Source organism: Ylistrum balloti, unplaced genomic scaffold (genome assembly GCF_031769215.1).
Source record: "Ylistrum balloti isolate Yb309-2 unplaced genomic scaffold, AGI_CSIRO_Ybal_v1 Utg370428, whole genome shotgun sequence".
NCBI classification, from domain to species: Eukaryota; Metazoa; Mollusca; class Bivalvia; order Pectinida; family Pectinidae; genus Ylistrum; species Ylistrum balloti.
In genome coordinates, this window is record NW_026782288.1 from 263 (window position 1) to 72,351 (window position 72,089).

General features: G+C 37.9%; 3 protein-coding genes across 5 annotated transcripts; 1 reads left to right on the top strand and 2 right to left on the bottom strand.

Moving 5' to 3' along the window:
- Positions 1-2,564: 2,564 nt before the first annotated feature.
- Positions 2,565-28,968, bottom strand: LOC132554687 (docking protein 5-like). Of its 3 annotated transcripts, none has more exons than XM_060218999.1 (6): positions 28,740-28,968; positions 16,444-16,584; positions 13,525-13,741; positions 12,159-12,236; positions 10,154-10,349; positions 2,565-3,160 (listed from the first exon to the last, which is right to left on the bottom strand). In XM_060218999.1, exons 2-6 carry the CDS (start codon positions 16,543-16,545, stop codon positions 3,055-3,057), a joined length of 699 nt encoding a protein of 232 aa, XP_060074982.1. In that variant the 5' UTR covers positions 16,546-16,584; positions 28,740-28,968; the 3' UTR covers positions 2,565-3,054. The 3 variants fall into 3 exon arrangements, with proteins under 3 accessions (XP_060074982.1, XP_060074981.1, XP_060074980.1); XM_060218998.1 differs by lacking the exon at positions 28,740-28,968 and adding an exon at positions 18,233-18,264; XM_060218997.1 differs by lacking the exon at positions 28,740-28,968 and having other exon boundaries at positions 16,444-17,675.
- On the top strand, positions 24,301-25,749 carry LOC132554686 (uncharacterized protein K02A2.6-like). The gene is made up of 2 exons (XM_060218996.1): positions 24,301-25,077; positions 25,171-25,749. The coding sequence occupies exons 1-2, from the start codon at positions 24,301-24,303 to the stop codon at positions 25,747-25,749; spliced, it is 1,356 nt and encodes a 451-aa protein (XP_060074979.1).
- Positions 28,969-49,782: 20,814 nt separating the features above from the next.
- On the bottom strand, positions 49,783-69,332 carry LOC132554688 (coiled-coil domain-containing protein 102A-like). The gene is made up of 7 exons (XM_060219000.1): positions 68,422-69,332; positions 68,005-68,113; positions 67,473-67,589; positions 66,353-66,562; positions 65,900-66,070; positions 58,756-58,859; positions 49,783-50,547 (listed from the first exon to the last, which is right to left on the bottom strand). The coding sequence occupies exons 1-7, from the start codon at positions 69,147-69,149 to the stop codon at positions 50,418-50,420; spliced, it is 1,569 nt and encodes a 522-aa protein (XP_060074983.1). The 5' UTR covers positions 69,150-69,332; the 3' UTR covers positions 49,783-50,417.
- Positions 69,333-72,089: the final 2,757 nt, after the last annotated feature.

A 72,089-nucleotide genomic window follows, 5' to 3' on the forward strand; every position in this document is an offset into this window, starting at 1 on the left:
TTGAGCAAAGATCAGTATCATAACTACAAACTGCACATCTACACAGATTCTCTTTTAATTTCATATTATGTACCCCTGGTAGATTTCATGTATTTATATATGTCTCTCTGGAACTGTGGTGAAAAAAAATTCAATGGACATTTCAGAGCATGTCTGCATATAGTTTGAGAAGGTTACAAATTTATTTTCTTAAAGGAATATTTTATTCACTTATGTACACAACCATTTGTGAAATACTGATCGCTGAATAAACATTTATTTAAAATTTGGACAAAAAAGTGTATGTGTGAACATAAAAAATATGGAATGTAATTGCATTGCTTGATGAAAAGCAATGAAGAAATGTTTGCCTCCTTTTGGATCTGTCCAACAAAGTACAAAATAATATGCAATGTTATACATGCAAGTAAACGTTTTTCAATGACAAAATGATCTGTTATGTCATTTGAGGCAAATATATATAGAGATTGTTTGTTTATGATAAATAACAGTGATATCTCCTTAAAATATCGAAGTTATCTTCCCCAGGAGATGAAATATTCCTACTATTCCACAAAAATCTAAATTTTATTTGTTACATTGTTTCCCTTTATCAATGCCAGCTCTGTCTATTGATCTGTGTGATGTATTATCATTGCTTCCCCATAAACAGTTATAGTTCTTATCCACATGAAGTCTTTAATAATATAAAATAAAGTAAGTAAATGCAATGTGAACACTACAAAAATACAATTCTGATTCACCACGCCAGCATCAATTTATTAAAGTAAAATGTGAGTTTGTACGCAACTTTTGCCAGAAATGTCATTCCATACCCTTGTTATAAAAGAACTTCAATACACACAAGGAAAAATTAATGCTTTCACTAAATACATTGTGATCTCATTGGTCAAAAAAGCATGAAAATTGAACATGTTAAATCAGTTATTTTCACTGCAAAAAAAATCAATTATTATACAGATTCTTTTTCCCAAATATAATTGTGTTAAAAATTACCCGAGTTACATAACAATATGAATTACTTTAACTTTTGCAAATGGTTTGCTTTGAATAAATTACCCCTCAAGTTCGTAATTGATGTACCAGTACAGTATTAACACGTGCCACACAAATGAAAGTCTACCTACAACCATTCTTATAGAGCATCAAAGTGTGTAATTAAATAAAATTAATTTTGTGTCATTGTGGTAACAAAATATATAAATAATCCAGATATCTGAATCTAACATATAAGATAAAACAGAACTAAAAATTTGAACAAATGTCTAATAAGTTAAAAATACATGTTCCATATAGAATAGTGCACAACCACTTAAACATTTGATACATGTAATAATTTTTATCATATAAAACAAATAAATACAGATATCTTGGTACAAAAAATATCAAATAACTGAATAACTGAATTAATTTTATTCTTATAAAGATAAGTTGGAAAAATACAGTAGAAAAACTATAGTAGTATTAATTCAGATCAATTTATTTACCCTGACCTTTGAAAGTGTAGAGTATTAACACATAAAGGCAGTATTTAAAGTGATTCATTATGCAAATTAAGACACTGACTTAAAACATATAATCTCAAAAAGATCAGTATCAGTAAACAGATCATGTGTAATACTTAAACATAGCATTAATATTACCCTTATAAAGCAAGCACAATCAATATCAAATAAAAAAATGATAAATATTTGTGTTCATTCAAAGAATTGTGAATGCATTTTAAGTGTAGAAAACAATCTACAAATGTTTACTTATATAAAAGTACAACATTAATTGATATGCATGATATAATTAACAATTTGCAATAAATAAATCTCAATTTTTAAAAATTAGTCCTAATTATGGTGATGTTTAATTGACTTTTTTTTATATCGATCTGGAATCGATGAACTGATGCCATATATGAATATAAAAAAGTTGTCAAAAATGTCAAAATAATTCAGGCTATGTTAAAATTGGATAATTTAAACCAGTTTATATACAATTCAATTCACTTTTTTAAATTTTTTGTCAAACAGCCCCTCTGTACAGCATGTGAACACATAGAAAGTACAATGTATATGTGGAAGATGAAGAAAGTTAAGAATAGAGTAAGAAATCCTGCTAAATTTTCTTTTTTTTAATTGAGGTTCCAAAAATCTGTTAATCCTCACAACAAGCAGCTTTTTTTTTTTAGGAATGTAGGTTTTTGAACTATTCAATCTCATAATAGATCTTTGCTATTTTTAATAAGCAGAATGACTGTCTCATGATATAGAAATCATTGGCATCACTAGCATCCTGCACCAGATTCAACATGAAGTTAAGATATAATTTTAGGATTAAATATTTCATCTTGAAAGGTCTTAAAATCACTGACTTATCAATATGGTTGTGGCACTGCATAATGTTCTTCACAGGATAGTATAGCTTGGTGCAAATCATTGGCATTTCAGCAGTTTCAATGTGAATTTTTATGACACTTTCATGAAATCACAAGTCTGATAGTATAATTATGATCTGTAAAACAAGGATTCATTAATGAAATAATTATACTATTATCTAAATGAGAGTATTCTATCAATCATGGCCGAAGTATAGGAAAGATGAACATCATGAATAAAATTAAATATCAACTCTTGCAGAAGTCCTCTAACTATAGAAAATATCAAGAGGGTAAAAATACACATGTCAAATCTAAATATCAAATATTCTTTTTCAATGAATGTGAAATGACATAGACAAATCTTGATGTCAATTACTTTCGTCAGATAAATGTGAAGTGACATGGATAAATCTTCATGTCCTATTATATATACTCTTGTTTGATAAAAGTGAATTGAAATATACTAAATCTTTATATCAAATACTCTTGTTAAATAAATATGAAATTACAGACAAATTGTAATGTCAAATGTTCTTGTCAGATAAATTTTAAATGACATGCATAAATCTTATGGTCAAATTATAATCTTGTTCATGGAAAGTGTATTGACATCAGATAAATCTTGATGTCAAATACTTGTCTGATACAGGTGACCACTATAAATAACATTTGTGTGTTGACTTAAGTCATGTATTCTGTCCATATGCAACAGCTTGTTTATGAAGATAATCGTTGATCAGCTGACCTTCTATTGAAGTAAACAGGTAGATACCCTCCCCTGTATCACATCGGCTAAAACATACAAGAATGAATATAAAGAGAGATTTGGTGAGGTCTAATAAAATATGCAGGGTGTCCCACTAGTACAGTAATAAAATCTTGGAAATGTTGAGTAGTAAATTTGGAGTGTTATCAAATAAAAAGAGGCCCATAGGGCCTGTATTGCCCACCTGTATCTTGAAAAACAGCAATGTTATACATGCCTATAGGTTGGGTATTTAAAATATTTCCAATTTAAATCACAGTCACTTAAACTCTTTGATGGGGCAACACCAAAGGGTAAATTCATATATTATTTTTATTATTACGAAGTAATTTTATACATATATATATGGTAATGGGGTGAGGATCTAAACTGTTTTAAAGATATTACCATGAAACAAAGTCCCTAGGAGTAGGGCCAAACCACTTCAGGGCCAATTCTTACTTCATGATGGTGTTTATCTCTGATCCTTAACATTGCTATATATGGTTATGGGGTGGAAATCTCAACTGTTTCAATGATATAACACGGAAACAAAGTCCCAAGGGGTGGGACAAGATCCCTGAGCCAATTCTTACATCATGCATGTATTTATCCCTTTGTGCCCAGCAATGCTTTATTATGAGATGGGGATCTAAACTGTTTTCAAACAAATTTCCCCTATTGAGCTCCTCCTGTCCTGCCCTAGGGAGCCCCAAGATCCACCATTTATACAAAATTGACTCCTCTTCACCTTAGCATGATTCGCAGCAAATTTAGACATAATCCAATCATTCCTTCTGGAGGCGTAGGATTGTAAAGAATTTGCTCTATTTCCTCTATTCAGGGTCCCGCCCCTCCTGCCCCAGGGGGGTGAGATGCACCAATTATGATAATTTATTTCCCTTTACCCACACATGTTTCTGATCAAATTTGGTCAAAATCCAATCAATCCTATAGGAGGAGTAGGATTTTAAAGAATTTGCTCTATTTCCACTATTGGGCACCACTCATCCTGCGGCAGTGGGCTAAGATCCACCGTTGATACAAAATTAATTTTCCTTTATCCACAGAAGCTTCTGACCAAATTTGGGCTAAATCCAATCATATCTACAGGAGAAGTAGGATATTAAAGAACAAGCAAAATTCCTCCTTTTAGGCCCTGCCCCTCTGGCCCTGGAGCCAGGATACGCCATTCCCCTATCAATGTTTCTGACCAAATTTGGCCAAAATTCCCTCAGTCGTTCATGACTAGTAGTGTTTTGTAGAAAAAGATAGCAAATGACAAACAGATGACAGATGCTGTAGTAACCCTATAGCTCCCTTAGCCCGAAGGGCCACGTGAGCTAAAAAGGCAACTGTCTTCTCTAGTTTTCCCTATAAAGGCTTCAAAGAGACCATACCAGTTTTACTTAATAACAAATTCTGTGACATTATTTCCTGTGCATCATTAATTTAAATTTTGGGAAAATCCTACTAATTGGTTTTGTGGAATAAATTCTTATTTAATATCAATTTTGTTAAAATCCCTGTTTTTATGGTCTGACATCGAAGAAATTTCCATCAAATTCATTTTAGCTGTTGTAGATTACATAAAGTTGATATGGTGACAGCTGTCCTTAAGTTATATTGAGGTTTTTTCATGTAAAACCAATTTTCATGATGTAATACTTACCATAACTTTAGTATGCAAATACAGTACCTACACCCATCTTTGTATCCCAACAACAAAAGATTCGAAACAATCCCGCCTTCCCTACGATCCATGAGCCATCACGGCAGGAACGCAGAGTGATCTCCCTTCCTCTAATAACCTTTATGGAGTACTCCACAGAGGGGCAGCCAGGCAGATAAGGAAAAGGGGAGGATAGGGTGGGACTCCATAAAGTTATGGTAAGTATTACATCATGAAAATTGGTTTTACATGAAAAAATCTCAATTTCATTTCAGTAATAATTACCATAACTTAAGTATGTGAATATGTCTTACCGTAGTGGTGACTAGAAGCCAGCCAGCCCCTTCAGCACAGACAAAGTAGTAGGGAGGGAGAACAGAGTTCCAAAGAAAAGGAAGCGACCTCTCCAAAAAAGAGCAGGTGTACCCACATGTCGCTGTATGGAAAGACATGCCCTGGGGCTAATGAGGAGGCCAAGCCACTGACTATGCCACCACCAGAGGTCCCAACGAATACAGGTCCTCTGAATGGGAAGCTAGGGATCGCAGATAAAAATCTGTGAAGGTATCCCTGCCCCGCCAGAATGCTGCAGACATGACCTCCTGAAAGGAGGACCCATTGAGAAGGGCCCAGGACGTAGCGAGGGCCCTGACCTAATGAGCCCGCACTTTCACTCTCGCCAAGCTTGATTATCAGAATGCTCGTAAGCATACTTAGATCCCCTGGCAAACCCACCTGGAAACTGACTGGGAGGAGATATCTCATTGTCCCTGTTTGATGGGCAAAAACAGGTGGGATTAAGAGCCCCCTCCCCCTCCCTCCATGCCATAACAGGCAAGGACACTGGCAATAGCTGTACGATAGTCAGCAATAGTGCCAGGTGCCAGATTGCAGTCCCTAAACAGAGAGAGTAGGAAATCCGCAATCAGCTGCCCAGAGATCTAACAACTCTCGAGAAAAGCCTACCTTGGTGAGGCTTCCAGAGATAGCCTCCACGCGTGAAGGATCTTTGGTCAAGAGTGTGTCGTTCTGGACCGAGGCTGGAGTAGCAGATTCAGTCTGGTGGGGAGAGCCAAGGGCTGCTCCACCAGAAACGACAAGAGCTCCAGAAACAAAGGTTGCCTCGCCACAGAGGGGCTATCAGAAGTAAGGAGCAGTGATGCTCCCAGAACTTCTGTAACACCTTGCCCACCAGATTGAAGGGAGGGAATGCATATGCATACATCCGGTCCCAGTCCAGAGAAAGGGCGTCCACAGCCCAAGCCTTTCTGTCTGGAACCAGGGAGACGAAGGTTGGCAGCTGGTTGTTCAGGGAAGTGGCAAACCGGTCTACTAGAGATCTGTCCCACACCTAACAAATACCCTTGAAAATCAAGGGGCACAGCTGCTATTCCGTCAACTCCAGCTGGCGGCCCCTGGAGAGAGTGTCCGCCAACACATTCAGCCTGCCAGGAAGATGCTGGACCTATATGGTCAACTGCATGTCCTGGCAGAGAAGAAGGATGTGGATGGTGACACACAGAATGTGAGACCTGGTGCCCCCCTGCCTCTCCAGATATTTGACAACTGTAAAGTGGAAACGGTAGGGTTACTCGACTGGGCAAGTTTTCAGAACTGAAAACCACCTAGCAAACACGACATTGAGGAGCAGGGAGACCTGCAAGGCCGCCGATGCTCTCAATGCCGTGTTCAGGGCAGAGGGGAGCCTGTTTTGTCTTGGATAACCAACCCTCAGGCAAATCGGATACCCTGTATAGACAAATTGTCAGGAAGTCTGTATGACAGAACTTGGATGGAGAGGCACAACCCCCTCTCCATCCTGTGGTGCTCTTTTGGATCGAGCACCACCTGGACCCCTGATTTGCCAGGCCAGACAGCTAGCTGTCTCAACTCTAGCTGTGCTGGTTGAGAGGCCAGCTGCCCGTCGTGTGTGGCATAGTCAAAGCCTCCGACAAATCGCCAACACTGAGCTGCATACCGGCAAATCCTGGAGCGCAGGTAGAGGAGGAGTTCTTTAAAACCCGAGCAGTTTCAGGGCCATCTACCACCTGGGAACCCTTTGGCCGGGAGGGTCATCATCAGATGACTTGAATGGATCAATCTCCGAGCACCCAAGAGAAATATGAATGACATCATCTTCCTCTGCTGAGCCAGCACCCCTGACTTCCATCTCCTGCTCAATAGGGACCGAAGTCCCCTTGAAAGGAACAGGGGCTGCCAGAGGAGCCATCTCCAGAGAGGGGGACTCCTCTATATGGCATTTAGATGCAGAGCGTCTAACAGTCGTAGCTGTAGGCTTGGGTCGGAGAGGGAGAGACCAACCCCCATGGGTTCCACAAGGGAAGACCCATGGAGTTAAACCCAAACCCCTGAGGGAATGGTAATGGTCCCGGGGGCTGGGAATGACCCCAGAGCTAGCCAAGATGGCCTGCCTGAGCCTGGGGCTGGACACTCTGTCCAAAGGACCAGGATGAACCGCCAATCCCACCAGGTGGAAACCCAGAAATGCTGAGAAACTGTTGGTACCCAGAACCATCTGCAGGTTGGCCTGGGCGACCCAGGAATAAGTGCCTGCAGGCACCCCGACACCCCGAGCCCGGGGGAAAAGGAGACCGGAAACTGGACGCCTGGCCTGAAGCCCCAAACCCTTGATGGAAACCCCCTGGGAAACCCTGCACTGGGAAATCTGGACTGGAGCGGAAAGTCCCAGTGCCAGAAGCCTGTGAGGGTGGGAAAACAGGCCCTATGCTGACACCAGGATTAGTGAACTCAGTGTCACTAATCCCCGTAGCCACAGACAGTCCTGACCAAAAAAAGGACGAATTCCTCTTCTGGCGGGAATTTCCCCGGACAGGCATGGGAGCCTATGCAGCAGACCCCATGTGCAAACAAAGACAGGCATCATGAGGATCCCGTTTTCTATAGAAATGGGAACACCCCTGCGCTGACCCCCGACGTAAACCCCAACACTATTATCCATCATCGAAACAATCAAAAATCGTAACAATGAAAACAAGGGCAATGAAGTTTTCTAACAATCAAAAAATACGAATGAGCACACAAAGCCTACCGTAAGCAGAAAGACTGCACCGCAAACAAGAGGCCCGAGGGACCTTAACGCTCACCTGAGGAATATATATGTCAATAATCTGGGGATTTTAAAATGTTGCAAAAATGTAACAACACATGTGCAGGACCATGTGTAAAACATCTGTACCAAGTTTGAACATGACCCACCCAATGGTTCTTGAGAGGAAGTCCATAATGTCTTAGCCAAACAGAGGCCAGGGTGGCCATCTTGGATTTTGAATCGCCCCAAAAAGTTAAAACACTTGCCACGACCTTGTGTAGAACATTCGTATCAAGTTTCCCCTTTCCCCCCCTTCTGGGGCCCCTATTGGGGCCACGCCCTTTTTCTTCGCAAACTTGAAGCGGCTTCCCATGGGGATGCTTTGTGCCAAGTTTGGTCAAAATCCATCCAATGGTTCTTGAGAAGAAGTCATTTAAAGAAGGTTTTTTTTACATATGGCCCCTTTTACACCCCTTATGGGCCCCAAAGGGGACATAATCACTTTTTTCAACATAATTTTATATGTCCTTCACTAAGGGATGCTTTCTACCAAATTTGGTTGAAATCGGTCAAAGTTGAATTTTCGACCCTCTGAGCGCCCCCTAGTGGAGCCGTTTTTGATCTGATTTTTTTTTCATTCATAAACTTTGTAGACCTGGCCATAAGGAACCTAAATATCAAATATAAATTTAATCTGACTGTTGGTTCATGAAAAGAAGATTTTTAAAGATTTACCTAATTTTACCCCCTATTTCCCCCTCCTGTGGCCCTTTTTCTTCGCAAACTTGAAGCGGCTTCCCATGGGGATGCTTTGTGGCAGGTTTGATCAAAATCCATTCAGTGGTTCTTGAGAAGAAGTCGAATATGTGAAAAATTAACAACGCAGAACGCATGGCGCATGATGACAGACAAATCATGATGGCAATAGGTCACCATGAGCCTTCGGCTAAAAAGAAAAACAGTCGTACAAAATGGCCGACAATGCAGCAAGAAAACAGATTCCAACTTCACGAAAATCCGAGCGACGAGACAAGTGTTCACGCTCTCGAACACATGGAGGAAAACACGGCCGGAAATACGGTCAAAATAAACAAATGACAATACTTAATTTCACAATATAAGTTGGGAGATGGGTTTACAGACTACTAAATGAGTAACAATATACTCAAACGACAATAGCGGTACAAAGAGAAGGAGTAAGAAAAGCACTGAGCTCAGACACCTCCGCAATCGTCAGCAGCCATAAAGGTAAGAGGAAGGGAGATCACTCTGCGTTCCTGCTGTGATGGCTCATGGATCGTAGGGAGGGCGGGATTGTTTCGAATCTTTTGTTGTTGGGATACAAAGATGGGTGTAGGTACTGTATTTGCATACTAAAGTTATGGTAATTATTACTGAAATGAAATGTTATACCTTTCTGATTTTGTGTGTAAGAACAGGAAGCCCAGAGGGCCTGTATCGCTCACCTGGATCTTTATGACCAACTGTACAATATTTGTGCATATGTTCCACAGTAGATGTAAAGCAATATGACAATTTACTCCATATGGGTTCTGTCCCTTAGTAGTCCAAAATAAGACATTTGTATATAAGCCTTTACTGGCCAAATATGATGGGTTTTTGGTTAATCAGAAGAAGCTGATTAATTATTTTACCAAACTTAACACCAATGATCTTAAATATCATTATGGGTCAAGCTATTTTTTCACACACTATGTCGGCACCATTAAGGGAACCTTTTAGACAAATATTATGATCCTAAGCCTTTAGCTTAATCAGTTGTTCAAAGGTTTAACACATTTGACTGTTGTGACCTTGAATATGAATAAATACTTGGTCAAGGTAATTTCTGTTAGCAAACTTTGTAGGACACCATAAGAGGAACATAGTAGCCTAATATAATGATTCTAAGCCTTCTGGTATTTGGGGAGAAGTCGTTTAAAGGTTTTAACACATTTTATCTCTGTGACCTTGAATATGGGTCAAGGTAATTTCTTTTTGCACACTTTGTTGGGCTTTAGCGAAGGAACCTTCAAGCCAAATATAATGATTCTAGGCCTTCTGGTATTTGGGGAGAAGTCGTTTAATGGTTTTAACACGTTTGACCTCTGTGACCTTGAATAAGGATCAAGGTCAATTCTTTTCACAATCCTTGTTGGGCTTTATAACAGGAACCTTTCAGCCAAATATAATGATTCTAGGCCTTCCGGTATTTTATAAGAAGTCGTTTAAAGGTTTTAACACATTTGAACTGTGTGACCTTGAATATGTTGAATATATAACTGACACAAGTTTTACCTGCCAGCCTCAACGAAGAGTCTCTGGTTCTTTTTGTCATAGCCATATCTACGTATGTGGTTGATGGGCCAAACAACTATTTTGGAAGCCTTCCTCTCATTCTCAAACAACGTAACTCTTGTCGTTGAGATTTCCATGACACACTCACCCTGGAAGTTGAGCGTTGAACTCGGCATTAGATAAGTCCGGAATATCCCTGTTTTGGTAAAAAATGCAAGACCTTAGTTTTCATGCTCAGATATTACATATATGCAATTGTATTGGATCCAGTCAATAAGCCCAGCCTGGTAACAAAACCTACCAAACAAGAGATCCCAGAGGGATCTTGGTATCCAACATTGTGTGATCTTTATATGGTCTTTGAAAGTTAGATCTTTTCCCTTCTTTTGTCTTCTCTGTTTTTGCTCTTAATGATAAGACATTTGAACATTCCTTTACAGTAATAGCAATGATAATCTTTACCTGCCAAAGCCAAAATGGCTGTCTGGAAGCTATTTAGTTTTTCTGATCAGCCACAAAATCAAACGAGCAGAAAGAGACCAAAGGGAACATATGTATGAAATTTGAGAGACATCCATTCAGTACTTCTTGAGAAATAGCTATAACAGTCTTTACTCGGCAAAATCCAAGATGGCTGATGCATCTTATATCAGAGAAACAAGCAAGAGAACTGGAACCTGACTTAATGAACATCAGAAAGACATGGAATCCCAAGAAAGCATTACAAGAGGCCCACAGGCTTTAAGGGTCATCTTATTATAAAGACCTATATATGAGGTAGGCCAAATAGGCATAAAATAAATTGCTCAACTACACCACAACTTACATAGATGAAATTGGTTGGTTCATAAAGACATTTTCTGCAAACTTGATATATATTCTTTATAAATGCACTACACAAATGTCATTACTCTTGACATATTGCTTATTGAAAAAGCATGATACAACTTTAATATGAAGACCCTTGGCCTTTTGGTTATTGAGAAGAAATTTCTTACATATTTCATAACATTTGACCCCTGTGACCTTGATGGAAGATCAAAGTGAAAAAACATGGAATCCCTTCATCCCTGCATAGTACAGACCCAATATTAGCACCCTGGACCTGGAGAGTTATTTAAACATTTTAACATTTTTGACCCGTGTGACTTTCAAAGCATGTCAAAGTCATTTATATCAACATGCTAGGTAGCCCTTCATCCTGTCTTGCTACAGGCTAAATATCAGTACCTTGAGCTTTTCGATTATTGAGAAGAAGTCACTTGAACGGAAAGTTTACGATTGGTAGATGGCACGTGACGACAGACAAAACATGATGGCTATAGGTTATCCGGAACCATACAGGATGACCTAAAAATTCAATAGATCAGAGCAAAAACATTCACAGTCCCAGATCAGTAAACCTGCACTTACAGATCATTCCACAAAATCATATCAATGACTGGGAAAACCACATTTTCAGGCAGCTGGTTAAAGAAGCCATCTAGATACACCACAGTGGGACAGTACTTAATAGGGATGAAGGGGGCCACAGACTTTCATACAAATGTATGACCAAGTGTTAAAGCGTAGCCGAATTGACTACAGCACATAGTCACCATCAGGTGGGGTTTTTTTTGTCTATAATCTGTTAACCATCTCATCACAATATTTTCAACCTTGATGTACATAGGATTATAGTACACAAAAAAATTAGGTTGATTCTGTACCATCTCCCAATCAGTACTATTATGCCCCACACTGGTCATTTGTCTGATGAAAGTGACTGTGTAGTCATCAAAATATCATACTAATCTCTTACTGGTTTTGTTATATGAACTTCTATTCTACAAAAATATTGATTATATCATTATTATGCTCATCAGGCAAATTAAGCTTTTAAGTCATTTAACTGAACATTTCTTGCTAACCGTAATATATCTATAATGAAAATTATTCTAATTTAATCAGTTGCTTTGCAACAATTCTAACTTTGATCCTAATGGTGATTAGGAAATCTGCTTACCACCTGGCATTGAATCTCTCCGTCTTGCAGATATATGTAGGCTTTGTAAGAGGTGCAACCATTCTTTGGCTTCTTCATCTATAAGTACAGCAAAGCAAATGTACAGTGATTAGTATTCTAATATATATACATTTTTCAACCAATTACAATAATGAAATATAAACTTCTTTTACAACATTGGTGAAATAAGCTTTCAGCTTACATTAATAACTCCAAAATCAAAGCACTAGAGGGGACTAAATGTGGTGGAAAACATCTCATCTGGCTAATTCAGGCTAAGTCATTTAACTGAACATTTCTTGATGACCATTCACCTCAGTGGAGCAATGAAAATTATTGGCTAATGCCACATCTGTAGAACCACCTAGATGTATCATTCATGTACAAGTTTAAATCCTTTAACACTGTTAGTTTTCCAGATATGAATATATGATATACAATAGTTTTCCCAAAGGAAACAAAATTGTATTGTTACATGGAACTTCCTCAAATGATGAATGTGTTATTTGATGTATTACAGGAAGTATTCACTATTGATTAATTATAGCACTATGTTGAGCCCCTCTAAATAAAGCAGACCATTTGTTGACTTTTGTGATAATTACTGACTTCTATGATAATGAAGTTTTTGTAATGTAAGGTCAATACACCTCTTTTGATAGTCCAATTACGAATCAAAGTTTATATACTGTATTACCCTTCATGTTCTCATAGGATGTGAGAAATTCTGAAGGGGAACAACTCTCAATAGTTATATTCTAGAATAGTAGTTCTTATCTCCATGGTTACAAATATGGAAAGAAAAACTATCATTCTATTAGTATTGACAGATTATTTCTCTAGTGTTTCAGTAATTAACCCTGTATATGCAAACATAAACTGTGTCTAAATTATTGCATTTCAGACTCAATGTAGCTTGGGTTGGGCATACTACAGAACAAGGATGTGATAACGTTAGTTAAAGGTATATATTTTAAAACTACAATAAATGCAGGTGGGCTTATTACCACATAAGTATAGCAATTCAGCAAATTCAGTCTGGCCCCCACAGAATCTGAAATTTAATATGCCAAGCATAAACAGTTAAAGAATCCATGCAGGAACTAACTCTACACATGGAGGTATATTTGATAGTTCCACCATATTCAATAAGGAAACGTGTCAGTTACAAATAAATTTCCTGAATGTATACTGTTAAGTTGTGCCATTTTCGTAAATAATCTCATCCTGTGACACCAATGGTACAGCATTTCATTATTAAGACGATTTGGTTGTATAAATGTGAAGAAATTTAGTACAAAATACATAACACTAATTTCAGAAGTCAAAACGAATAGCAGTATTACCAATTTCAATTTGATATCACCTGTTTTACACATGAACTGTTTCGATGTGTGATCATTCATTTGTAGCACTATGCCAAAAGCCCCATCTCCCATCCTTACAATGGTGTTGATTTCTATGAGATTAGTGATAGACAAGGGTTCATCTCGGCGAGCCTTCCATTCACTTTCGTATTTGATGAGACGAGTAGGACCCTTACTAGAAGCCTTAAACAAGGCTAGCCACCGTCTCTTCTTTGACTGAAAAATTTTAATGAATACATTGAGAACACTGATTTACTAGAAACAAGAATTCTACAGAAGTGGATGTGTTTCTTGCCCAGTAAGGTTTGTGGAGATGTGTTTTATGGAACAATAGCCATAGATATTCATTGTATTTATTCAATTCATATCATTTGTTCATTTATTTGATAAGTGATGAGTAAACTTGCAGATTAGATGTATAGTGTAGAAGGGAACTCAATCCCAAGGCTAGATCTGTATATCACAATTACGTGCAGAATTCGAATGAAAGAAAACTCAAAATAGGGCAGGAACTGGGAAAAAAAACTTGTAAAGCAATCTCAAACAAGCCCCTTTGGTTAAAAATCATTGTATGAAATTTGAGTCTAATTATTCAAAGAAAACTCGAGTAATCACACGAATCCAATTTTCTTTTCACAGCTACACTGACCTTGACCTTTGACCTTTTCAACCTTTAGTAAAGTTATTGTGCAAAAACAAAAACTCCATTTATAGTAACAGTGAATTTGATGTTTGACTTGCTACCCTAAAAAGCATTCTCAAGCAAACCCCAAAGAAAACTCAAGTTATCGCATGAAAACCAACCTAATATATATAACACTGTCTTGACCTTTGACCTTCAAACCTCCAAAGCATTTCCAAGGAAGCAATTTTGGTAAGGAAACACTGTATGGAGTCTGATGTCGATCAGCTAAAGTGTACTGAAATACTTGCAAAAAAAAAAATTTCCTACTTATAGTGATAGTGACCTTGACCATTGACCTTTGTACCTGAATAGCAATTGCTAGCAAGCCTTCTTTGTAAAGAAGCATTGTATGAAGTTTGAGTCTGACTGTGAATTCAAAGTTATTGCAAAAAAAAAACCTAAAACATAAAATCTATAATGAAACATTTTCATGAATAATAGCATATATTAGGATATTTTTGTGCAGTGCATATTTCCCGAAAATCATGTAATGTTTCTTTTGCAATTTTTGCTTATTTCATTTTTAACGATTTCATAGTCTCAGAAATTAAGAAGGCCTCTCTTGAAGGCTTTATATACTTCAGAATGATCATAGCTTACATCAGTGTAGATTCTTACATTAACTGGAAATTTAACTGACAAGTCATACTAGATAAGAGATTTATGTACTGACTAGTACTCATTTATTATAAAGGTATACTGCATTAAGATATATCATCTAAATAGATGTAATATTCATGCGGTTACAATAAGAATGAACAAAAAAACATGTAAATTTCGTGATTTCAAATTTTTGTGATTTTGAAAGGGTCGCTAAAATTGGCAAAAATTAGAAACACGCAAAAATATCCTATACAGTATTTGTTAGTTAATTTAGGATACAGAAGAACTTGATATATCAACCAGTAATTGATGTATATCTCAAGGGAATATTTTTTAATTTAAATTCAGTGCTGAGGATAAAATAAGAACCTTCATATATTAGTGATTTTTGTTTCAATTCTTTATATGCAAGTCCAAAACACAATTTCGGATATTTTGATGAGCCTGTGACTAAAATATCTCAGGGTTAAACGTCACTGTGTAATAGATGTGTCATTTTTAAGTGACTATAAAATGGAAAACTTCAGTGTTTTAGGTCCATTCATATAAGTAACTAACAATATAGGTCACAGAAACTTTTAATTTTGCCAAAAATGTCCTTCATAAACTAAGGCAATTTGTGATTATTCTCTCTGGTCAAATTTCGAAAACATTGAATTGAAATGTATATTATGACTTTGATCTGTGACCTTGTCTTTCTTCCACATCAAAAGCATTTTGCCTTTCTTGACCATTTGCAACTTCTGATAAAAAATAAGTTATTAGAATAAACAAGAGGCTCCAGAGTAGGTGAGAGATATATATACATATATGTGGGTCTTAAATTTGGCCTCTACCTATCACCAGTCTTCCAAGATATTCATATAGAAGGTGAAAATTATTATTCAATCACTATATTGAATTTGGGTTCAAAATGTCAAAGGTAAATATCAGGGTGTAATTTTTGTATCAAGATTCTGCCTAGGCTCCAATATAAAGAGAATACATGGTCAGTATCGTACAATACAAGGTTTATTTTTGACGAGGGTTAGAAAAGGCTCGCCATCTCAGTCTTTTCGTTCCGAGTCAAAAATAAACCTTGTATTGTACGATACTGACCATGTATTCTGTTTATCCTGCAACCATTTTTCAACAATGTTTACATAAAACGAGTACAGCGCAATATTGTTTACCTTTGCTTGTACTGAAGCAGCGCCCTCACTTCGACGCGCAAGAAGATTTCCATCCATAAAAAGCGCATTTACCCCTTTTGAAAATATCAATGTGCAATGAAATATAGTTCTGTTTGTTGAAAAATGGTTGCAGGATACATGGTCAGTATCGTACAATACAAGGTTTATTTTTGACTCGGAACAAAAAGACTGAGATGGCGATCCTTTGGCGTTAGCATGACACAATAGGTCAAAGTTCAGGTCAACTTGAAAATAGTCCGGTGAAAATCGGAACAACTTCATGTGAATCGTATTGACGGATAAAGCACTTTGTACTGACGGATAAAGGTACTGGTTTATCTGGCAGTAGTTATCAGCTGATACACGAAGCGGTTGTAGGATAAAATTAATTATTAATATTGAGGAAATTCTTTAAAGGAAAAATAAACATAAAACTGTGTTGTTCCAATGAAACATACTCCAAACATTTTCTTGCTCTTCATTTCAACGTAACCTTGTTTGATTACAGTTGTGGAGTTCACTCCTGAACTGGAAGTTTCTTGTGAATCAGCCATTTGCATGCTGTTTTGATCTTCTGACTAACTTATGAAAGCTTGATTCTACAAACAGTAAAAATGATGAATGAGGTTTATTAGACACAACATTTCCATCAATGCCACACAACAAGTTTCATGACTCTTACTAAAACTCTCCTGGTAAATATACCAGTAGTTTGTCAGCTGTTAGTAACACTTAAAACATGCAGCCAATATCTATGTCTTTTCTCTTACACTTTTTCATCAATATACTTATCATACTATAATGAATATTAATGTAATTTGATTACTGATCACAATTACTCTAAAATATGGAAGGTTTTACCATTACAAGCAGGGAGACACCATATGTAAATGAAATGGATATATATGTGCTAAAATCTTAACACTAACAGAGTAGTCACTTCTAATATATGTACACATTGAACACAATAAAACTAGTGACAATTATTGTTGTCACAATCACTGCAGGAGTACATGGATTCCTATATCTTGCATGGTTAACTTTGAGAAAAATGTGTGGCTATATCTGGTAAATAGAGAGAACATACTTGTACCATTAAACTGTTATTGACTCATAACTGACCTAGTCCAAAGAATCAGACACTGTCTATCTGCTGTTCTATTTTTGTCTTGGTCCATTAACAACCAAGAACAAGACAGAAATGAAATCGTGAACAGATAGTCAGAACCCTTCAGACTAAACAGACCATGGTCACATATATAACTGTATTTTCTGTATAAATGCATGACACATGATAGAGATAATACCCCCAGTACTTTGGTGTACCAGAGCAAATTAGGGTGTTATCGACTCCTGTCAATTATCAACCATTTCCCACATAAAAGCTTTATTAAAATTCACATGGTCATTACCCTGCCCGTCAAACACCAATATAGCCGAGAAACACTTTTTCGGAATATCTTTTGACTTTATGTTAGATTGTCTTGAGCTTTGAATTGCAGAGAAATAACCTAGATCGAAGTTGAGTAGAGGCGAATGTCTGGATCAACGTCAGCATTACGGAGGAGGTTAACGTGTAAGTATTATCGCGTGGGCCCTTTTACAATTATTTAAAAGATAGTTTTTTTCATTTTTGCATAAAAAACACTATTGTACAAACATTGTTTTTAAGTTACAAATGAAAATTAGTTGGTTTGAAAACGTCTGAACTTGATAGGAGGTGGGTCAATAATACCCACACAGAATCCTTTATTCTTGATATTATCGACCCTCTGTGAATTAAACATCAAAGCTTGAATGTGTCGCCAAGGTTACCAAACAAAGTTACATCAAATAGTACGTATAACCCATTGTGAATTATATGGGATAATGTAGTGCAGTGGTAGAACACTCGCTTTGTAACATTATAACACAGTTGATAGAGTTTCGACTCCTGAAAGTGGAAGATGTTTTTTAATTTTTTACCGGGACAATGAATGAAATAGGTTTTTCATTTACAAACTGCATATATATATTTTACATGTCTGTGGGTTGCTCCCTATTGAGTTTCATGTTAAAATGTGAAAGGTTACGAGGTGCAATCCAGTAACATATAAAACTGGTGCCTAAGTATAGATGAGTTAGTAAGGAGGTGAACATATATGTTTTACAGTCATTTCTATGCTATCAGAAAATATATCGTTTTATTTCTCTTTCAGGTCATGGCATCTCAAATTAACGTAAAGAGAAAAAGAGTTCAATACTCACCAGAAAATATGGCTCAAGCGATTGCAGCTGTTAGAAGTGGTATGTCAAAGCACAGTGCATCAAAATTATACTCGGTACCCAAAACAACACTTTTGGACACACTAGCAAAAAGAGTACCAGAAGCACCAACAAAACCTGGTCCTAAACCAGTCCTTACAAGAACAGAGGAAGGTACTCTTGTGAATTACGCTAATCTAATGGCCAAAATAGCATACCCAATTACACGTGGAGAGAACATTGTTTTGAAGTTAAGCGGTTGATTGACATTGATGGCAGAAAAACACCATTCAAAAACAATTTACCAGGTCACGACTGGTATACTGCGTTCATGAAGCATAATCCAACCTTAACAGAACGGATACCCCAAGCCCTTGAACATGAACTTGCAGCGATCTCGATGCCAATGATACAGGCCTGGTTTGACGGAGTGTCCATTTCCCTGAAAAAGGAAGTTCCAAATTGGGAACAAATGATGAGAAACCCCAGAGGAGTGTTTAATGCTGATGAGTCGGGCTATCCACTGTGTATAAAGTTGGGAAAGGTACCCAAACAGGGTCAAAGCATGTATATCAGGTTGCTGCAAATAACAAACAACAAATAACGGTGATGGCATGTTTCAACGCATTGGGAGACATGTTCCCCTTTTTATTGTCTTTCCGGGACAACATTTCGGGGACACAGGGATCAACAACTTCCCTGATGCCATTTACTCACATTCAGAAAATGGGTGGATGAACCATGAACTATTTCTCAGCTTTCTTGAGATTTTCAGTGACATTGTGGAAGAAAAGGAAATAGAACAAGAGGCCCAAGGGGCCTTAATGGTCACCTGAGGAATATATGTCAATAATCTGGGGATTTTAAAATGTTGCAAAAATGTAACAATACTTGTGCAGGACCGTGTGTAAAACATCTGTACCAAATTAGAACATGATCCACCCAGTGGTTCTTGAACGTTACCTAATTTTACCCCTTTTTACCCCCTCCTGTAGCCCCTTTTGGAACCACACCCTTTTCTTTTGCCAACTTGATGCACATACTATAGGGATACTTTGTGCCAAATTTGGTTGATATCCATCCAGTGGTTCTTGAGAAGCAGTCAAAAATGTAAAAAAGTTAACGACGCACAACGGACAACAACAGACAAATCATGATGGCAATAGGTCACCATGAGCCTTTGGCTCAGGTGACCTAAAAAGTTAACGATGCATGAACTTAATCTCACTGTTGGTGCAAGCGAAGAAGATTTTTAAAGATTTACCTAATTTTACCCCCTTTTCCCTCTCCTGGGGTCCCTATTGGGGCCACGCCCTTTTCTTCGCAAACTTGAAACGGCTTCCCATGGGGATGCTTTGTGCCAAGTTTGGTCAAAATCCATTCAGTGGTTCTTGAAAAGAAGTCATTTAAAGTAGGTTTTTACATATGGCCCCTTTTACACCCCTTATGGGCCCCAAAGGGGACATTATCACTTTTTTCAACTTAATTTCATACGTCCTTCTCTAAGGGATGCTGTCTACTAAATTTGGTTGAAATCGGTCAAAGTTGAATTTTCGACCCTTTTGAGCGCCCACTAGGCCGCTTTTTTTACCCAATTTTTTTTCATTCACAAACTTTGTAGACCTTGTCATAAGGAGCCTAAATATCAAATATGAACTTAATCTGACTGTTGGTTCATGAGAAAAAGATTTTTAAAGATTTACCTAATTTTACCACCTTTTTCCCCCTCCTGCGGCCCCTATTGGGGCCACACCCTTTTTCTTCGCAAACTTGAAGTGGCTTACCATGGGGATACTTTGTGCCAAGTTTGGTCAAAATCCATTCTGTGGTTCTTGAGAAGAAGTCGAATATGTGAAAAGTTAACAATGCACGACAGACGACAACAGACAAATCATGATGGCTCAGGTGACCTAAAAACCCGTAATTCTGTTTGTAGACAGACACAGCATGCATATAACAGCAAATGTGGCAAGGTTTTGTGCAGAACATAACACCATTTTATACTGCCTTCTTCCAAACACTATGCATATAATGCAAGCCTGCAATATTGGGTTCTTCTGGCCAATGAAGTCTGCATGGAAGGCCAATGTGAAACAGTGGCAGATGGAACACTTGGGTCAGGCTCTTACCAAATGTGCGTTTCCTGGGGTTTTTCAAACAAGCTTGGGACACCATCTCCATTGCAGCACATGCCTTTAAACGGGCCGGTCTATTTCGGTTCTCATCGAAAGGTAACGACAAAAGCAAACTTGGACCATGTACAATAATGTCGCCAACGAAGGAAATCATAAAGGGTGTAGATGCAGAAAATAATGATGGAAAAGAGTGAAAAGGAAATGGGGAAAGAGTAATGACCATAGATGAAAGTGGAGACAAAGAGAATGTATCTGTGGAGAGAAAGATTTGCGTGGCCAAGGAGAGTGACAATGGTGTTACTATCGATATAAACATAGAGAATGTGGATGGGTCAAGTGTTGGCGTATCAGGGGATGAGATTAACAAGAATGTGACTGTAGAGTTCAATAAGGAGAATGAGCACGTAGTGATAGCTGATGTTCATGTATCAAGTTCAGTTATAGAAATCACTTTGGGAACACTTAGTACAAGAGACGAGAATTCTGTGTCCAGTGTGTTTGATACATTGGTGATTTCTAAGGTCAAACAAGGAAAGAGGAAACTATGTGAAAAGGCCAAACTGCCAAAAGCTCTTTCAGGGCACGGCACTCTAAAGACGTTTAATGAGAGGGAAGATAGGAAAATAGAAGAAGAATGGAAAAGAAAGAGAGAGCAGAGACAAGATTAAAGAACAAACAAATGAAAGAAGCTGAAAGCCTGAAAAGAAAGAAATTAAGAGAGAAGAAGGCAAAGGAAACGGCCATTAGAAAGCAGTCAGTAAATCATAAACTAACTGACAGGAAACTGATTGAAGATACAGACAGTTATGAAGATTTTGAGGAAGAGCTGGAGTCAGAAATGTTTTGCCCGGGATGCCAATCAACTGGGGAAAATCATCAGAATGGGTCGGGTGTTATACCTGTAGTCTGTGGTGGCACATCCTCTGTAGCAATGACGCAGCATTGGTGAATCTGTATACAAACTCAGATATACAAAATTACAAGTTTACTTGTGAATTTTGCAAATACCTTTGATGCTTTAATAAGCTTTCTACGGAAAGTATAGAATCTAACATTCATGTATACTAATTAAGGTATTCAGCCCGTAAAGCCTTTTAAGAGGGACAAAACCAAAAATCAAAATTTTCACATTATTCATAAAGATCACAATGTATACTCCATTACTGACCATATTTATCCACAAGTTTTTTTCATCTAACAAAAATTTAAGTACTTCAATGGTGTCACATATCATGCTGGTTGGATACAATAAAAATATTAGTGTATGCCCAGTAAAAAACTTAATTTCAAACAAAAACATGTGTTTTTACATACGATAATAACAGCAATGAATAATAAAATAGCTGCTATTCATATCACATTCATATACAATGTACGATATGCGAAAAAGTGTTATCTCGGTAGCCTCGTCACTCTTAGAAAAGTGACAAAGACACTTTGTAAAGTAAACTAAGCGTGACAAGACAGTTTTCAAATGAAAAATCTGTTTAAATACTTGCTGGCACACCTGCAAATTTTCAAATAACTTTTAGAAACTTTTACCACATGTAATTAGATATTTTTACATTAGATAAATTTTAATACCCCTACCCCCTTAATTTCGATGACTCATTAGATTTCAGGGAAAATTGCATACAATAGCATCATGGCCAAACAGACTATAAATACAAAACTCTTTGAAGGCTACAAGTAAAAAAGTAATAAAAATAATCTATTTCTGATATGTTCTTATCTTGACCTCTGACCTCTGACCTTGACCCGGATTATGACCACATAATTCATTATGTAACAAAAACGATTATGAAATCAAGTCCTTTTTTTCACAAAAAAAAGTTTTACCATTATTGTTGATACACTATTACGTTTCGCCTAAATAATCTGTATTCAATCTGCAAGATTATGTAACCGAGGTAGCCTCGTTTTTATTCTAATAAACAGCATGGCAGCAGCATGTTCGTCTGTGTTTACTCCCAGCTAACAACTCGTCAACATGGTGGCAGCATCGATGAGAACTGGGTAAAATGGATCTAAAACGTACTGTAAGTGTACCAGATTGTTCATGATCCCCCCTACAAGCAGTCATGGCTTCTAATAACGCCGATATGGAAAGGGAAAACGCTGAGCATGGTCAAGTCGCCCCTCACGCTCCACATGTTCAACAGATCAACACAAATTTGAGATTACCCCCTGAACTGAATACTCACTCAGGTAATGTGTCTGAAAACTTCAAAACGTGGCGAAGGCATGTTGAAATATATCTAACGGCTAGTGGTATAGCGACAATGGGAGCGAACATTCAAACGGCAGCAATTATAAACTGTGGTGGTGAGGCACTATTAAAGGCATATGATCATTTCACGTGGGAAGAGGGTAAAGACAAGAATAACCCTGTGCATGTATTTGACAAAATCCGTGATTACTGTAATCCACGTCAAAATGAAGTCGCTGAATCTCACAAGTTCTGGACCTGTCAGTATTTTGATCCCTTTGACCAATTCTTAACAGAGCTTCGTTCACGCACAGCGTCGTGCAATTTTGGTACACAAGAAGATCGAATGACCGTTGGCTTCACACATTGAATGAAAACAAAAACAAAAGAATAATTACCGCTACGATGTCCGTAAATGATACAGCAGTGAGTTTTCAGTTAGATAGTGGTGCAGATGTAAACACCATTAACCAATGCTTTGTACGCAAGGAACAGGTTCACAGAACACATCTGACACTACACATGTTTAACAACACCACTCTCGAACCCTTGGGTGAGACCGAACTCTTAGTAAGGAACCCTAAAACCAATGAAGCACATTTAGTGAAATTCGTGGTCATACCGAACAAACTGCAAAATATTTTGGGCCTGAAATCGATACAAATGCTTGGTCTGGTAACCGTAAACAAGGAACGCTTTGTCGGAAGAATTGGGACTTCGGTTAGTGAACTTGGTGACCTAGGGGAGGCAACTCTAGCGCTCGACCCCAACATTAAGCCTAAGGCACTACCATGTCGGAAACTCCCAATTGCACTCCAGGACCAGGTCAAAGCGGAATTGGACAGTCTTGTGGATAGGAAGATCCTAATACCTATCACCAAACCCACTGCATGGGTAAATCAAATGGCTGTGGCCCACAAGGCCAATGGGAAATTGAGGATATGTTTAGACCCTCAAGTACTGAATACAGCTCTACAGAGGGAGCATTACAAGCTGCCCACACTGGATGATGTTCTTCCAAAACTGAACAATGCTCGCATATTCAGTAAACTGGATGTTAAGGAAGCCTTTTGGCACATAAGACTCGATGAAAAATCTAGTGAGTACACTACCATGATCACACCATTCGGACGCTACAGGTGGGCACGACTTCCTTTTGGCTTAAAGGTATCAAGCGAGATTTTTCAAAGGAAACTGAATGAAGCACTCGAAGGACTCCAGGGTATCTTCCCGATAGCTGACGATATAATTATCGCGGGAAAGGGCACAACCGACGAGATAGCCCTGAAAGATAACGAGCAGAAACTGAAAATACTCTACGAGCGGTGTCATGAAAGGAACATCGTACTAAATGAAGAAAAAAAGGCAACAGGCCTAAAGGAAATAATTTTCCACGGATATACTATTACTGCTGACGGCGTCAGAGCCGATCCTCAAAAGATTGAGGCTATTCTCAAAATGGCCAGTCCTACAGACGTAGCGGGTGTACGTCGATTTTGTGGTATGGTACAGTACATGGCCAGATTTCTACCCTCTCTTTCTACTTTAATGGAACCTCTGCGTGAGTTAACACGAAAAGACTCTGATTTCAATTGGACGTCATCTCATGAAGTGTGTTTTGGTAAGGTGAAACAGGCTCTTACCTCGACACCGATCTTGGCTTACTATGACCCTGACGAAGAACTGGTAATACAAGTGGTAGCAGCAAAGATGGGATTGGAGCGGTTATGATGCGAAACGGGAAGCCTGTTGAGTATGCATCCCGTGCCCTTACTTCTTGTGAAAGGAAGTGGGCTCAAATTGAAAAGGAGGCTCTTGCTACTCTGTACGGAGTCGAACGTTTTAACCAATATACATATGGGCGCAAGGTGATTATAGAAAATGATCACAAGCCTTTGGAGTCAATCTTAAAGAAACCTCTCAGTTCTGCTCCTAGGAGACTACAAGACATCATAATGAAGCTCTACAGGTATGATGTCGAGTTCCAATTTCTCAAAGGCACATCGCTAGTCATTGCTGACACGCTAAGCCGAGCATTCCTGGATGAGGCAAGACAGCGGATCATGAACATAAGAGTTCATGAAGATATACCTGATGTGCGACTTGAGGAAATACGCAAGACAACATTGGCCGACCCAGAGTTGCAGGTGCTAGCTGACGTCATAACTACAGGATGGCCAGACACCAAGGAGAAGGTCCCAAGTACATGTAAACCTTACTATGATATTAGAGACACACTAGGTATTGTTGATGGCTTGGAAGTGAAGGGAGAAGCTGTTGTGATCCCCAAAGCCCTCAGATCCGACATCAAATTAAGATTACACAAATCACATGCAGGATTTGACTCAATGATGAGGAGAGCAAAGGGTACTGTATATTGGCCCTCTATGAAGAGCGAGATCAAGCAAATGGCGGAAACATGTGAGGCTTGTCAAGAAATGGCGCCAAGATCTGTCAAACCTCCACTAAAACAACACTATGATGGAGATTCGCCATGGAGCAAAGTAGGCCTTGACCTTTTTGAAATAAAAGGAAGACAGTACCTGGTAACTATTGACTACTATAGCAATTATATAGAGGTTGACTACCTCTCATAGGTGACCTCTACTGGAGTGGTGAACATCTTAAAGAAACAGTTTGCCCATTTTGGAATCCCAAAGACAATTGTGTCTGATGGTGGCCCGCAGTTCACATCAAAGGAATTCCAACTCTTTACAGATTTATGGGGTATAAGTCACGTGACATCATCTCCACAGCATCAACGTGCAAATGGTAAGGCAGAATCAACTGTTAAAGTGATCAAACACATCATGCTAAAATGTGAAAGAAACAAGGAGGACCAATGCGAAGCTCTGATGGAACAGAGGAATGTTCCAAGACAGGATACAGGACTAAGTCCAAGTGAGATGCTTTTCGGTCGTAAGACGCGCACGCTTCTTCCTCATTTACCCCGTGCTCTCAATGATGAGGATATGACCAGGAAACGCGAGCAGCGAAAGAAAAGTGTGAAGCGTTATTATGACAAAACAGCTCGCGATTTACCATGTGTTTCGGAAGGAAAGAGTGTGTATTTCCAGCACAAGGAACATGAGCGGTGGATCCTAGGGCGCGTAATAGAATGCAATAGTGATCGTACTTACATGATACAGGCTCAAAGTGGTGCAATCTATCGCTGAAACAGAATGCATCTCCGTCCTACAGCGGTGGAAGCAGTTATCCGCGATAACTCACCATGTACACGTCGTCAGGGTAACCAAATAAATAACACGCCTGTATCGAGAAACATTCTGGTATCACCGGGACGGAAAACATTAGAACATGATGATAAGTATGTACATGTTTCAAGCGAAGAGATCGTCAAGACGAAGACTGAAACAATGGAACAAAACAGTATGGAACCATTACCTGTTAAAGTGGAACAATCTGACGTCACTGTGGTTCCAACGCGTCGCTCAGAGAGAACACGAAAGGAACCGACCTATTTTAAAGACTTTGTGCGCTACTAGTAAATTTGACTGGTTCCTAAAATCGTGAACATTTATGTCAGCTATAGTTATAAGAGTTCTTTCCAGTGTTTTGATAAGGGCAAATAAGTTGATTGAAACATCTGAAATAGTTTGAAAAAGCGTTTATTTAGTTAATATGTTACAGAGTTTATTGAACATTTTGTTATCATTTCACTGCCAGTAGAATTAATTATTTTAGAGAAGTATCTGAAATAAGTCTTTTCAGAATATTATTTTACATCACTTGGCAACTCAAACTCTAGTCATAAAGACTCTATCAACAATATACATGTACAGCATAGTATGGTGATTTGATAATAATATCCAAAGTATTAACTTTTCTTAAAGAAAGAGGGATGTTGATACACTATTACGTTTCGCCTAAATAATCTGTATTCAATCTGCAAGATTATGTAACCGAGGTAGCCTCGTTTTTATTCTAATAAACAGCATGGCAGCAGCATGTTCGTCTGTGTTTACTCCCAGCTAACAACTCGTCAACAATTATAGATATATAAAAAGTTCATTTTTATCCTACTTTTTTGGAATTACAGAATCCATAAAACGTTTTGCATAAGAGATCCGCGATTGTCCATTACAGTTCTTTTGCACAAATATTGCTCTCAGACCATCTTCACCATACCTTTGAAATATTTTTTAGATGTTGGAAGTTTAAGCCAGAGCCTGAAATATTTTCAGCAGTAGCATGTTTTCAAATGCCCTGTGATATCAAAGGATGTAAGGAAGGCATATTTTTTGCCTTTTCCGTGCTGAAATTAAGGGCATGAACGTCAACTCTTCCGAAAATTCACGATCTATAAAACATCAGCATTTGTCTGGATTATAACTGGAAGTGGTCCATTAGGGTAGGAATACCGTAAGGATTGTTGTGTTTTAAGTTACACACCTTCTTTGCCCAGTCAGTGTCAAATAGATATACTTTTAATATAGATCTATATGTGCGTTTACTGCTTTAGTATGAATTATGTAGATGATTTGAATGTTGAATTTTCACTTTGTATATAAATCAGGTTGCTGAAGTACAGACATAAAGAAAATGGTCTATTGGTATTTCATCTTTAGATAGAAAGACATCTATGATTGCAACCTATATCATGTAAGGTGATTTTATCGTTCATCCGTGTTGAATTTATACAAATAAAGCAGAATAGAGTTCAGTTTTAAATATTTGTTTTGATGGTCTATAATACCCTGTTGTGGTCGATAATGCCCAAAGTAACTTAATCATAAACATAGAGGTTACTTGAAGGTCAGAGTACTTTAGTATGATTAGATGGAATTGAAACAACAAACCTAGAGCTACTTCACCTCTTTATCGTGAATAGGGAGTCACTTGACGACACAAATTTTAGAAATAAGAAAATGTGTATTAAATGGCCAATAATACCCCAGTTTGCTCTACTAAGGAGATTTTACCAAAGAGTTGGAAAAAACCCTTTCCAGAGAAATCTATATGAAATACTTCGCTTTGACCATGTTATGGGCCTGGTTATATCAGTGATGACTAGCTAGGTAGATCTAGTCAGTACATAACACACATGTTAAAGTAGCCTGTCTGCTTGTTTCACTTGCATTGCAGGTTTATCATGTTACAGATGATGTTTGTTTATGAGTTTCAACTTAACATTTGAAATTATCACATTTCATCATGACAGGATGTTTACAAGACATGATATTCTTTCATAATGCCATCCTTTGATTAGAAAAAGAAATATAAAGAATGCTTTGTATTTGTTTACAAAAATTGATTGCTGATAAAATCTATCAAGATCAATAAAAACCTTTACAAAGACTTATTTGCATAAAAAGATCATTGATTATAAAAGGACTTTTTAAGCTTAGTTAACTTTCAGAGCTATATCGTCTCATCATTTTTACTTATTTATATATTCTAGAGCTGTTGTTATGTCAACAATTTTTCATTCATTTTAATTAAAATCTGCTCTAGTTAATTTCAAATTAACGCAGCTTTTAAAATCTCGATAGTTTAAGCATCTTAGTCCGTGGGTTAAGGACTGTTGTGTTGGTTAAATTTGCTGGGAGCATCAATTGCAAATTTCAAACAACGCACAATGAAATCTAACCAGACTAAGAACATAATTATGTATAGCATATGCAATACCTGATATACAGCTTTTTAAACATTTAAACATTTAAACAGTTGTCAAAACCCGCGCAGACTACAAATAAACCGGGTGCTCTCCAATGTTTTCTAAACATCATAACAGTTACTGAAGCATGTAAGATCCTACATTTGTCTACGTTCACTGACAGCTAGCGACTTGGTGTTATGCTACCTTTTTCACCTATGAGGCTATGTACTATCTCGTATCCTCCAGGTCATTGACTGGTCAACTGCTGTTTCCTACGTATAGCTAATCACAACAACCCTGAACAGTATTTTTCACTTTACATGGCCTCATCAGTCCCTATCAAATCAATCAATCAAAAAACTTGATATCATGTGACTGCTGATGACAAAACATGTACAATATAACCGCTTATCTGTCACCAATTACAGACTTCTTGCACCTTCTCACATACTTTCGACCTATGGTCGTCGTCTGATAAGTCTCATGTCGCAAACTTTTGGGAAGGTATGCAAACGAATAAGACAGGTGTTTGTAATCACCACTTACCTGTTATCTTCTAGCTGACGTAGATCTTCTGGCTACATATCGCTGACATATTACACACCTGCATTACTCCTGGTAATGGTTTACGTACCAACTTAGCTTTTGTAATGTTGCTGTCCGTATCTGAATACAGGTACCGACTATAGTCTGTTTCAATATTTGGAGATAAACTACACTGCGGGGTTCGATGTTCAATAGACACAGAAATGGGCTTTATTCTTTTCTGTTTGTTTTTTCTGTGTGGTACATGATTTTGCATTAAAAGATCTTTCATGAACAAAAATTGAAAAGATCAACTAAAGACAAAATGTGGAAAAAAGGATGTACAAAAAGATAATTGAAGACAAACAAAAATCTTCGAAGGATCATATCAGTCTGTGATTGGTCATCTTCTTTCTCCTGAAATCTGCTCTAGACCGATGAAATTACTTCGCTTGTGCCTTCAATTTTGTCCTAAAATGTTTCAGTGGTGCAGGGAAAGAAAATGATTGTAACCTTTGATGTACCAAGGATGATATCAAAATAATCAAGCAAACAACTTCATTCACAAATAAAGTATGAAATTTTAAAAGTTAAGTTTAACCGTTTTATTTTAGTATATTTGACTCATATGACCTTAAAAGTAGGCCACACTATGTCAATTGGAACTTTGATAGCCTTTCGCCTTAGTGCGCTGCCGGACAATTTAGTCAACATACAAAAAAATCCACTGCTGCAATATTTGCTTAACTAGTCAGCATGATGTTTTGATCAAATAACATTATTGCCTCACATGTTTTAGGCCAGAAGTATTAGAATATCTAAACAACCAAGACATTCAAGTATCATGTTTGGCAAGTTGCTGGGTTTCATTTTATATTTGTGTTTACCAGCCATCTGACAACCAAGTTCATTTCAGAACAAACTTAACAAATGAGTCTGCACTGAAACCTGTGGTGTTTGTGCTTGCATTGGTTATACTAGTAAAGGTCAAATTTTCATTTTTTAAAAATTTCTTTTGAATTTCTTGCAGATTTTTCATCCTCTAAATTTCAATGGCCTTTTTTTCAGAAAAGTAGCAAGTTCATGATGGTTGCAAAATGAAAAAAGGTATGAAAGGTAAATCCTTGAATATAATTAACTAATTGGGAAATAGCTCCTTTTAAATAGATTTTGAATAGTGTGATGAGACACTGATTTTTTTTAGATGTGCCTAGCAAACTGATTTTATTCAGGATAATTTTGATCATTTTATCAAAAGTTAGACAGAAAAAGTCAGAGTCACAAAAGAAAGAAAATGAATACTTTCACAGGTCGGGAAACAAACCTCAGGCATCAAAGCTATTTTGTATATCAGAAATAGCTATTACTTCACATATAAAATTCTGAATGCTACATAGCTCTAAAACTGTGTTGATGAAACTTTGGTAGAAAGACAAGAATGATCCAAGACTTAACTTTATAACGACAGTCCTAGCCTGAATCATTAGAAAAAAACAAAATGTCTTAAATTGTTATCAGATTAAAATCAAAGTAGTAAAATTTAATGATCATCAGACAATATCAAAGGCTATACTTGTCCATTATGTTAAGGACTTTCTGAATAATAGCAAAGATGATTGGTGTCATGTCTGGAAAGTTACAGGCTAGAATGTAGGACAATCATCTTAATTTGTAGGAATAAATGAACTTGGTTAAATATAAAGGTCATGGGTGTCAAATATATCAAAATAATTCAAATAAAGTAAAATCTCAAATAACTTCCCAACTAGATTAAGTCACAGGGTGAGTTGAACTTTATCAATTTTGTTTCAAAGATTAAGCTTGACCAAATCTAAACATGTGAAGATTTCAAGATATTAAATATAGGCTTGTAAAGAAGGGTTCATAGAGTAGGTATGATTGTTTTATTTCCCGAAACTCTATAAACTGCAGAACATATGAATTATCCATGTTCATAAATCCCTAAATACCTTGAAAAGTGATAAGAACTAATCATAGAAAACTTCCCTGTGATAGTACCTAGAAATGTACAGGAGTTATGTTTTGGTGTGCATGTGAACTGAAGCTGTCAAGAGATTAATGTAATTATATTGAGGAAATTGTACAAAAGCTCTGTGACAACTCCCCCTCCCTTTTAGGGGCAATGGTAGCTCAGTCAGTCAAAGTGTAGTTCTTCATCACCTCAGATGAAAATCTCACATACCTAATTTGCTACTCCCTCCCAACTATACTAAACAAACACAATCTGACATACCTGCTACTCCCCTCACAACTATACTAAACAAACACAACCTGCCATACCTGAAGCTCCCCTCACAACTATACTAAAAAAAACACAACCTGGCATACCTGATGCTCCCCTCACAACTATACTAAAAAAAACACAACCTGGCATACATACTGCTCCCCTCCCAACTAAACAAACAAAAACCTGACATACCTGATGCTCGTCTCACAACTATACTAAACAAACACAACCTGTCATACCTGCTGCTCCCCTCACAACTATACTAAAAAAAACACAACCTGGCATACATACTGCTCCCCTCCCAACTAAACAAACAAAAACCTGACATACCTGCTGCTCCCCTCACAACTATACTAAACAAACACAATCTGACATACCTTCTGCTCCCCTCACAACTATACTAAACAAACACAACCTGTCATACCTGCTGCTCCCCTCACAACTATACTAAAAAAAACACAACCTGGCATACATACTGCTCCCCTCCCAACTAAACAAACAAAAACCTGACATACCTGCTGCTCCCCTCACAACTATACTAAACAAACACAACCTGACATACCTGCTGCTCCCCTCACAACTATACTAAAAAAAACACAACCTGGCATACATACTGCTCCCCTCCCAACTAAACAAACAAAAACCTGACATACCTGCTGCTCCCCTCACAACTATACTAAACAAACACAACCTGACACACCTGATGCTCGTCTCACAACTATACTAAACAAACACAACCTGTCATACCTGCTGCTCCCCTCACAACTATACTAAACAAACACAACCTGTCATACCTGCTGCTCCCCTCACAACTATACTAAACAAACACAACCTGTCATACCTTCTGCTCCCCTCACAACTATACTAAACAAACACAACCTGACACACCTGATGCTCGTCTCACAACTATACTAAACAAACACAACCTGTCATACCTGCTGCTCCCCTCACAACTATACTAAACAAACACAACCTGTCATACCTGCTGCTCCCCTCACAACTATACTAAACAAACACAACCTGTCATACCTTCTGCTCCCCTCACAACTATACTAAACAAACACAACCTGACATACCTTCTGCTCCCCTTACAACTATACTAAACAAACACAACCTGACATACCTTCTGCTCCCCTCACAACTATACTAAACAAACACAACCTGACATACCTGCTGCTCCCCTCACAACTATACTAAACAAACACAACCTGTCATACCTGAAGCTCGTCTCACAACTATACTAAAAAAAACACAACCTGTCATACCTTCTGCTCCCCTCACAACTATACTAAACAAACACAACCTGTCATACCTGCTGCTCCCCTCACAACTATACTAAACAAACACAACCTGACATACCTGCTGCTCCCCTCACAACTATACTAAACAAACACAACCTGACATACCTGCTGCTCCCCTCACAACTATACTAAACAAACACAACCTGACATACCTTCTGCTCCCTTCACAACTATACTAAACAAACACAACCTGACATACCTGCTGCTCCCCTCACAACTATACTAAACAAACACAACCTGACATACCTTCTGCTCCCCTTACAACTATACTAAACAAACACAACCTGCCATACCTGAAGCTCGTCTTCCAACTTTTTTAAACAAACATAACCTGACACACCTGATGCTCGTCTCACAGCTATACTAAACAAACACAACCTGTCATACCTTCTGCTCCCCTCACAACTATACTAAACAAACACAACCTGACATACCTGCTGCTCCCCTCACAACTATACTAAACAAACACAACCTGACATACCTGCTGCTCCCCTCACAACTATACTAAACAAACACAACCTGACACACCTGATGCTCGTCTCACAGCTATACTAAACAAACACAACCTGACATACCTGCTGCTCCCCTCACAACTATACTAAACAAACACAACCTGACATACCTGCTGCTCCCCTCACAACTATACTAAACAAACACAACCTGACATACCTGCTGCTCCCCTCACAGCTATACTAAACAAACACAACCTGACATACCTGCTGCTCCCCTCACAACTATACTAAAAAAAACACAACCTGGCATACATACTGCTCCCCTCCCAACTAAACAAACAAAAACCTGACATACCTGCTGCTCCCCTCACAACTATACTAAACAAACACAACCTGTCATACCTTCTGCTCCCCTTACAACTATACTAAACAAACACAACCTGACATACCTGCTGCTCCCCTCACAACTATACTAAAAAAACACAACCTGGCATACATACTGCTCCCCTCCCAACTAAACAAACAAAAACCTGACATACCTGCTGCTCCCCTCACAACTATACTAAACAAACACAACCTGTCATACCTTCTGCTCCCCTCACAACTATACTAAACAAACACAACCTGACATACCTGCTGCTCCCCTCACAACTATACTAAACAAACACAACCTGTCATACCTTCTGCTCCCCTCACAACTATACTAAACAAACACAACCTGACATACCTTCTGCTCCCTTCACAACTATACTAAACAAACACAACCTGACATACCTGCTGCTCCCCTCACAACTATACTAAACAAACACAACCTGACATACCTTCTGCTCCCCTCACAACTATACTAAACAAACACAACCTGACATACCTTCTGCTCCCCTTACAACTATACTAAACAAACACAACCTGACATACCTGCTGCTCCCCTCACAACTATACTAAACAAACACAACCTGACATACCTTCTGCTCCCTTCACAACTATACTAAACAACACAACCTGGCATATGTGACCGTGCGGTCTACATCATTCTTGTTTTTGGGGAATCAATATAAATAACTCTTCTCCCATGGACAGTTCCACATCCTTTTATTTTGTTGGTTCTTCTATACAATCTTCCAATCTCAACTTGCTCTCCGTGACTCTGTATCCGGACTCTCTCTCTAAACTCCCTTACCTTATCTATGTCATCTAATATAAAGATAGTCTAAATGTCATTCCTTTCAGTTCTATTCTCTGATTCTATTGGTCAGTTCTATACTGAGGAGGTGGGCCTAGCCCAATGAAGTCTTGTTTCAGATGCCCACTCCCTTTCTAAGGTTCCAGATTTTACCTTTCTACCAATTACACCAAATGGACCTTACATCCACACACCATAGTCCAACAACCCTCACACCAATATCATCACACTCCTCACTCTCTTTGAAATCCAGCCACAGTGTGTGGTCTGGTCATCGCTTTACTCACTATATCTCTTTCAAATATCTTTTTAATTACTTTCTTCTCTGATCTAACAAACTGACCATTTCTCACCCGTCACATATGCCTCCTCCTCCTTAAGTTTGTTCCACAAACTTTTAAGCTACAATCCAAAGCTAATTATATAAAAGTATATACTAAACTACCTTATGTATGTCATGCAAACATTTCTTATAAAACAACAACATTAACAAAATTTCGTTCTCAATGAGAAAACATTATTTCAACAGTTCCATGACTTTTTACTGTCCATTGTCCATCTCCTGAATAGAGTGAATGAATTGGGTTGTTAATCCATCACATTGTCGCTTTTTCTATCTCATCTAATCCATTAACACGTACAGTGTCAAATACATGTAAGAAACACTGTTTACACTTTGTCATCTGACAAAAACATATTATTGTAAATACCGACATAATGCATAACAAATGAAGGTTCCATGTAAAACATCAAGCAAAATAGGCTTTCATTGATAAATCAAAATTGTTTGTCAGTCATTTAGCTGACCTCCTAATAATATTGAGGCCTATGATTATCACCTAATGAATAATGAATTACATGCCAGTCTTTGTAAATTACACTTATCTGACTGGTGAGCTTCTATTTTATTACTCAGTAGTTCTAACATTTTCTACTGCCCTTAATTACTCAATCTAAGACTTCAACCGCCCATGATACAATAACTGTAGTAATTTTTCCTTTCTCAGCCTTAGTCCATGGACTTGTAACTTTGTACCATTTAACCTTTCTCAAATGGTCATTCATTTATCATTTCCTTTATTCTATTATTTCTTAACCTTCTCGGTTAAACCCTGAGAAAATATTCATACTATGTACAGTTTTTAATACCAAAAGGTACCGTTCAAGGGGCTCTTACTGTCGTAATCTTTACCTTATGTATCATAACCCTAATTCCTAGAAGAATTCTTATGCACCTTAGTAAAAAAAAAAAATAAAATAACCAACCAAAGTTTCTTGTAATGTGTGCGCAATTTTTAACCTTTAGACTAAGACCATTAAAATGTCTACTAGAAACTTAGCTTACAAACTCCACTTAATAAAGAAAAGGACCGAAGCCTTATAAGAAGCTCTAATCTGATATGTTCTACCCTGACATATTTCTACCTACATATAAACATAATTTTAATTCATTCTAAATTTTAAAGTACAATAAAGTATTTAAATACATTTGGAAGGGAACTGTCTTTTTTTTTTTTTTTTTTTAACTACACTACTTGAATGTCCTACCCTTTCTCTTAGTGCGACCCCCGATAGTCCTATCTATGTGATACTCTCTAATTAAATGCTCTGGAAGCACTTCTTCATTTACCCAAGAAGTCTCCTTCTTTTCTACCCAATTTACTCTATACCACTTGACACCCTTGCTAGGCTTGCAACACAGAATCTTATCCACTGTGAGCCATTCCTCCTCTATAGGTGTATTGGTATCATTTCTGGGCTCTGGGTCTGGGTCATTCTCTTTAGTGGGGGATACACTGTCCTGCCCATCTAAATTCTCAATTAGTTCTGGGTTCTGGTCAGTTTCCTCACCTTGTCTCTGGGGAGAGGGGTTTGTTGGTCTAAGCTCTGGACTGGTATACAGTTTCAATCTATTGGCATGTATCAGAGATTTCACAACTTTGTTTGTCTTACATTCCCTGAGTCTATATCTGTGGTTTTCCAAGGCATTTGTAATGTAGAAGGGTCCTACCCATTTTTGACAGAGTTTGTGGGACAACCCCACCTGTACCTTTTTGCAGTGTAACCACACTCTTTGACCTATCACAAAGTCTGGATCTTTTGCCTTCTTGTCATATTGGTTTTTATATTTGCTTTGTGCCTTCTTTATATTTTCTTTTGCAATCTCCCTGAATATTTCCTGATTTTGTATGATTTTAGCAACATGTTCCTGTACTGTTTTGGGGAGTGATGGATTGGGATTCAAAGCTCTACCTATGGGCTTGACATTGCCCTTTTTGCAACAGTGGTAACAATGAAATACCTGCTGCTCCCCTCCCAACTATACTTAACAAAAAAAAAAAAAAAACAAAAACAAAAAAACTGACATACCCGCTGTTCCCCTCCCAACTATACTAAACAAACAAAACATGTAATATCTGCTGTTCCTCTCACAACAATACTGAACGAAGAAAACCTGACATACCTGCTGCTCCCCTCACAACTATACAAATAGGCTGATCAATCAGTCGGAAAACCTCAAAAAAAATTGCAACAAAAGAAATAACGGTATTTTTCATCAAAATATATCATTAATTACTTGGGTAGAAAAATCGGCCGAAATCGGCAAGTGGGAAAATCGATTTTTTTGCATTCAATATATCGGCTATTTTTCTGCCGTAAGCGCGATACCTATGGGCTGCCGTTAGATGGTTGCAGACGGCTGCAGTGATGACCAGCCGATGAAGATTTGGATTATTTTATGACAAGGAAACAATTTATTATCACAAATGAGAAACAGTAATGGTGAGCAACATGTCCCTGAATACTTTGCTATATAGTTATATGAAGAAAGAATGAAATTTAAACAAAATTGTCGGAAAGCTGATCATAACATCGCGAGATTCTAAAAATAGAACAGAACTGTTAACATACCGGTGAAATATCAAATTTAGATATCTAGACATGAAATAAACTTATTTCATAGAGCTTTTACGAAGGAGTTAAGTAACTAAAATATATCCTGTCCATAATACAACATGTCAATTGAAAATTTCATCAATATCTAACATATCGAAGTTTTGACGGAAAAAATAAGTATGGAAGCCCTTAAGCATCAAACATCGAAGTAATGTAAATCTGCCAGAATCTCGTTTTTCACTTAAACACGGAAGTTAATATACGTTCCTTGGTGCTAAAATGATTTATTTGATATTTTCAGTATATATGGAATGGATACAACCTCGTCGCTTTGTTCAATCTGCAATCAAGAAGCTGGGTGTGACAACGCAGTTACGTTAACAGCAAAAGGGTGTCTTAATATAACGAAAGCTAATCAGCTTAGACAAACTAATGTCTCTGTTGAACCTGGAGATAAAGTACATATATCATGTCGAAAATCATTCACATACAATAAGGAAATAAACAGATTTTTAAATACACATACTGCTATTAAAAATGCTTCTGCGAACAGTATACTTTCAACGACAGCTTTAAGGTCTCAGGGCAAATTCGATTACAAAAGCCAGTGCATATTTTGCGGTTTAAGTGCAAAGAAATCTGAACTCAAACGCGGATCGAACGTATCTGCAATAAAAACTGATAATTGCGACCAAACACTAAGAGAACTGTGCAAACAAAGAAATGATGAGTTGGGAAACGAAGTTTTTGGAAGAATTCAATTCACTTCTGATCTGCATGCATTTGATGCTATACACCATCATCAATGCAGTACGAACTTTAGAACGTTCAAGTCTAAACCAGGGGAGTCGTATTCTGCAAAAAAAGGACGACCTTCCACTCTCAATGAAAGTTTCCTTTATGCTGCGTCGTACTTGCGCGAAAATGCAGATTCACAAATCAGTATATCTGATCTTGTTGAGAAGATGTCTGAACATTCTGGAGCAGAAAATGCATATGGTCAACAATACATGAAGGACCGTCTAAAAGAACACTTTAGAAATGAGATCGTGATAGCTGAAATGAACGGAAAGCAAAACATAGTGACATTAACATCAAATGCAAAATCTATATTGCATGATTTTTATAAAATACCTAAATCCAAAGACCAAGAAGAAGAGAAAAGTGCCATAATCAATGCTGCTGCAGCGTTAATAAGAGAAGATGCTCGAGCTGTAGAAATTTCGTCTGAAGAGAAACACATTGAATACCTCCCTCCATCTATTTATACGTTTTTGTCTTCCCTTATTCTTGTGAAAGATAAAAACTTGAAGATGTCTTCGATTGGACATGCAATTGTGCAGGCTATCAAACCAAGAAACTTTTTGGCGCCTTTACAAATTTCACTTGGTGTACAACTTCACCACCAGTTTGGTTCCAGATTCTTATTGGATACTCTAAATAAGCTGGGTTTTTGTGCTTCCTACACAGAGGTTCAGACATTTGAAAGCTGTACAGCAACGGTAAATGCAGAAAGTGATATTTCTATACAGGAAGACCATTGCATACAATACATCGCGGACAACGTTGGCCACAACACTAGAACTATTGATGGCTTTGGGACATTTCATGGCATGGGTATGCCAGCTGGAATAACTCCGAATTACAAATTTGGAAAACCTATTCCAAGACCAATGATATCAAAGGAGCACGTGGTATCTTTGGCAAAAATAAATATCCATTACTATGCAAATGAGAACACCAAGGAACTATTATTTGAACGATATTACTGTGCATGATTTGCAAGAAGAAATTTAGTAAATTCAGATTCCCCGTGATAATTATTTTAACGACAACAGCCACTTGTTTGCCCGGATGTTTGTACAATTTTAACAGACATTATTTGAATTTATCATAATTTTACTGATAATGATTTCTTCAGTCAGTAGCATATTGGAAACATCTTATATAATGACCAATGAAGAGACATTCCGGCTATGTTTAACAGTCATAATATAGGAATATTCTTACACACTGTAAAACAATATAGAAATGCACTTAATTGTAAGTCAGTTTTCCACAAATATACTCATATTTAGATGACCATTATTTTAAACGCATCTAATACAACTGGGGTCATTGATTATATAGAAATTGTAGGGTGTCCTTTAAAATGACCTTTACAAAACGTTTCCCGCCAATTTTTACGGTCACTATTCGGGATTAATATATTGCGCCTTCATTATTTCATGGGAATGAAGTTCTAAAAATAAGGCAGTCCTGCACGTGTTCTTATTTAGATGACCTTGATTGTAATTTTCGCAAATGAAGCAGAGCATCGATGATTACATACAAAATTCGAGGTGTCCTATATACTGACCCCGAAAAGGGGTTTCCCACCTTATTTGAAGGGACGATTTTTTTACCTGTGTTTTATAGGACCCTAATCTATCAAAATATGTTAAAAAACATTTGTTGCAATTTCTTTTAGGTTTGGCTAAATCGGGGCTAAATTGACTAGCCTAAAAACAAACACAACCTGACCTATCTGATGCTCGTCTCCCAACTATACTAATTAAACAATACCTGACATATCTGATTTGCTGTTCCCCTTCCAACTATATTTAGTGGAGGATTTGGTGAGAAGATGACAAAAATTTCCAAACTTTGAAATCTGGCTCAATTAATTCTCACAGAAAAGTTGTTTATTTAGCATTGGCGAACAAAATAACATCACACAAACAAGAGTTCTGTTTCCTCATTTTAATTGTAATCAGAAGTCATCAGATCCAGGCTTAGCTGAGAAAACAATAGAATTTTAAAGAACAGTGTCAATAAATTAAATAGGTGAACAGCTGGACTTGCTATCCAAGGATCTCAATGGTGTTACTTGCAACATAAATGTAAACATGCAGGTACTTGTCACAATCTGTTTTATCCAGTACGGCAATATCTACTTCACAAGATGGAAACACAGTCCTCTAAAGATAAAAAATCAATTCTGACAAGTATCTGTTTTAGATATGTAAACTCATTCTATTGTCCTCTTGTAGAGTCAACATTGTTACAGTTCGATAACATGAGAAAACAAGAGATCCCAGAGGGATCTTGGCGCCCACCATTTGAGGATCTGTTTTCAGTTCTTGAAGATTTGTTTTGTTTTGTTTTTTTTTTTTGTTACAGGTGTTGTAAATGTTCATGAACTGGTCTTCATTGAATGTACTCAATGATGGCACAAGATATTTTTATCAAGCACCTATTAGCAAATATCATTTGAAAAAGATCCCAAAGTATTATTAGATAGCAGTCAGTTACAGGTGGATAATGGACAATATGCTTGTGCTGTATTACTGTCGACATCCAAGATGGCTGCCTGTGGGCCACCTTGATTTCAAATCAGTCCAAAAAAGGTACAATGCACAACTAGGGACCAAGGGAAACCAATATCTATGAAATATCAGAAGGATCCATCCAGGACTTCCTCAGATATAGCAGTAACAAGATTTTACTCTCAAAATCCAAGATGGCTGCCTGTCAGCTATCTTGATTTCGATCAGTCCAAAAAAGGTACAATAATGCACATATGAAATTTGGAACCAGTACTTTCCAAGAAAAGGAACCTGCATATGAAATTTGAGAAAGACCCATCCAGTACTTTCCAAGAAATAGCAGTAACAAACTTTTACATTCAAAATCCAAGATGGCCACCTGTCGGCCATCTTGAATTCGAATCAGTCCAAAAAAGGTACAATGCACAACTAGGGACTAAGGGAAAACTGCATATGAAATTTGAGAAAGATCCATCCAGTACTTTCCAAGAAATAGCAGTAACAAACTTTTACTTCCAAAATCCAAGATGGCTGCCTGTATAATCGGCCATCATTGAAATTTGAGAAAGAATCCAGTACTTTCCAAAAAAGGTTCAAACTTTTTACAACTGTAGGGACCAAGGGGAACCTGCATATGAAATTTGAGAAAGATCCATCCAGTACTTTTCCAGAAATAGCGGTAACAAAAATTGTTTACGGACGGACGGACCACGGACCACGGACGCAGGGCGATTTGAATAACCCACCATCTATTAGATGGTGGGCTAAAAATCAGGGGTTACCATCCTATCAAGTTCAAATTATCCCTTAAATTAAGATTTTTTCATGTAAAACCAATTTTCATGAGATAATACTTACCATGACTTTAGTATGCAAATACTGTACCTACACCCATTTTTGTATCCCAACAAAAGATTAAAATAATCTGGCCCTCCCTACGATCCATGATCCATGAGCCATCACGACAGGAACATAGAGTGATCTCCCTTCCTCGAATAACCTTTATGGAGCACCCCACAGAGGGGCAGCCAGGCACATGAGGAAGAGGAGAGGATAGAGTGGAACTCCATAAAGTTATGATAAGCATTACATCATAAAAATTGGTTTTACATGAAAAAACCTCAATTTCATTTCAGTAATAATTTCCATAACTTAGTATGCAAATTCGTCTTACCGTAGTGGTGACTAGAAGCCGGGCAGCCCATACAGCACAGCCAAAGTAGTAGGGAGGGAGAACAGAGTGCCAAAGAATAGGAAGGGTTCCCCCTGTGTAAGAGCAGGTGTACCCATGTGCCGCTGCAAGGAAAGAATACAGGCCTTCTGAGTGGGAAGCTAAGGATAGGACGGGACTCCCTTGAAAGTTACAAACTTTAACGACTCGAGAGGCTAATAAGGAGCCCTAGTCAGGGAATCTAGCACCAAGGTCAGATTCCACTGTGGGGCCAGCTGTCGAATTCTGGGTCTAGCCAGAGTGAAGCCTCTGAATAGGGCAGAAAGAGAGGAGGACGAACTTATCTCTTTCCTGCCATAAAAGGCAAGGGCACTAGAAATAGCTGTACGATAGCCAGCAATAGTGCCAGGTGCCAGATTGCTGTTCCTAAACAGAGAGAGTAGGAAATTTGCACAGAGGCTTCGAACGGATCGACCTCCTTGCTGGTACCAATCACAGAAGATCTTCCAACGTGACTGATAGATGGCAGAAGAGGAAGCCCCGATTGATCACGCGATGCGATCTCATACCTCTCGAGAAAAGCCTGCCTTGGCGAGGCTTCCACAGATAGCCTCCACGCATGAAGCTTGAGGATCTCTGGTCAAGAGTATGTTGTCTGGACTGAGGCTGGCGAAGGAGATTCGGTCTGGTGGGGAGAGCCAGGAGCTCCTTCACCAGAAACAACAAGAGTTCCGGAAACTAAAGTTGCCTCGGCCACAGAGAGACTATCAGAAGTAAGGAGCAGTGACGGAACTTCTGCAGGACCCTGCCCACCAGATTGAAGGGGGGGAATGCATAAGCATACATCCCGTCCCAGTCCAGAGAAAGGGCGTCCACAGCCCAGGCCTTCGGATCTGGGACCGGAGAGACGAAGGTTGGCAGCTGGTTGTTCAGGGAAGTGGCAAACAGGTCTATAAGAGGTCTGTCCCACACCTGACAAATCCCCTTGAAAATCAAGGGACATAGCTGCCATTCCGTCAACACCGGCTGGCGGTGTCTGGAGAGAGTGTCCGCCAACATGTTAAGCCTGCCAGGACGCGATGGTCAACTACATCTCCTGGCAAAGAAGAATGTGTATGGTAAGGGCACACAGGACATGAGACCTGGCGCCCCATGTGTCTCCAGATACGCGACAATTGTAAAAATGTTGGTAGCCATATAAATCACTCTGGACTGCAGGATACCCGAAAGGACTGCAGAGCCAAAAGAACAGCCCTAATCTCGAGCACATTGATGTGCTCTCAGAGTTGTTCACCAGACCACTCCCCCAAGAGGCATTGGCCGTCGAGGTAAGCTCCTCATCCTGTCATGGATGCATCTGTGAATAGGGTCATAGAGGGGACTGGCTCGGTCAGAGGCACCCCGCGGAGAATGTCCTCCTCAATTGTCCACCAGTGAGCGAACTCCCTGATTGACTGGGTAAGAGGAATCAAGGCCTCCCACTTCCTGGATGATGGAACCAAGTTGGACAGGAGGAACATCTGGAGAAGTCTGATGTGAAGCCTCCCTAGGGGGACCACATCTGCCAAGGAGTTGAGATACCCCAGAAAACTGAGGAACCAAAGCACCTGGACATGCGCCCAAGTGATGAAGGTCAGAGCCCTGGCCTTCTCGAACTTCTCCAGAGGTGGAAAGGCTAAGCCACGAACTGTGTTGTTACGGTTCCCCTGAAAGACGAAGTCCTGAGATGGGGAAACCGACTTCTCTCTGGAAGGAATGAAACCAACTTTCAGGACCAGACAGGTGTCCTTCACTAGCAATTCCCTCACCAAATGAAGCATGAGGGAGCTGTCGTGAGCCCGAAGGGCATGGCCCGGAATTGGAAGACCCTGCCGTTGCACGTGAAATGGAGGAACTTCCTTGCCGACTTCTTGATGGGGATATGGAAGTAGGCATCCTTCAGATCTACTGAAGTTGCCCACATTCCGTCCCTCACAGAGGCCATAATGGTCGATGGGGTCTCCATCTTGAAGTGAGGAGAATCTACATGCCTGTTGAAGACACGAGATCTATGATCGGATGCCACGCACCGGACTTCTTCAGAACCAGAAACGTTCTGGAGTGGAAGCTGGCAGTGCATTCCGACATAGGAACCTCCTCTACTGCGCCCTTGGCAAGCATGGTCCCTACTTCCTCCTGGAGCACCCAAGCCTTTTCCGTATCAACCGTAGGAGGAAAGAAAATCTGCTGGGCGGCGAGGTGCGGATCCCAAGAAGGGGGATACCTAGACCTGCCTGGCCAACACGACGTTGGAGAGTAATGAGACTCAAAGCCGTGTTAAGGGCAGAGGTGATTCTGTCCTTCATGTCAGCCTGTTCTGCCTCAGATAACCAACCCTCAGGCAAGTCGGATACCCTGTATAGACAAACTGTCAGGTAGTCTATATACAACAGAATCTTTATGGACAGACGCAACATTCCCTCCATCTTGTGGTGTTTCGTAGCACCGTACACAACCTTGTCCCTCGATTTGCCGGGCCTGGCCGCCAGATCTCTCGATTCCAGCTTAGCTGGTTGAGAGGCTAGTTGCCTGTCATGCGCGGCATAGTCGTTGGTAGAAGCCTCTGACAGATCAGCAATGCCAAGTTGCATTCCAGCAAACCTGGGAGCACAGAATAGAGGAAGAATTCTTCCCCATAACCAGAGTCCGGGCAGTGGCCAGAGCTGAAGACACAATAGTGCCTTCTGGCAGAAACCGATTTGACCAACTGGATGCCCGAGGGGCAATCAGGGAACCTAAAAGAGTTATGAACTTGGGAATTGACGATGTCGAAGACATCAGCCCAAAGGACCCGCATCCCGGACAGAGCATGCAGAGCCTCAGCTTCAGCGGTCTCTGGGCCATCTTCTCCCTGGAAACCCTCCTCACCGGTAGGGTCGTCATCGTATGACTCGGATAGGTCAATATCCAAGCACCCGTGTGAAAGATGAACAACATCGTCTTCCTCTGCCATGCCCGCACCCTCAAAATCCATCTCCTCCTCAATAGGGACCGAAGTTGAACAGGGGCCAACTCCAGAGAGTGAGGCTCTTCCATATGGCATTTAGACGCAAAGCGCTTAACCCCCCTGGCTGTAGGCTTGGGCCTAAGATCTGAAGCTGACCCCTTAAGAGACCAACGAGTCCTTGCAGGAGGCAGAAGTCCTAAAGGTCTGGCAAACATACTTCAGACTGGCCGACAAGGCCCACAAAGTAGCAGAACGTTTGGGGGATTTTGAACTGCTTAACTGTCTCCTGGAAGGAGAGACCAACCCCCAGGGATTCCACAAGGGAAAACCCATAGGGTTAAACCCAAACCCCTGAGGGAATGGGAATGGTCCCGCAGGCTGGGAGTGACCACAGGAGGGGCTGGCCACCCTGTCTGAGAGACAAGGATGGACCACCACTTCCATAGGGTGGACACCCAGACATATACGTGCTAGGCCCGTAACTGCTAGGATACTGTGGGTACCCAGAACCAGCCACAGGCTGGACTGGGCAGCCCAGGGTTGAATGCCCACAGGCACCCATATACCCAGATCCTGGAAACCGGACACCTGACCTGTAAACCCAACCCCTTGGGGGAAACCCCCTGGGTACCCCTGCACATGGAACTCTGGACTGGACGGAGAGGACCAAAACGTGTGAGGGTGGGGAGACAGGCCCCTGACTGTCGCAAGGATTACTGAACTGCACGTCACTAATCCCGTTAGCCACAGCCCCTACCAACACCACCACCTGGCGCACCGGGATCACTGAACAAATCAGTGACCGGCAGTTGGAAGTCCCTCTCTGATGGCTATTCGACCCTCGACTGCATTAAGTCAGGGTCAGGCTGTCCCCCCTCTACTCCAGGGCATGCCTGGATAGGGGGGACCACCCAGAGCAACCCCAGCAGGAACGCCTAAAACATCCACCGGTTAAGAACTGGAGGCGGAAGACATAGAAGGTTTACTGCCGGAAGAAGAAGACGAATCTCTCTTCCAGCTGGAAGGTCGCTGGACAGGCATGGGAGCCTTGGCAGTAGACTCCGTGTGCAAACAAAGTTCACACGGCAAAGTCTCATTGCAAGGCCGGCAAAGGGGACAGGCATCATGGGGTTCCTGATCTCCGAAGAAATATGAACACCCATGTGCTGACCCCCGATGTAACCTGGCACTATCCATCGTCGAAACAATAAAAAAAATCATAAACAATGGAAAAACAAGGCAACAAAGTTTTCTAACAAACAAAAATCTACGAACGAGAGTACAAAGTCTAACATCCGCAGCAAGACTGCAATAAGAAATGTTCATACAAAACTGCCAACAAAGCAGCAAGAAAACAAATTACAACTTCACGAAAATCCGCAAAACGAGACACGTGGTCACGCACTCAACCACATGGAGGAAAACACAGCCGGAAAGACGGTTGAAATAAACATATGCCAATACTTATAATTTTGAAAATAAGTTGGGAGATGGGTTAACAAACTACTAAGGGAGTGAGACAATAATAACAGTACGAAGAGATGGAGTAAAGAAAGCACTCAGTTCGGACACCTCCGCACTCGTCAGCAGCCATAATGGTAAGTGGAAGGGAGATCACTCTATGTTCCTGCCGTGATGGCTCATGGATTGCAGGGAGGGCGGGATTATTTGAAATTTTTGTTGTTAAGATACAAAGATGGGTGTGGTAAATACTACTGAAATGAAAAGACAATTTGATAACCCCAGAAAAAATTAAAGGATTTCCATCCCATCATGTTTATATTATCACAAAGAAAGTCATTCTGTCCTAAAAATCCTTGCAGTAACCTCCATAGTGTTTGTGAAGACATGAAGCAAGAACTTTGGTAGAGATTGTTAAATAGGCTGCTGAAATACAAAACATTTCACAAACTTCTTAAGTCCTCAATATAATTATACCATAAAATGTCTCCATCCCATCACAAATAATATCAGCACTTTAGATTAACATGCCAACAAATATAGAACAATATTACAGCCATCTTTAAGCATATCATTGTGCATATAATAGGCACAATGCTTTGTAGAGTTGTTTTTTTTTGTGAGTATGACGTCCCGATTTTTCACAACACATTAAATCGGTGATATGACATTCTTACTTTTACATCACATATCTTATGGATGTTACATAATATTTCCTTAGTATGTCACAACATTTTAAATGATGCATTGTCAGGGATTAATCTAGACAAATGTTTCTATCGTGAAAGGGTAGTATTTCCTAAGTGTCATATTTTCTCCTCAGAATGTAAACTAATTCTCCAGCAAGAAAATGTACTGAAAACATGGGAAAATTTGCCCTAAATAAAGAAAACTCTCCCCAAAACACAACTACAGGTGTCATATCTGATGGCCATTACATGACATGTGTTTCTTGGAAACATAACTTAGAGATTTTAACATGACATATCCTAAATGTAGCATGACATTTTTAATTTTCTAAAATTCCTGGCTGAAGCATAAAATTGTATGTCTCAAGGTATGACTGGCATATATCTAATCGCTAAACATTTTACACAAGATTAAATAATATATTCAGTATATTTTGCTACAATTTTCCTAGAATTTGTGATAAATAATGCTAAAACAACAAAAGAATACCCAAATGTATCATATCATATGTGTCAAATAGTAACATTTTTATTCACCTATACATGTATATGCAATACAAATTGTATATAGAACAACCTGCCCAAAACATGTGTAACCACAAATACAGGCTTTATACAAAACAAATAAGACATAACCATTCCCTGGGATAAACAAAAATTATCAAGGCAGCTGTCAGTATGCCTCTTATACAGTGTACACATACAACCTTAGTCACGTACAAAAAACAAGGTTTCTTTTAATTCAGAAACATACATCACATAACTTCTGGTCAGCCTAGATAAACTATATGTTTAATAAAGGATTTCAAAATGAATATGTACTTATTTAATGTAAAAATCACAATAAAGAATTTTCATTTTATCCATTTGACAATATCCATCAAAAGTGTAAAAAAGGAAATAAGAGACAAAACACAGCTCAACATCAACTTGATTAAATTGAAAACATTGTTTTTTAATCCATACACAGAAAACAACTTATTACAGAAAATCTCACTAGGGTGAGAGAATATAGAAACAATTAACATTTTGATTAAAAACACCTGAAAGTTAGAGAGTTTTTTCTATGAAATACTGACCAGTAGCAAACAGCAAACACTTAATTTCTGACCTTACTGATGGTGAACGTTTGCTATTTAGAAGACACTTAGATTTCCATTAAATCTAGTTGCCTGGTGCAGTGATAACACACTCGCCTTTCATCTTCATGTCCAGGGTTTGATTCCCGAATTGACCTGAAAACATACTTCCTGACCATGTTGGTTTCCTCTTTTATGCTGGATTCCTCCCACAGTAAGACCCCATGCACTTCCATCCATGCCAACAAGAATGATTAATCAAAGCTGTTAGCGTCTTTGGCAATTGCTGGTAAACAAATGAAGTTTATCTCTGTAATGAATTTCTGCTAAGACACTGGTAGATAACAAGCAAAATCACAGAACCATCAATTTCAGTCCTTTTCAACACATGATTCTTAATCAGTTTGTGCAGTGTAACTTGCCTTTCATCATGGTCATACAACTCCCTGTCACATTGGAAAGCTCAGTTGCTGCCTGACCAACTGAATACTCTACAGATAATTAGCTTGCCTCTTACATACATGTACAATATGTATTTGGTATATGATATGTGTTATGGTCCAAGTGAGTATTCACAAAATGATATCACTGTTGTTATAGGAAATATCTAGATTAATATGAGCTTTGTTATCATATAATGCAGATATATTCAGTGGCAAAGAATGGCTTTATTGAGGACTGCATCAAGGCTGAAACTTGTATTTTTTTCATTACAACTGAAATTTATAAGAAAAGCTTGAAAAAGATTCATCTCTGTATAATTAACATTTCTGAACACAAATAGTGTAAAACAGATGATTCACAAATACTGAAATACTACGTAAATTACTTTTATTATCAAGTGAAACCTGTTCACATGACCACAAACACATCATCAGATGGTGGGCTAAAAATGTATTAACAAAATCTGCTGTATGACATTACTTGAGAGATTTGATGAGTGGAGTATGATGGGGACATTTGGAGGCAAGATTTCCTGTACATGACAACACCCAAATATTGCCCTTGGGACCTGTTTTATACTTTTTGGTTTAATTCATATTCAACACCATTTTTTTTTACATCTTTTGTAAGAGTTTTTCACTTTAAGTTAAATCTTTACAGAAGACTAATTTTATGTTATTAAACAACCTGATTCAAATGCAGAGAAAACAATATTATTTTTATTTATCTAGAATACAAAATAAACTGTATATTAGTGGAATACCATGGTAATTGTAATTAGCTAATGTCAGGTCACAGTCTTTTTCCAGATAGATAAAATTTGGTATCGTCAAACAGAATCATTGGATGAGCTTGTATATCTAGTAATATGCAAACTGAATTCTAAGTGGTGGCATGATTTTCTGTTCCTGAGTGAACAAATGTCAACTATTGCACAAATTTTTAATGTAATAATTCCCAGATTCCACAGACACCATAAAATGATCACACTCTTTGTTTCGAGAAAAATCTTATTAATGATAAAATATCTCTAAATCTACACCAAACTTATTGTTGTTATATACAGATGAAGTATCATGAATATGTTCCAGCAATATGTATTCATCTGTACATTATTAATGTATTTGTTTTTTTTTCCTTCCATGACGTGGTACGTGCTTATCCATCCTATCATCTACATGATAAAATTTGTAATATTACCTACAATGTATAATGACTTTCAAATCTTATCTCTTGTAATCATAATCAGAAAAATGTACGATAAAATGCAAATTTTACGTGTTTAAAATTATTTTGGATACATTGTCTGTAAGAAAAACTAACGCAACTAAAATCAATGCTGCAATATAACATACTAATTAATACATGTATAATCTAAATATTGTAGATTCCCCTTTCACATTATATATAACTTATAAAGAAATTCCAATTTTGAATGCTGTGAAATAAATGATTGAGACAGCACTTCAGTAGGGTTATTATGCATAATTCCAGGACAAAAAGATACCAGTAGGTATTGTACTTACCACTTATGTGATTAAGTGGCACCCTTTAATAAGATGCCCTCATTTTCTGGTAGCCTTTCAAATCCAACTTAATGCTATTTTTTTCTCACAAAGCAAGTAAAACTTATAACGTGTTATCTGACCTCATATTATGTCACAGAACCTGTACCCTGAACGCTTTGGATTACAGCATGCCTCCCATATGTCGTTCAGAGCAGTAGTCGCCAATTACTACAAGGAGACTTTACTACAAAATAATCAGCAAGTCCAAACCAATTAATGAAATACAAATCAATAATTTTTGTTGGGGTTTTATTTTCATTTAATTCATGGGTACCCTGATTCTAAGATTTTCACTTTCAATGAAATGATAAACTTACTGAAGTTGACAATGTTCATAGTACTATTGGATTTTGCCAGCAAATGCAGGCAAATATGTATGTTTTCACAAAACCAGGAAATTTTAGCTCCATGCAAATCTACAATTTTACAGTATATTGTATTACACATTCACAGGGTGCCTAATTAATCAGGTTTTACATTTTATGGGGGACTTATTTCTACTGTATAAAGATATCAATTTAATTACAAATTACGAATTTAATGAAAATCAAACAAATTATTTTTTACATATTTACCTGGTAAAAAAATCAAGGGTATTCATAAAATAATACCATTAAAAAAAAGTAACAACATACAAGCGCAGTTGCTAAGGAACATAATTAAGCAGTACCAATCAAACAATTTTGGCAAAAGGAGCTGTATTGCAGAAACAAATGTCAACAATAAGGCGCAATGTGCGACTTTACAGATTTAAGAGTTATCTTATCATACATGTGTGTATATGTGCAAATATTGCTCAATCACATGTGGAACGTAGCTGTCAGTTACACAGGAAATTGTTTACAAAAAGAAATATTGCGGGTGTGATCTGTGAGGATCCATCAGGTATTTGGGTACAAGGTTAGCTGAAACTGTTAAGGCTCATCACCAAGGTCATCATCAGGGTCAAGGTCACTGTCATAAGTATCTTCCTGATCATTTGGGTCAAAGGAGCGTAGACTGGCTGCTCTCTGTGACAGTACAGACTGACTTGACCTTTTCAGCCTACAACAAAAACCAAACACATTAGAATCAAGTCAAACACCCTTAACACAAAGTTGTGGGGTCATGAAAACACATCAAGTTATCCAAGTATTCTAGACTTAGGGTGTTTTATGCTAACAATGTATGGAGACACAGGCTGTCGTAACAATTTGTTGGAACTTCAGGTAAAGAGGGACTTTTAAGTAAAATTTTGATTTCTTAGATCAGAGTTCACTTTAGATTATCATAATTTTTTTTTAGTTTTACTGGTCTTTATTGCTAATATAAAAAGCAATTTGCAGGGAATGATAAAATACTTTGAGTTAGGCAAGGTATTTGCATTTTCAGAGTTTGGAATAAAAGAGCTTGGCTGTATACATAGACTTCATTTTGCAATTTCCCCAACAAAGAAATTGAAAAGAAGATACTTTTTTGATGAGAAGTAAGGAAAACAAAAAATTCACAAAAGCAAACAACAAAAGATTGATATAAATATGATGTTTTGTGGAGTCTCCACTTCACTTCACAGAACATGTAATATCAGTGATATTTTTTTAATCAAATTTTTGAGTCCTGGTTTCATTCTTTACCTGTGATTCAATCACTTTATGTTTTTGTAACTCAACTCATCAATTTTGTTTTTAATTTGTACTCTGAACACAACAGACAAAAAAATCCCTCAAAAATTACTGTAATACAGTGACATTTGCCAATTGTTCATGTCATAAATAGAAAAAAAAACCATCATGACAGAAGTTGATCTGAAGATTGATGAGATAACAAAAATTACAGTGGGTTTGTTGATTCTTTTTTAAAGTATGCTGCAAATAACAATGAAATAATTTATTTTTTGCTATATGCTTTCAATGTGAGAGGGAAATAATAAAATTTCAGAAATTGAAACTACTAGTCCTTCAAAACAATGTACAGATTAAGTTTAAAAACATCATCTAGTTCACGTTTTGTGATAAACTTCAGAAACTATAACACAGGTAGATAGAACTGATTTATTCATCAAAGGGGCAAGTAATATTAATACATCATATAGGCAATATATATTATGTTGTTTGACTTACTTTACTCATTCTGTTGAATTCATAATGACATTGAAGTACATTAATTATAAGTTAATAGATAACTCAGATGCAAAAAAAAAACAACACACACACATGCAACACTGAGCACCAACTTCATCAGTATAAAATAATTCAATCGAAAAAAAAAAACCTCTGAGCACCTCAATCACTCAACACTTCAATCACTAAATACTTCAAACACTCCACACTTCAGTAGCTAAATACTTCACTCACTTAATACTTCAAACATTAAATATTGCAAATACTCAACACTTCAGTCACTAAATACTTCAGTCACTTAATAGTTGAAACACTAAATACTTCTGGCACTAAATACTTCAAACACTAAATACTTCAGTTACTAAATACTTCAGTCACTAAATACTTTGTACACTCAACACTTCAGTCACTAAATACGTTATTCATTAAATACTTGCGTCACTAAATACTTCAAACATTAAATAGTTCAAACACTCAACACTTCAGTCACTTAATAGTTGAAACACTAAATACTTCTGGCACTAAATACTTCTGGCACTAAATACTTTAAACACTAAATACTTCAGTTACTAAATACTTCAGTCACTAAATACTTCAGCCACTAAATACTTTGTACACTCAACACTTCAGTCACTAAACACTTAAGACAATAAATACTGCAAACACTCAACACTTCAGTCACTAAATAAATTATTCATTAAATACTTGCGTCACTAAATACTTCAAACATTAAATAGTTCAAACACTCAACATTTCAATCAATTAATAGTTGAAACACTAAATACTTCAAACACTAAATACTGCAAACACTCAACACTTCAGTTACTAAATACTTCCAACACTCAATACTTCAGTCACTAAATACTTCAGTCACTAAATACTTCAAACATTAAATACTGCAAACACTCAACACTTCAGTCACTAAATACGTCATTCATTTAATACTTCAAACACTCAACACTTTCAGTCACTAAATACTTCAAACACTCAACACTTCAGTCACTAAATACTGCAAACACTCAACACTTCAGTCACTAAATACTGCAAACACTCAATACTTCAGTCACTAAATACTTCATACACTCAACACTTCAGTCACTTAATACTTCAGTCACTAAATACTTCAGTCACTAAGTACTGCAAACACTTAATACTCTAAACACTCAACACTTTCAGTCACTAAATACTTCAAACACTCAACACTTCAGTCACTAAATACTGCAAACACTCAACACTTCAGTCACTAAATACTGCAAACACTCAATACTTCAGTCACTAAATACTTCATACACTCAACACTTCAGTCACTTAATACTTCAGTCACTAAATACTTCAGTCACTAAGTACTGCAAACACTTAATACTCTAAACACTCAACACTTCAGTCACGAAATACGTCATTCGTTATATACTACAAACACTCAATACTTCAGTTACTAAATACTTCAGTCACTAAATACTTCAAACACTAAATACTTCAGTCACTTAATACTTCAGTCACTAAATACTGCAAAAACTCAACACTTCAGTCACTAAATAATTCAAACACTCAACACTTCAGTCACTAAATACGTTATTCATTAAATACTTGCGTCACTAAATACTTCGAACACTCAATACTTCAGTCACTAAGTACTTCAGTCACTAAATACTTCAAACACTTAATACTCTAAACACTCAACACTTCAGTCACGAAATACGTCATTCATTATATACTACAAACACTCAATTCTTCAGTTACTAAATACTTCCAACACTCAATACTTCAGTCACTAAATACTTCCAACATTAAATACTGCAAAAACTCAACACTTCAGTCACTAAATACTTCAGTCACTAAATACTTCAAACACTAAATACTTCATACACTCAACACTTCAGTCACTAAATACTTAAAACACTAAATACTGCGAACAATCAGCACTTCAGTCACTAAATACTTCAGTCACTTAATACTTCAGTCACTAAATTCTGCAAACACTCAACACTTCATTTACTTAATAATTCAGTCACTAAATACTTCAAACATTTAACACTTCAGTCACTAAATAGTTCAAACACTTAATACTTCAGTCGCTTAATACTTGAAACACTAAATACGTTAGTCTCTAAATACTCCAAACACTAAATGCTGCAAAAACTCAACATTTAAATCACCAAATACTTCAAACACTAAAAACATAAGTCAATAAATACTTGAAACACTCAATATTTCAAGCAATCAATACTTCAAACAATCAATACTTCAAACACTAAATATTTCAATTAGTAAATACTTCCAACACTCAACACTTCAGTCACTAAATACTGCGAACACTCAGCACTTCAGTCACTAAATAATGTAGTCACTTAATACTTCAGTCACTTAATACTTCAGTCACTAATTAGTACAAACACTAAATACTTCAAACACTTCACATTTCAGTCACTTAATACTTGAAACACTAATGCTTCATGCACTAAATACTTGAAACACTAAATACTGCAAACACTCAATACTTCAGTCACTAAATACTTCAAACACTTGATACTTCAGTCACTAAATACTTCAGTCACTAAATACTTCAGTCACTAAATACTTCATATACTCAACACTTCAGTCACTAAATACTTAAAACACTAAATACTGCAAACACTCAGCTCTTCAGTCACTAAATAATTCAGTCACTAAATACTTCAGTCACTTAATACTTCAGTCACTAAATACTTCAAACACTAAAAACTTAAGTCACTAAATACTTCAAACAATCAATACTTCAAACACTCAACACTTCAGTCACTAAATACTTTAGTCACTAAATACTTCATACACTCAACACTTCAGTCATTAAATACTTCAAACACTCAACACTTCAGTCGCTAATTAGTATAAACACTAAATACTTCAAACACTTAACATTTCAGTCGCTTAATACTTGAAACACTAATGCTTCATGCACTAAATACTTGAAACACTAAATACTGCAAACACTCAACATTTTAGTCACTAAATACTTGAAACACTAAATACTTCAGTCACTCAAAACTTCAAACACTTAACTCCTCAATAACACAATACTTCAATCAGATACCACTTTAACTATGAATGACTAATGATATTTTTAAGCAAATCACTCATGAAGGATGAAATATTTCAAACAAGAAACACTTAAAGCACATATGTCATTTATTCCTCTGTCAATAACTGTGGACTTTAGAGTTAATCACGACACAATTAATCTGTGAATAAATTAATATCACATATTATAAACTTTAATGATGTCATAACTGAAAGTCAAGATATAGAACAGGTAGAAGATTTTCACTGATGAAGAAAAACAGCATGAAAAATCCTAGAAATATGACAGAATATTCAATTTTCTGATTTGATACAGTGTATGATACCGATGAAAAAATCAATGAGTACATACTGGTAGATTAAAAAATTAACAATAGAAATATAGTGACAAATAAAGGACAATTATACAGTAACACAAATTAAGCAAACTGTCTTACCCACACTAAAACTTGAAACTTGATTCCAAGGTTCCACAAACAAAATTATATCAATGTATAGTTAAAGGGATATTTTGAAAAAGTTGAGATTTTAAAGAAAATTGTACAAAATTATCTACTTATGTTTTAATGGAAATTGTACGCCTCAATTTACCATTTAAACAAACATATGATATTTAATCTGCTGAAAATTCTTTAAAGCTCTAGTTAGGTCAATTTACAAATTTTTGCATGGCTCTGACTGCATCATAACAGGTTTTGTGTTGCTAGTAGCTGAACAGAATGGAATATTTGTGGAAATTATAGAGTCAAAAAGAGAATAAGGCTAATCATGTAATAAAAATTGCAACCTCAGCAGGAATATTAGCAAACTGCATACATACTTGTGTATTTACCAAATACTCTGCACTAAATCTATGATCCAGTGACCATTCAGTTCCCGGTTTCATGATGCACCATATTTAGCCATTTAAATTCATATTGGCTGTGACTATTCCTACCAATTTTGTCTGTCCAAACTGACCAAGCAGAGATATTTTCATGCTAACAATTTTATGTCATTAGAGATTGAGTTCTTAAACTGTACAGAGCAGCCAGAAAATTTGCAACTTGGGCAAAATATCCCTTTAACAGGCATCATGAGTCCTACTTAAAAGATACTATTTTTGTAGATTCCTGGTTCATGTAGGTACTTAAATAGAATAATCCATATCAGTCCACTTAATTTTGATGCAAATTAATAACTTTGAATCTAAAGCCGGAACAACAGAAAGGTGATCCAGTCCATGCCAGTAAAATGTTAGTTTGGGATTATCAGATACTGACATGATACTGATGATATTAACATGATACTGATGATACTGACAAGATACTGATGATACTGACATGATACTGATGATACGGACATGATACTGATAATACTGATGATACTGACGTGATACTGACATGATACTGATGATACTGACATGATACTGACATGATACTGACATGATACTGATGATACTGACATGATACTGATGATACTGACATGATACTGATGATACTGACATGATACTGATGATACTGACATGATAATGATGATACTGACATGATACTGATAATACTGACATGATACTGACATGATACTGACATGATACTGATGATACTGACATGATACTGATAATACTGATGATACTGACATGATACTGATGATACTGACATGATACTGACATGATACTGACATGATACTGATGATACTGACATGATACTGATGATACTGACATGATACTGATGATACTGACATGAAACTGATAAAACTGACATGGTACTGATGATACTGACATGATACTGATAATACTGACATGATACTGATGATACTGACATGAAACTGATAAAACTGACATGGTACTGATGATACTGCCATGATACTGATGATACTGACATGATACTGATGATACTGACATGATACTGATGATACGGACATGATGCTAATAATACTGACATGATACTGATAATACTGATGATACTGACATGATACTGATGATACGGACATGATGCTAATAATACTGACATGATACTGATAATACTGATGATACTGACATGATACTGATGATACTGACATGATACTGACATGATACTGATGATACTGACATGATACTGACATGAAACTGATAATACTGATGAAACTGACATGATACTGATGTTATTGACATGATACTGACATGATACTGACATGATACTAACATGATACTGATGATACTGACATGATACTGATGATACGGACATGATGCTAATAATACTGACATGATACTGATAATACTGATGATACTGACATGATACTGACATAAAACTGATAATATTGACATGATACTGATAATACTGATGATACTGATAATACTGATGATACTGACATGATAATGATGATACTGATAATACTAACATGATACTGATGATACTGACATGATACTGATGATACTGACATGATACTGATAATACTGATGATACTGACATGATAATGATGATACTGACATGATGCTGACATGATACTGATGATACTGACATGAAAATGATGATACTGACATGATACTGATGATACTGACATGATACTGACATGATACTGATGATACGGACATGATACTGATAATACTGATGATACTGACATGATAATGATGATACTGACATGATACTGACATGATGCTGACATGATACTGATGATACTGACATGATAATGATGATACTGACATGATACTGATGATACTGACATGATACTGACATGATACTGATGATACGGACATGATACTGATAATACTGATGATACTGACATGATACTGATGATACTGACATGATACTGATGATACTGACATGATACTGATGATACTGATGATACTGACATGATACTGACATGATCCTGATGATACTGATAATACTGACATGATACTGATGATATTTTTGATACTGACATGATACTGACATGATTTTGATGATACTGACATAATACTGACATGATACTGATCATACTGACATGAGTTGTGACCCTTTCTATGTTAGTTTTTTATACATCTTTAAAAGTCACAAAGCTAACATCAACAAAATCAAACAGTCAAATGGAAGCCATCCTCGATACTCCAGGGGTTACAACCAATTTCACTTTCTGCACCCCTGAAACATGTCCTGGCAAAATCAAGAGTTTCCATGAGAAACACACCTTGTGGACATGAGGAAAAGACCAATTTGATCCTTTGATATGTACATCAAACAAATTTTGAGGTTACATAACAGTTTCTTATAATGGCACTGAAGTTGGGTGTCATTGCTTTGTAATCTTGAAGAGGAGCGTATCAGCCTGTATTTGGTCAGTTTTTTCTCCTGGAACCAATCAAATTACTTTGCCTGTGCTGTCAACTTAGCCCTGACATGTTTCAGTAGTGCAGAGAGCCAAAGTGATCATTACTCCTGGAGTATCAAGGATGAGTGGAAGTCAATACTTGTTAATTCACCTTGTACCAAAAACACAAACATTTCTTTTACAAAAGTTTGCTAATATTATTTACCTCAGGACAGACTGATCAATATTCAAGTTTTGTGTCGAATGTTTTAACCTGTTGAATTCCAAGGAAATACGTAAATTGAAATTTGCACAATTCTATTGAAATCAAGCATTAACAGAAATTTTACAATGTTCCCTGTTCATTCTATCTTACACACAAATATCTAATGGTCCATCGTCAATAACCCTGAAACTTTAAAATATATAGTTATCGTATATACCTACTCCCTTAAAATTTCTGTGGGAAAAAATTGAAGGAGCAAACTCTACAGAAAGGTAATTGACATGAAAAACAAATTTACAGTAAACTAATATATTCATTATTAAGTGAATTTCAATGAAAGGATTATAAATATGAGAAAAAAAATTGCAAATACGCAATCACTGGTACTTAAACATGTCCACATCAATTCATTGAACTTCAGAAAACTGACTCAAACAAAGACTTTTGTTGTGTATATATCATCCACTACTTAATCTGATAGGTACTCTTCCTCATATCACCCCAAGCGTTGTAAAGAAAACATTAAGATTGAAGGAACAACACCTAATTTTACCAGAAGCTGATATACAAATACTCTTGCTGAAGATTTTTTAAGAGATTCTATTAGCAGAATATGCTTTCCTTACTGACCTGCTCTGGGTGTGGTCCAGTTGGACCTGTAGATTCTCCATCTCCTCCTGAAGTTCATCATTGGTTCTCTGTAACTTCCGTACCATGTTGGCCTGAGTGTCCACCTAAACAAAGATAATCACATTATAATAGACATATTTTTCAATGTCCCAAATAGGCCACTGTCTTTGCCGATCATTAGTTTTCTGTCTAGTTGCTATCATGTTTTTAAATAATTTGTCCTAATTTTGCAATATACCGACTCAGATAGTTTACATTAACCTATATAGTAATTTTGAGGTTTTTTCTTGTAAAATCAATTTTCATGATGTTATACTTACCATAACTTAAATATGTAGTATTGTACCTACACCCATCTTTGTATCCCAAATATAAAAGATTAAAAAATTCCGCCTTCCCTATGATTCCATGAGCCATGTTGGAAGAGACATAGTGATCTCCCATCCTGGAAAAGTCATTATGGAGCCCAACTGAGGGGCAGCCAGGCAGAAATGGAAGAAGGGAGGATAGGGTGGGACTCCATAAAGTTATGGTAAGTATTACATAATGAAAATTGGTTTTACACCATAACTTAAGTATGCAAATTTGTCTTACTGTACTGGTGACTCGAAGCCAGGCAGCCCATCCAGCACAGCAGAAAACAGTAGGGAGGGGGAAAAGGAGTGTCAGAAGAGTTGGAAAAAACCTTCCAATATAAGAATATGTGAACCAACGTACTGCCTGACGTCAAGACATGCCCCAGAGCTAACGAGGGGACACAGCCATTGACTGTGCTACCACAAGAGGTTCCAACAAATACAGACCTTCAGAGTGGAAAGCTAGGGACCACAGATAAAAATCTGTGAAGGTATCCCTTCCCCACCAGAAGGCCGTAGACATGACCTTCTTAAAGGAGGACCCATTGATGTGGGCTCAGGATGCAGCAAAGACCCTAACCTCATGAGCCTGCACTTTCACTCTTGCCGAGCCTGATCATCAGAATGCTTGTCAGGTAATTAATGACCTGGCAAACCCACCTGGAAACCAACTGTCCTTGTTTGACGGGATCGAGAACCCCTAGTGTTATTGAGATAAAACCTAAGCCTACAACAAGGAATAAGCAGTCTATCACACTCCTCTGGACTAGTCAAAAGCTGGGATCCTAATGGGATTGGGCCATAACTCCTTGACCTAATTTTTTAATCAGTTAAGGATCAGTTAAGAGAGTTACAGCAGCATAGTCTCTGGACCATTGTAGACAGGAAGGAAGTGACAAAAAAGCGAGGACTTCACTCCTCCTATGACCAGAGGCCAGAATCAGAGGGAGGACTGTCTTGAAAGTAATGAACTTTAACGAAGCAGACTCCAAAGGCTCATAACGAGTCAGAGTCAGAAAGTCTAGCACCAGGGCCAGATTCCACTGTGGGGCCAGCTGCGGAACTCTGGGTCTGTCCAAAGCGAAGCCTCTGATTAGGGCAGAAAGAGAGAAGGACGAATCTATCTCCTTCCTGTCATAAAATGCAAGGACACTGGCAAAAGATGTACGATAAGCAGCAATAGTGCCAGTGTCCAGATTGTGGTCACTTGTAAATCAAGGGACACAGCTGCCATTCCGTTAACACCAACTGGCAGCGCCTGGAGAGAGTGTCTGCCAGCACCTTCAGCCTGCCTGAAAGATGCTTGACCATGATGGTCAACTGCATCTCTTGGCAGAGAAGAAGAATGCAAATGGTAAAAGCACACAGGTTGTGAGACCTGGTGACCCCTTGTCTCTCCAGACACGTGACAACTGTAGTGCGTAGCCACACAAATCACTTTGGACTGCAGAACCTTCCAAAAAGACTGCAGTCCAAAAGAACATACCTCACCTCAAGCACATTGATGTGCTCTCAGAGCTGTTCCTTGGACCACTCCCTTGAGCGGCACTGGCTGTTAAGGTAAGCTCCCCAACTTGTCATGGATGCATCCATGAATAGGGTCATAGTGGGAACTTGCTTGGTCAGAGGCCTGAATGGTCCACTAAAAAGCGAACTCCCTGACCAGCTGGGTAACAGGAACCTAGACCCACAATCCTCGGACGAAATAACCCAGTTGGACAGGAGGAACATCAGGAGAGGTCTGATGTAAAGCCTCCAGAGAGGGACCACATCTGCCAGGGAGTTGAGATACCCCAGAAAACTGGGGAACCAACACACTTGGATATGCGACCAAACGATGAAGGTCAGAGCAAGAGATGGGAAAACCTCTGACTTCTCTCTGGAAGGAATGAAGCCTACTTTGAGCAAGACTTTCAGGACCAGACAGGTGTCCTTCACTAAAGATTCCCTCACCAAATGAAGCATGAGGGAGTCGTAGAAATAGATGTGAACATGCGAGTGAAGAAATCCCACAACCACCTGCAGCAGCTTGGTGAAAACCAAAGGTGCCATCGTGGGCCTGAAAGGCAAGGCCCCCTAAAATGGAGGAACTATCATGCCAACTTCTTGATGGGGATATGGAAGTAGGAAGTTGCCCACATTCAATCTCTCACGTAAGCCATGATGCCTGTGGAGTTTCCATCTTGAAGTGAGGATAATCTATGTTTGGACGCCACACACCAGACTTCTTTCAAACAAGAAACATTCTGGAGTAGAAGCAGGGAGTGCATTCCGACATAGGAACCTCAACCAAGCCCTTGGCAAGCATGGTCCCTTCTTTCCCCTGGAGTGCCCCAGCCTTTTCTGGATCCCCTGGAAGAAGAAAGAAAATTGGCTGGGCAGCCAGGGGTGGATCCCGAAGAAGGGGGTTACCTAGACCCTTCCTGACCACAGACAGTGCCCAAGCATCTTCCGTGATCCAAGATGCCCTCCCACAGGAAGTTCTGAATGGGGCAGATCAAATCTGACAAACCAGAGAATCGTCTGCACACCCGGAGCCTAAACCTGCAGGACAGGGACAAGATCTTGAGACTGGAGAACTGTCGTCCACCTGACCCAGCTCTTTGTCTGCCACGGCCAAGGAGTTGAAAGAGTTAGGAACCCTTCTTCTTGTCCCCAGGAGAGTTCTTACCCTTCTTACACTTCCCCTTATTGCCCTTGTAGCAAGGCTTCAACTTCGGTTGTGCAGAAGACTGAGCAGGCAGGGTTCCTCAACTAGGCAGTTTTTCAAAACTGAACAAGAGTGCCGTGGACACAATATACACTGCCACAAAATATAAAGATCAAGATTGGTCCTTTTAATTATTGCTTTTAACATGTCTGTATACATAAGCTCAAAATGAAGTCTGTGAGACCAGTTAGCTTAGCTGGAAGAGACAAGGACCTGAGATCATGGTTGCCTGGGTAGTAGTTTTGATCCCTGCAGGGGCAGCCGCCTGTTGCCTTGAGCTAAACAGTTTATCCACACTTGTTCAGAGTTGAAAGTCTTACTCTGCTAACCAAACAAGTTGACTTTTTATGTAGTTCAACTGATAACCTGCAGTAGGAACTAGAACTTCCATTGTCATTGTAAATACCATCTGCATGCCACTTTGTCACATAAATCCATAATTACATGACAGAGAGTTATGGTTCTTGATCACTGCACTCCCTCTCAATGAGGTCTATCCACATATGAAGTTTCATCTTGATGCCTTTTATACTTTTTGAGTTACGTTCCGCAGATTGTTTGAATCTCTATCAAAATGGCCTAACCAAAAAATGGCAATGGCTGCCACAAAATCAGCAACAGAGAAAAAGTTGAAAATGTCATAAATCTTACAGAAATCAATGAACCATAAAATCGTAACTTCAAGCACATCCACCCATTGTAGTAGTGACATTGAGCAAGTTTCATGAAAATCTGATGATTAGTTTAGGAGGAGTTGCGTTCACAAGAAATAGATGTACATACGGATGTACGGATGGCAGGACATACGGACGGACAGACAGACGGAGAAGATGACGCCAATATACGACCGCCTCCGGCAGCATATAAAAATGCCTAGCCATCTAGACATTGGCAAGCAAAGATACTTGCAATGCAGTCGATGCCATCAATGCTGCATTCAGGGCAGGGGTGACTCTGTCCTGGATGTCGGCCTGTTCTGTCTCAGATATCCGACACTCAGGCAAGTCAGATACTCTATATATACAAACTGTCAGGAAGTCTATATACAACAAAATTTGGATGTAAAGACGCAACAGTCTCTCCATCTTGTGGTGTTCCTTCGAGCTGAATACCACCTGGTCCACAGACTTGCTGGGCCAGGCCGTCAGCTCTCTCAACTCCAGATTAGCTGGTTGAGAAGCTAGTTGCCATCGTGCAAGAAGGAAAACCCATGGGGTTAAACCCAAACCCCTGAGGGAATGGAAATGGCTCCCCAGGCTGGAAGTGACCTAAGTACTGGCCAAAATTGCCTGCCTGAGTCTGGGGCTGGCCACCTGGTCCAAAGGACAAAGATCGGCCACCACTACCGACAGGTAGAAACCCAGACATGTACCAGCTAGGCCTGTGACTGCTGGGATGCTGCTGGGACCCAAAACCATTTGCAGGCTGGTTTGGGCGGCCCAGGGATAAGTACCCGCAGGTACCTGTATACCCAGGGAAACGGAGACCGGAAACCAGACACTTGGCCTACAAACCCAGCCCCTTAGGGGAAGCCCCCTGGGTTCCCCTGCACAAGCAACTCAGGGCTGGACTGGACAGGAACCAGGAACCTGAGAGGGCGGGAAAAAAGGATCCACATTGACGCAAGGATTAATCAACTGAGAGTAGCTAATCCCAGTGGACAGACAACCCTGACAAAAAGTCTGTGGCCCCAGGACCTGCACTAGAGAGGTCAGGCCAGACATCAACTTGATTCAAGGCAGCCCCTACCAACAACACCACCTGGTGCGCCTGGATCACTGAAGGAATCAGTGACTGTCCCTACCCGAAGGTAGAACTGACAGAAAACGCAAATTCACAGCCAATTTGACCCTGGACTGCGACGACCCAGGGATGGGCTGTCCTGCAGGATTTGCCAGGACAGGCAGGACCACCCCTTGCTCCAGGGAGGAGCTCGACAAAATGAATAGGAAAAAGGAAAAGCTAAGTTGCTGACCAGTTCAGAACTGGTGGCGGTGTACCTAGCAAGCTTACTTCTCCTGCCGGAGGAAGAGGACCAGTCTCTCTAACGACCAGAGGAAGCTCGCCGAGCAAGCTGGGAGACCATGACGTTAAGACTCCACTATTCACACGACGAAGTCTCACTACAAGACTGGCACTGAGCACAGGCATCATGAGGGTCCCATTCCCCCAAGAAATTGGAGCACACATGAGCTGTACCCTGACACAGACCAGCGCTAGCCATGCTTATAACAGTTAACAAAAATTGTAATGAAGTAAACAAGGCAAAGTTTCGAAAAATAACCAAAACTAACACAAAGCCATGAAAAATGATGCAAAAACCCACATAGCAGAAACAAACAAACTGCAGAACAAAGGCAGCAAACACAGCCGACAACGCAGCCTCCCATAAAACAGAAATGGTGGAACACGCGGTCAGGCACTCCAACAAATGGAGGAATTAAAAAGGCTGAAAATATGGCACAAATAATGAATAAATGTCAAAAAAGACAAATAATTGGGAGATATATAAAAGTATAACTGAGTAATAAAATATACTCAGAACACAATATAATGAGTAGAGAGGAGAAAATTTGGGAAGACTCAGCTCAATATATCCATGCACGCTGGCGCCATCAAAGGAAAGAGGACGGGAGATCACTCCATGTCTCTGCTGTGATGGCTCATGGGAATGTAGGCATGGCGGTTTTTTTTTATTCTTTTGCTTTTGGGATACGAAGATGGGTGTAGGTAGAATATTTGCATACTACATACTGAAGTTATAGTAATTATCACTAAAATGAAAATTTTATTTATTATTGGTGTACATAAATAAATCATCTTTACTTTATGTCGGTTTTGCATACCAGAAAATGCTGACAATGGTGCCTTCAGAGTATCTTCAATCTTTCCATGAAAGGTTTTTAATGCTATAGCTATGTGATGTGCACACCTCCCCTTTGAACATTTATTTTGTGTCAGTGGGAGTATAATCAGTGTCACCAAATATCTCTTGTTTACTTATTTTTTCAACTTGCATTGCTTGCATAATGATATCTTATTCCTGCAAAAAGGAGGCAATATTTTTTATTTTACTTTTTTTTTCATAAATTAAGGCAAAAAACAAATATCATAACAAGAGCAGTCAGAGACTGGTTATGCTCCCTGATAGGGACAAAATTTCAGTATGAAAATTAACAAAGGGCAACAAGAGATTTATGGTTCTTGTGCACTGCTCTCATACTCCTTGAGATCTATCTACATATGAAGTTTCATTTTCAGACCTCTTACAGTTTTAGTGTAATGCTCCAGACAAAATTTAAATACAAAAAATAACAAAGGGCAATTACTCCTAAATTATACAAAAGAGAATGATGCTTCATGCACATTGCACTTCTCCTTATTGTGATCTATCTACCTATGAAGTTTTATGTTGATACCTCTTATGGTTTTTGTGTTATGCTCCGGACAAAATTATGACAGACGGACTATATGCTCTCCCATCTTAAACTAATAATCCTAACCGGGTTTGAACTATTTCCAATACAAAATACACAAATAATGTTAAAAAATGTGATTTTCCTATATAAACTTAAGTACTTTAATCCCCTCTCCTGGGGGAAATGTGAGACCCTGGGGTCATGAAATTTAAAATTTTGTTAAGGCATCTAAGGCTGAAGGCCTTTCCATCCAAGAAGAGTACTTGATTCTACCGTACCTGGGATTTAAGAAGAAAATTTTTGAAGTTTCAATCATTTTTACCCTTTTTGGCCACTTTACTCAGGCCCCTGTGGGATGGGGACAATATAATTTACAATTTTGGTGCACCTAGTGCAATGAAAGGTTTTTGCAAAATTTCACTGAAATCAGTTAGGGAGTTTTATAGAAGAAAAAGTTAAAAGTTTACGACGCACAACACCAGACAAAGGGGGATCACAATAGGTCACCCTGAAAAAAAGTCTCAGGTGACCTAAAAACAACCAATATCTAACCGGCATATAGTAACAGTGCTTAGACTATACAGGGTTGTATAAGAACAACAAATCCAGAACAAAATCATGAAGCAGAATGATCAAACATAACTGATTTTTCCTGTTACCTCATCTTCTGCATTGGCAAGATCTTTCTTTAGTTCCTCTATCCTCCCGCGAAGTTTCTTCACTTCAACCTCATACTGTTCCCCACGTCGCTTTGTGTGGTCCAATTCAGTTAATTTCTCTTGCAGCGTCTTTTTCAACTTGCTATGGATGTGACGAAGATCACTCAACTCCTATAAGTAGAATTAGTTATTAAACTGGAACCTGGAATGCTGGAATCACTTCAATGTAAGCCATCAAATGTGCATAGTGCGTGCATGTCAAAAGTGCAAACAAACATTTGATGGGTAATCTAAAAGGTGTCATCAAATGTTGGAAGTAACCACTGGAGTCTGTAGAAACCAACACTGGATCCATGGGAAATTAAAATAGCCTCGAGAAATGAAAATTACCTTTGGAAATTAAATTTATACCTTTTGAAACAATTCTTGGTTGATATTAATTGCATAACTGACCTTGTTTTTCTCTGACAGGTCATTCTGGAGTGTCCTCATATCTGAATCTACGACAACAGATGTCTGCTGTGTTTTCCTCTGTAACTGCTCCTCCAAGTCTTCAATTTGGATCCGAATCTTTTTGTTTTCTCGTTCTAAGCCATACTTTTCTGTTTCCAATCTCTCTCGCTTTCCCCATTCATCAGCATTTTCTCGCTGAAGTCTCTCAAGCTATAATATTTCCAAAGACTCTTATATCTAAGACCAGACTTTGAATATTACAATTTTATGCCAGATAAAAGGTTTTGTATTTAAATACCATCTCTGTTACATCTATAACTTTGCTATTGAAAATGTATAGAATCCTTTTATCGATATTTGTCAATCAATGGCCATAGTTTAGCACAGTTATCCAGATGACTGATTACAAAAATTAATTAGATATTACTGAACCTGTTAAATTTTATGAAATTATGCTTGTGAAAATCAATTAGAGTTTGAACTATCAGGGTCGCCATTGCTTAATATCACTACAAAGTGTCTAAAAGTGTCCTAGCAGGTCAGGAAACTACCAGTCGCAAATGTCATTTTCTGGGGAGGGAGGTTAATTAAAAAAGTGTTATCTTTTGAAACACTTACTGTACTGCAATACAGTTTCATTTTGATCTTCACAACTTTGGATACTTTAACGAAGAAATTAATGCAAAAAAGCACTGCTTGTGTAATGGCAAAAGCTAGCATCATCCTGATCATAATGAATTCTCTGCATACATATTCCCTCACAAAACATTTTCTTCAGTTGGTAAGTAAATATGTGAAAAGATTCTTTTATACCATATTTGACTGAAAGAAATATGAATGTGATAACAGGAGCATGTAACAATGTTTCTGTGGTAGGGGGCTTCTTTCATACACTACAATTAGTATTAATTCACTTGATGGTAGAAAAATCCCAGAAAAATGCCCCCTGTGAGTGTGACATAATCCTAAGTATACTATGAAAGAAAGCTATGAGATGGTGATAAAATCAAAGTGAATACAGATACAGTCAGTAATATTCCGTATATACACAGGTGATAGCAATGTACCCTATACAATCTGACCAACAAAATTCAATTTGGCTTTGTCCCTTGCTAATTACCTCTCGTCTTAATTCCCCAAGGCGTTTATCCATGGCTGACCGGTTGCTTGATTCCTCGTCCATCTCCATAGTAATTCTACTGATTTCTTCCTTATGGTCATCTTTAATTTTATTCAGCTGTTTCAGAAACAGAGGAACTTATGTTACATACATACTTTATGGCTTACACACATATAGTTACTGGTATACAGCCATGTATAGTGGTGTTTCCTGATATGTACAATATGCAAACATCTCTAGCTTATAAAAATTAGCCTCGTCAATCAGTATACTTATCATTAGAATAATGGTGAATAATAGTAGAAATGATCTTCTGTGAGACTGTGGCAGGGAGATACCAATTCTCTTCCTCTTTTCAACTACTCATTTTCATCAAAAAGGCAAAACCTGAATTAACTTACATATGTAGACACTTAAACAGCAAAATATTACAATGCTGAGTTCATTATGCAAAATTTGATCAAACTTATTATTGATGTTTTGAAATGGTCCTTCATTTTGTGTTATATAGAGATTTTTAATTGCTATATACCTGTACTAATAGGTCCTGTTTGGAATGCTTTAAGTCTTCATACTTTGATTTCATTGCATTCAGATCTAATTGAAGTTTTTCAATGGATTTCATCAACATTGTCTTTTCACTATATAATGAAAAGATACATACATGATTTATATGAAAGTGCTTCAGATCATATTCAATAGGAAATGAACTATAGTTTTATATAAAACTGATTGTATGGGGATAATGACAAAGTATTATCTACAATATAAATCTTTAATACTGTATGACAAGGAAAACAGATATAATGGACAAACAAATGTTGTTAAAAAGTTAAAACACATGGAAAAGACAGAGCTTAAAGAGTATAGAACACAAAAGTGTAACATTCTCTGGTCTAAAAAGTTATTTGAAAACTATAAAGAAGATTTCGCCTACAGCAATACTTACTCTCTTTCACCAAGCAATGTTTTTTGTGCCTCGTCCAGCTTCAGCTCATAGAGAGCCTTTTTCTCCTCAGCTAGACTTCCCTCAGAGTCATTTGAAAGTTCATCAAACATTTTTGGTCTTGATTGTACTTTTTGATGTTCAATATTAATATTCAAATTATTCACTTCAGATTTTGATTTAGGAGACGGTGCATGGGATTGTTTGGACTCATCACTGGAATTGTCTGTTGGATGTGCAGCTTTGTCACTCACAGGAGACAGTTCTCCAGGTTTTGTATTTTCCAAAATCATAGAATCAATGTCTATTCCAAGCTGTTTCTTCAGTTTTATATTTTCTGCACAGAATTCTTGTCTTTCTCGTTTTAAAAGTGTGCAATCTTTCACTAACACTTCTAATTTTGCACGTAATTGTCTGTTTTCTTCCCTGGCCTTATTTCTTTCATTACGAACCTTGCTCCATTTTTCTCTCCAATTGGCAGTACAATCTGACCACCAACGCATGGTCTTTTCCATCTGTGTCGCCCGAGCTCTTGCTTCTTCAAGTTCCCGCATACGGAATTCATCTCGGTCATCCCATTCATCCATGCTGGACATTTGCGACACTGGAGTGATGTTTCCTTCCCTCATTGGTGGTGGTGACATGGGGAGTGGGGGCCCGGCAGGTGGTGCAGTGGCCCGTAGGTAGGAAACATCTCCTTTAGTGCTACCAGGTTTCACTTTCTGACTCATGGTGACACAATGTTTAATGTAACCCTTGTTTGTAAGTTGAATTTAATATCTTTAACAGCTTTTCTAGCATATGTGATTTTACGCTTGTAGTGGATTGAAATTCTTACATCAGCAGCACATGATTTTGCATATTTGTGACCAAATCATGGTGATTTCATCTTAATTTAAAGATTAATTTGATTTTAAAAACTACTCTATATTTGTTTGTTATTTCCATTTCACACAATAAAGAGTGTTCAAAATCTGAAAAAGAATAAGCAGAAAAAATTCTCAAAATTATTATATTCCATAAGGATAATTCAGTCAAGCTTGTAAATGCAAAATAAGCTTGTACATTTGATAATCTAAAAATGCAAATTATGTGTTCTGGATTCAGGTTTACATCCAATATTTACAATTTTATTTCAAAACTAACAGCATGTCATAATTTAGAATATTCAATTTACACAGGAATATATTAATGCTATATTTGGTAATTGTACTATTTTATGGATAAAAGCCATCCAATATTAACAGTTGATTATAATGCAACCAGAAAATAAAAGACATTGTATACAGTATTACAATAGGTGATAATGCTGAAAAGGATTTTAACTCAACACTTGAATTAATCAACCATTTCTTCTGGTTTATACAAAGCTGAACAATTGTTCAGATTTTACTGTTGTTCACATCGTAGTAACAGTAAGGGTCATTTAAAGAAGTGCCCAGTTTGGATGCTGAAGATCCATAGAAAAAACACTGACTTGCAGCCAGAACCTGGCTTTTGCCTCATGTGGGCCGAGAAACCATGACTCGGACGTGGTGGGTTACTGGTAGAAGGCAGATGTCTTAACCACTCAGCCACTGTGAAGCTGGAGCTAATATGCCTTAGGCTGATATACATGTATCATAGGAATTCTTTGAAAATTATACGTTGGTATGTGTTAAAACCATTAACATGGAAAATGATAATGAAATTTGATGAATTTATTAAATAAAATATAGTGATACTGGGAGCAGATGACAGTTTTATTTAACTGTATGTATTGGCCTCTGCCTGAGGGAGTTGTTCCACTGAGTGATCACAATAATGTTTGGATATTATTACAGAATACATGCATCTCACAGTACACAGTCTCCTAATCTATTGTAGTTGTTATCTTGTTTAACTGTTGATATGAAGAGGATATCTGAAGGACAGGACATTTCTATTTGGATAACATAAGTATTTATTACTCTTCTATATAAGAGTTCAGTTATGTAGCTATTCTTTACTGCTGTTTATATTTGCACATGTTCATTGAAAATCAATTTGCTACATTATCCTGTCCATATATAGCATTACAGATATATTGGAGGTGTTCAGTTGGCTAACATAGACCTAAAAGATGTATTCATGATCATTTTCATAGCTGTTTCAATGGCTAACAAATGTTTACCACAGTACTACAGAAATTTTGTAGCTGTTCAGGATGCTAAAAATAAACCTCAGTGATATATCCATGATCATTTTCCTCACTAAACATAATTGTCACTCTTCTATATAAAAGTCTAATTATAGTAGTAAGTCACTTGTGGCTGTTTCGTTGGGTATGTTACTGTAAATATTGAAGCTGTTCAGTTTGCAAACACAAACCTCAATCATTTTTACATATAAAGATCAATTTCAGAGCTGGCTCTGCGAGACAAATTGTGAAGTGATAATTGTTTGGATTTACCTTATTACACCACTTTGAAATACTGTGGATTAAGGTGAGAACACATGCATCGGAAGTTCTGTATGTTAAATAATACCTATCATACATGTACAGTTATGTGCCAAAAGTATTTGGTCACAATGGCGATGTGTTTTTATTCTCTATCCCAGCCGTATGTTAAAAGAACTTGGCCTTTGTTTTCTGCATCACTGATGATGATGCACACTATTTCAAGCTTTCTTAGTCACCTGAGATTATGGAACATGATATTTTTTATGTTGTCTGCTTTCAAGTTTTCCTCGAAATACTACGAAGCAAAGATGGGACGAAAAGGCAAGGAACTTTCAGTGGATGTGAAAAATATTATCAAAGAGATATTTTAGAGTGTATATTCCGGCTGAAATATAACATGATGCTAAAATTACCTAAATCTACAATTATTGATAGCATTAAAAAGTTTTCAAGTTCTGGATCGGTGGAAAAAAAACAACAAACTGGCACATTTAGTGAGCAGCCATGAGTATCACAAGTTAGAATAGATTGTGGAAACAAAAAGAAGAGATTTGTTGATGGATATGACAACTAAACTTAATGAGAAATGAAATTTTTCTTTCTCAAAACAAACAATTTAAGTTCAAACTATTGGTGCCGACAAAAGAGAAAATGGACTGAAGACAACTGGAAAAGGGTCATATTCTCAGATGAAAGTAAGACAGTTATTAGCCAAGTTGTCTGGAGAAAACAAGATGAAGAATGGAGAACTGATTAATGCTGAAAAATATCAGGAAGTCTTGGAAGAACATCTCTAGTCTGTCATTGCAAGGCATTTTTCTACAGGTGGTTGTTTTTTCCTAGATAATAAAGCGACTGTACATTGTGCTGGGTCCATCCAGGAATATGATGCCAGGAATCAACTGCACGAGTTGGCCTGCACAGTAACCAGATATAAATATTATTGAAAATGTTTGGTTGTATGTCAAAATAAAACTCCAGTCCAATCCAATCCCACGTAACATTTGTAAAATTGAAAGAGGACTTGTTCCTGGAATTACAAAAAATCTGGATGGAGATTACACCTGCCTACATTTAAAGCTTATATAATTCGAACACTGGGTGGGTTTTTAACAAGATTAGTCAATGGTGTCTGGTTTTTCTTTCGCTGTAAATGATGTTCACTATTTCCCCATGTTGAAGTCGGTGTAAACAATCTATAACTAAGTACCTTTGGATACCATGGTAGGTACAGATACGGGGACAAGGT

What these genes read in the sequence shown, in the direction of transcription:
- LOC132554687 (XM_060218999.1), bottom strand. Translation starts at nt 16,545, where the DNA reads ATGCAAATGGCTGATTCACAAGAAACTTCCAGTTCAGGAGTGAACTCC. An exon ending in GAGAGATTCAATGCCAGGTG is followed by an intron (nt 10,350 to 12,158) that starts GTAAGCAGATTT and finishes TTACCAAAACAG; the next exon opens with GGATATTCCGGACTTATCTA. An exon ending in CTCTTCGTTGAGGCTGGCAG is followed by an intron (nt 3,161 to 10,153) that starts GTAAAACTTGTG and finishes TGTATGTTTTAG; the next exon opens with CCGATGTGATACAGGGGAGG.
- LOC132554688 (XM_060219000.1), bottom strand. Translation starts at nt 69,149, where the DNA reads ATGAGTCAGAAAGTGAAACCTGGTAGCACTAAAGGAGATGTTTCCTAC. An exon ending in ACATTGCTTGGTGAAAGAGA is followed by an intron (nt 68,114 to 68,421) that starts GTAAGTATTGCT and finishes TTCATTATATAG; the next exon opens with TGAAAAGACAATGTTGATGA. An exon ending in AACAGGACCTATTAGTACAG is followed by an intron (nt 67,590 to 68,004) that starts GTATATAGCAAT and finishes TTTCTGAAACAG; the next exon opens with CTGAATAAAATTAAAGATGA.
- LOC132554686 (XM_060218996.1), top strand. Translation starts at nt 24,301, where the DNA reads ATGATGCGAAACGGGAAGCCTGTTGAGTATGCATCCCGTGCCCTTACT. An exon ending in GAGATTCGCCATGGAGCAAA is followed by an intron (nt 25,078 to 25,170) that starts GTAGGCCTTGAC and finishes TACCTCTCATAG; the next exon opens with GTGACCTCTACTGGAGTGGT.